At 36.9% G+C, this 72,089-nt stretch overlaps 3 protein-coding genes and 2 long non-coding RNA genes across 5 annotated transcripts; 1 reads left to right on the forward strand and 4 right to left on the reverse strand.

Annotated features, from left to right (window-relative positions):
• Window positions 1–14,830: 14,830 nt before the first annotated feature.
• On the reverse strand, window positions 14,831–16,148 carry LOC132705547 (uncharacterized). Its single transcript, XM_060676194.1, has 2 exons — window positions 15,026–16,148; window positions 14,831–14,964 (listed from the first exon to the last, which is right to left on the reverse strand). Exon 1 carries the CDS (start codon window positions 16,119–16,121, stop codon window positions 15,135–15,137), a length of 987 nt encoding a protein of 328 aa, XP_060532177.1. The 5' UTR covers window positions 16,122–16,148; the 3' UTR covers window positions 14,831–14,964; window positions 15,026–15,134.
• On the reverse strand, window positions 14,961–19,852 carry LOC132705549 (uncharacterized). Its single transcript, XR_009619453.1, has 4 exons — window positions 19,447–19,852; window positions 19,323–19,386; window positions 18,938–19,266; window positions 14,961–15,107 (listed from the first exon to the last, which is right to left on the reverse strand). It is a non-coding gene; the product is annotated as an uncharacterized LOC132705549 (long non-coding RNA).
• Window positions 19,853–19,909: 57 nt separating this feature from the next.
• LOC132705548 (uncharacterized) lies at window positions 19,910–21,315 on the forward strand. Its single transcript, XM_060676195.1, has 2 exons — window positions 19,910–20,044; window positions 20,701–21,315. Exons 1-2 carry the CDS (start codon window positions 19,999–20,001, stop codon window positions 21,051–21,053), a joined length of 399 nt encoding a protein of 132 aa, XP_060532178.1. The 5' UTR covers window positions 19,910–19,998; the 3' UTR covers window positions 21,054–21,315.
• A 10,005-nt stretch (window positions 21,316–31,320) lies between these two features.
• LOC132704376 (histone H3-like) lies at window positions 31,321–34,134 on the reverse strand. Its single transcript, XM_060674341.1, has 2 exons — window positions 33,901–34,134; window positions 31,321–32,836 (listed from the first exon to the last, which is right to left on the reverse strand). Exons 1-2 carry the CDS (start codon window positions 34,132–34,134, stop codon window positions 32,354–32,356), a joined length of 717 nt encoding a protein of 238 aa, XP_060530324.1. The 3' UTR covers window positions 31,321–32,353.
• Window positions 34,135–37,559: 3,425 nt separating this feature from the next.
• LOC132704860 (uncharacterized) lies at window positions 37,560–39,290 on the reverse strand. The gene is made up of 5 exons (XR_009619331.1): window positions 39,217–39,290; window positions 38,975–39,163; window positions 38,854–38,921; window positions 38,733–38,800; window positions 37,560–38,679 (listed from the first exon to the last, which is right to left on the reverse strand). It is a non-coding gene; the product is annotated as an uncharacterized LOC132704860 (long non-coding RNA).
• Window positions 39,291–72,089: the final 32,799 nt, after the last annotated feature.

Here is a 72,089-nt window from a genome sequence, read left to right on the forward strand (position 1 = left end):
TACTAAAATGCCGAAAGACGCCGATTTTGACTAGAATTTGAATGATATTGACATGAATATATAACTGTTTGTATCAAAAAATGATAGTTTAAACTGATATTTGCAGTTTTGATGCGGTTTTAGGTACGATATGAGTCGAAGAAGCCGATTTTGACTGGAATCTGTTTAAAATGACAAAGAAAAACCTATTATCAATTCAAGGAAGTGAATTTTTAAGTAGTTATCTGCACTTTTAATGTAAATTTCAGTTCGCTAAGTTATGAAAATGCATGTTTTGGCTATAATCTTCCGTAAATCAAGGGCGAAAACCAATTATTTGTCCCAAAAAAAGGTGTTTTAAGTATATATCTGCATTTCTAAGGTAGATTTGGGTACAATAAGAGGCGAAAAAGCAGATTCTGACTAAGATTTTATCGAAATCGGCAACTATTTGACTCAGAAAGGTTGCCTTACGTCGAAATCTAATAGTTTATTAAGGTTTTCGTTACTAAAATGCCCAAAGACGCCGATTTTGACTAGAATTTGAAAGATATTGACATGAATATATAACTGTTTGTATCAAAAAATGATAGTTTAAACTGATATTTGCAGTTTTGATGCGGTTTTAGATACGATATGAATCGAAGAAGCCGATTTTGACTGGAATCTGTTTAAAATGACAAAGAAAAACCTATTATCAATTCAAGGAAGTGAATTTTTAAGTAGTTATCTGCAGTTTTAATGTAGATTTCAGTTCGCTAAGTTATGAAAATGCATGTTTTGGCTATAATCTTCCGTTAATCAAGTGCGAAAACCAATTATTTGTCCCAAAAGAAGGTGTTTTAAGTATATATCTGCATTTCTAAGGTAGATTTGGGTACAATAAGAGGCGAAAAAGCAGATTCTGACTAAGATTTTATCGAAATCGGCAACTATTTGACTCAGAATGGTTGCCTTACGTCGAAATCTAATAGTTTATTAAGGTTTTCGTTACTAAAATGCCCAAAGACGCCGATTTTGACTAGAATTTGAAAGATATTGACATGAATATATAACTGTTTGTATCAAAAAATGATAGTTTAAACTGAAATTTGCAGTTTTGATGCGGTTTTAGGTACGATATGAGTCGAAGAAGCCGATTTTGACTGGAATCTGTTTAAAATGACAAAGAAAAACCTATTATCAATTCAAGGAAGTGAATTTTTAAGTAGTTATCTGCACTTTTAATGTAGATTTCAGTTCGCTAAGTTATGAAAATGCATGTTTTGGCTATAATCTTCCGTAAATCAAGGGCGAAAACCAATTATTGGTCCCAAAAGAAGGTGTTTTAAGTATATATCTGCATTTCTAAGGTAGATTTGGGTACAATAAGAGGCGAAAAAGCAGATTCTGACTAAGATTTTATCGAAATCGGCAACTATTTGATTCAGAAAGGTTGCCTTTTGTCGAAATCTAATAGTTTATTAAGGTTTTCGTTACTAAAATGCCCAAAGACGCCGATTTTGACTAGAATTTGAAAGATATTGACATGAATATATAACTGTTTGTATCAAAAAATGATAGTTTATACTGATATTTGCAGTTTTGATGCGGTTTTAGGTACGATATGAGTCGAAGAAGCCGATTTTGACTGGAATCTGTTTAAAATGACAAAGAAAAACCTATTATCAATTCAAGGAAGTGAATTTTTAAGTAGTTATCTGCAGTTTTAATGTAGATTTCAGTTCGCTAAGTTATGAAAATGCATGTTTTGGCTATAATCTTCCGTAAATCAAGGGCGAAAACCAATTATTTGTCCCAAAAGAAGGTGTTTTAAGTATATATCTGCATTTCTAAGGTAGATTTGGGTACAATAAGAGGCGAAAAAGCAGATTCTGACTAAGATTTTATCGAAATCGGCAACTATTTGACTCAGAATGGTTGCCTTACGTCGAAATCTAATAGTTTATTAAGGTTTTCGTTACTAAAATGCCCAAAGACGCCGATTTTGACTAGAATTTGAAAGATATTGACATGAATATATAACTGTTTGTATCAAAAAATGATTGTTTAAACTGATATTTGCAGTTTTGATGCGGTTTTAGGTACGATATGAGTCGAAGAAGCCGATTTTGACTGGAATCTGTTTAAAATGACAAAGAAAAACCTATTATCAATTCAAGGAAGTGAATTTTTAAGTAGTTATCTGCAGTTTTAATGTAGATTTCAGTTCGCTAAGTTATGAAAATGCATGTTTTGGCTATAATCTTCCGTAAATCAAGGGCGAAAACCAATTATTTGTCCCAAAAGAAGGTGTTTTAAGTATATATCTGCATTTCTAAGGTAGATTTGGGTACAATAAGAGGCGAAAAAGCAGATTCTGACTAAGATTTTTTCGAAATCGGCAACTATTTGACTCAGAAAGGTTGCCTTACGTCGAAATCTAATAGTTTATTAAGGTTTTCGTTACTAAAATGCCCAAAGACGCCGATTTTGACTAGAATTTGAAAGATATTGACATGAATATATAACTGTTTGTATCAAAAAATGATAGTTTAAACTGATATTTGCAGTTTTGATGCGGGTTTAGGTACGATATGAATCGAAGAAGCCGATTTTGACTGGAATCTGTTTAAAATGACAAAGAAAAACCTATTATCAATTCAAGGAAGTGAATTTTTAAGTAGTTATCTGCAGTTTTAATGTAGATTTCAGTTCGCTAAGTTATGAAAATGCATGTTTTGGCTATAATCTTCCGTAAATCAAGGGCGAAAACCAATTATTTGTCCCAAAAGAAGGTGTTTTAAGTATATATCTGCATTTCTAAGGTAGATTTGGGTACAATAAGAGGCGAAAAAGCAGATTCTGACTAAGATTTTATCGAAATCGGCAACTATTTGACTCAGAATGGTTGCCTTACGTCGAAATCTAATAGTTTATTAAGGTTTTCGTTACTAAAATGCCCAAAGACGCCGATTTTGACTAGAATTTGAAAGATATTGACATGAATATATAACTGTTTGTATCAAAAAATGATAGTTTAAACTGATATTTGCAGTTTTGATGCGGTTTTAGATACGATATGAATCGAAGAAGCCGATTTTGACTGGAATCTGTTTAAAATGACAAAGAAAAACCTATTATCAATTCAAGGAAGTGAATTTTTAAGTAGTTATCTGCAGTTTTAATGTAAATTTCAGTTCGCTAAGTTATGAAAATGCATGTTTTGGCTATAATCTTCCGTAAATCAAGGGCGAAAACCAATTAGTAGATGTATAGTGCCGATATAAGCAACAGAAACCGTACATAACCTCAATTTCCTAACCCCCCCGCAGCGGGGGCCCCCCGCGCGTGGCGTCCTAGTGTCCCCCCTGTCTACCAGAGTGCGCTCCGCCCCCCACCCAGCTTGTGTAGCGTCCTGTTTTGCCCCGGTTCCGCCCGTCGCTGCTAGATGTCGCGCGCTTGTGTCGCCAGCTTGTGTAGCGTCCTGTTTTGCCCCGGTTCCGCCCGTCGCTGCTAGATGTCGCGCGCTCCGACCGTCGTAGGCCCCCCCCCCCCCGGTAGAGGGTGGTGACGGTGCGGCGCGGAGACGGTGTGGCGCGGTGACGCGGGGGATCGAGTCGTCGGTAAACAAGTCGAGTGACTTATACAGAGTGTCTCAATAATCACGGTTTAATAAAAGAAAAACTATAGATACAATAGTAAATATTTATTAGCTCATATGTAGACAACGTAATGCTTCGTACAAGCGGTGTTTCTGGTCCATGAGATTTTCTACTTCATCGCGGTCGAGGATAATTTCGTCGCCATGATCCTGTTTCAGTATCAACTCACAGCTCTCTTCTTCGTTCGAATAGGTCACCTCGATACTGCTCCCGATGTAGACTGTTATGTCGTTCCAGAACATGATTTCTCCCACCTCGTCCTCCAGAAAGAACAAAAAATCCCAAAAATCCTGGACTTGAAAATCTATGTGCTTGTTCTTGAAGATGAAACGGACACCTGAATTCTTTATTTCGAAAATCGTGTTTTCATCGATAGTGACCACTTTGTTACACATTGTGACAAACAGACTGACTTCGGTATCAAATTCAAATGTACTTATATATCAACAACCCCCCACTATCGGTGTAATTAAGAGAGATATTTACATTTAGTCAATTTGAATAAGCATTTTGCCAAAAGAAGCAAACAAGCGCACGTAGTTACATATAGCGGGATTAAAATAGTTTTTCGACCTGCCGAGATGTTGTATTCGTTACCGCAAATGTCGTTAACGCCGCCGCTGGTGTTATTGGAATTCTTGATAGCGATCGTTTGCCATTCGCCGTGGTCTTCGTAGCTCCGGTTCGCGAAAACGAAACGTACCTTGTAATTTAAATACGGCTTATCTGCGGTAGTGTTATTCGACAATGTCACGCTAAAAGTTTGTAGCTTGTCGATTCCGTTGACCTGAGCGAGTTGCATACGCGTCCACGTATCGGGCCAAATGCACCGATTATTATGATTTTTGAAACAAACGAACGCTTCAATCACATCCTTAGGTTTATGTATATAGAAAACGTTTTGTACCACAGCCGACAACAAAACAAAGTGAGCACTTAACAAAACCATGTTTCTAGCCCGAATGAATCTATCCTAGATCTCGGTAACTGCTTTTATAACACTCAAACAATAATGACATTTATTCTGGGGAGGTGCCGGGCCGTCGATATGCATTTTGCTGTCCGGTCTGTTATAGTGAACAAAGCAGGGCAAATGAGTTTGCAATTCAAAATTGTTGCGATGTCGTACTGGTAACTTATGCCACATATTTAACAAATCGTGCGGTCTCACATGCTCCAAGAAATGTTGCACAGGAATCAATTCAAGTTGATCGGTATCCAAGCTTCTAAAATCGTCGAAGAAAACTAACTTCTTATTCATTGTTGTGAAAGATCGATAACTTTCTTAACAAATCCCTAATTTGTTTAAAGACACTCTCTGTGGGACAATTAATTGCGACAAGACTCAAGTCTATTTCACCGACTCTCGTTAATTTATTCAAAAATTCGTTGTATTCGTAATACGTTTTCTCTTTGAAAAAATACAAATGTCCGTTGGTGTATCGAAACGCGCCCGACAAATCGTCGGGCAGACCCGGAAACAGTTCCGTAGTAAAACCGTGTTCACTCGCACTCAAAGAACACTCGTCTATTTCTGCATAGTAGCGTTTACCGTAAAATATATACGTTCGACCGCCATACGTATTAAAAATAGCGTTCACTGTTTTACCCGCAGGCACACCCAGTCGCTGGACGCTTTGTCGGTCGCCCACTACCGTGAAACTCGGGAAGTGAAGTAAATAAAACGAATCACCGGTGACTACCAAAAGTTGTCCGTTGGGTCTCTGGTAGATATGCGAAATAGGAGCGTAAATAGGGACATAATCTGATATCATTTTAGGTTCCATGTAGACTTTATCACCTAATCTTATTATCCAAACCCATTTGTCGTAAAATAGATACATATGATGGTTAGACGTAACCAAAAATATGGATGGATTTACGTGACACAAATCTGGTACTTTTGTTTCGTTTTTCCCTATCGGAGGTTTCGTAGTTGTGGTAGTAGTGGTAGTTGATGTTGTTGTGGTCGGAGTTGTTACGCGGGCGGTGGTTGTGGTTTTTTTACCATATAAACGTTGAAGACCTGCAACATCGTCGTATGACAATGTCTTAGAATTTAAGCTATACCAAGGGTACATAATGGCATTGCGATCGTTACTGTGCGCCAAACCCAACGTATGTCCAATTTCGTGGAACAACACAGTAAACAAGCTCGTTTTTCCTCCGGGCGCAGGCACTTCTAAACCGTAGTACCAATCTTCGGATTTATCCAAATGAACTTCCACGCACTCTTGTTGTTGATTTGGAAAAAATGCATGTCCTAATATGTTACCCCTTCCGTCAAAAGCAAAAGGACAGGATTCGTTCCCTTTACATCTTATGCTTTGTCTGTGGGTAGTATATTTGTCAGACATCAAAATCATTATATCCGGCTCTGAGTAATTTAAGAAAAAATTTAAATTTGATTCATCACTCCATATTTTAAAAACCTCGGTTGCCAGCACTTTTAACTCTTGATAGTGACTGGGCGGTACTTGAATATACCAATTTAAATCCGTTTTCTGCCATCGCGAAACAGTCGTGAAGGCATTTTCTATTACACCACATCGGGGTTTATTTATTAGTTCGACGGTTTCGTTATTAAGAGTACCATCCACCGGTAAATTATAGAAATCCTGAAAATCCATTAGGGCACGTTGCAAACTCGACGCATTGATCTGCGTTAAAGATTCGTTGTCGTTAGGTGAAAGGAATCCGAATTTTTGTAAATATTCAATCACACCTTCCTCGGGCAGCGCGGCGACTATCGTCGACACGTCCGAACAGGTAGTAAAGACAGCGTAGCATAGCAACAAGACTCTCATCTCGTTCAAGGTCAGTAAAATACTAAAATGTATTCGGTTCCTAGCTAATCTTTTATAGGTAAAATAACAAAGAGAAGTGATGAACCAAACGCTTTTAGTCGCTATTTTGCGTGAGATGACGCAGAATATTACTCGAGAAATGGAACGAAAAAAGAATTATACTTCAATAGATTACAGTTTCGCAGTTTGTATTCATATCATAGCATTAGCGTGCTTTATTTTTACGTGTAAATGTATTATTAATTTTTTTGGATTGAAATAAAAAGTCTTATTTAAATAAAGAAAGTTTTATTTCATACAGGGATCCTTGAATACAACCAATTATATAAAAGGGCAGAATTTCTCAACGCGCACATGCGCAGTCTTCCTCCGGAGTGAAACATGCAATGGGCGTGATCCGGTTGAAATTTCGGCGGATTCAACCAATTATCATCATCGAATTTCTCCACGTTAATGACTCTGCATGCGACATCCTCCTGATCCATTTTCGACATTAAAAATTCCATTTTTGATCTTCCTCTCACGTATATCAAGTCAGCATTTTCTATCAGTAGTCCGATCAACGTATCAATGTCGGAATATTGAACAAAACCAGAACTGTATTTGAGACCGTGATGATATTGTTCGAGCCAGCGTACCGTTCTTTTTTCTGCACCGGTCAACGTGCAATATTCACGCGGCGGTTTCAAAACGTAATGACTAATTTGACATCCATTGTAGACAGCCATTTCTTTAACGACAAATCCATCTTCTAACTGGAAGCCTTGAATATCTACCGCAACGATGCGCATTTTTAATATGACTGGTTAAGATTAGGTTCCTCCGGCGGTATTTATGTTAGATTTCGAACAATCTCGCTGAGCGGTAGTTGTTCCACGATACAATCGTGAATGATGATGCAATAGGCACGTGTATTCGCGGGAAATCCCTTTTTTGCTTCGATGTCTAACTTTACGTCGACAGTGCTGGATTTTACACTGTCGTTTCTTCGAGAACAGTCAATGACGAAAATCGCGCAGTTTTTGAAAGCCATATAGTCAAGCAACGCAGTTTTTTCCTCACATCCCTTATAACTGGGGTAGAAATCCGTGTAATTGTGATGCGCTTCCACGAAGTCATTCTTTTCAAAATCTAATCGTAAACGTTCGTGAGGGTAATATTCTCCGTTTAGTGTTAATCTTATATCCGTTACGTCGACGTGATCGAAAAGCGTCGCATTTTTCGCTTCGTTGTCTTTGCGATTTGTTTGAAAAGCGACTATTACGTATCGGGGGCTTTCGATAGCCGCGCACGTCTTGACAGACCAAATTTCTTTGGTAGAGCCCGCGGTTAGGGCAGGATATTCATGAAGTTCCCATCGTCTATAGGGTATCAATATGGGTTGATCTAATCTAATCGATTTCAGCAGAGCCAATTTGATTTCGTCGTTTGGAAATATGTGCTTGACCCTAAGATCGACACTATCAATTTTTAATTCCGCCGTTGTTTTAATTGCACTGGCCGCAACACCGCCCATTGGTTTAATTATCATACAATTTTTGTCATGTCTGGCTCTTACCAATCTTATGGTTTGTTTTCCACAAGTTATCATATTATAATCATTAAATATGTTTAAAAAGTGTCGTAACGGGATTCGCATGCTAAAATGGCCATTTTCTGTATCGTGAATCGCATTTTCAGGGAAATTCCAGCCGGAAATATCTAGATGCGATGAGTCATCTTTCGAGTAACATAGATAACCTCTAATCGTACTAACTATACCCGGATCACGCACGCTATCCACTTCTTTCCCATTCAGCTCGTACGATATAGTTTCAAAAAAAAATGCTCCTGCATTGTTTACAAATTGCACTTGGTCGGTTCCCGTGAGACGTTTCAGCGATCCCTTAATGCAAATAGCAGCGTCGTACATAAGCAGCCAGGCATCTCCTTGATTGATCGTGATCTCAATGGTGTCGTTGTTCAAAAAAGATTTCACAAAGGGATGATAGGTGCGGGTCTCCACGCGCTGGATAGATTCATCAAATTTTGGCTTTCTGTGTATGTCGAATATTTGATTCGATAACATCGTAGCCCAGTGATCGGAGAAATTGTTTGTTGCTCAATGTAAGACGACCTTTACGGATACGCCTCGGTTTTGTTACTAACCCTACCGTTTGGATGTTCGCTTTTTTATATTCACCAGCGTCTCCGATTGAGTTGAAAATCAACATTACGTTAATTTTTTAAGTTCCAATCTAATGATGATTTCTTCACCTCGGAAATTAACCAACTCAAAGTTTTGATCCAGAACCTGTAGGGTAATGTTGTAGATTTGTCGTTTGTTTACTGGCAAGTACGTTAGATATTTAGGAGTTTCGTCGATGGCGTACCCCGGATCGACGGACAAGGCAAACTCGTAAATTGTGTGCGAAGGTCTGTCGTTGTAGAACGCTCCAGACGTTATGTTACTATCTACATGTATCGTTCGCACTTTTATTATATCCACGGGTAAATCTGAGGAATGCATAATATTGGGCTCCAAAATTTTCTGTGAAAACCCCAATAATTTTCCGATACTGTCCGAGTGTTGTTTAAAGTTTACCCCGTATACGGGGCTGTAGATTTCACACTTTATCGTATTATTGTTGGGTTTGATTGATATCTCCTCTATTAACTTTGGGATCGTATTCTTCTCTTCCTTATTTTTTGGCAGATGTTCGTTAATGTAGGTTTCAATGTCGCTAATTTCATAGGACCCGGTCGGAATTTCAATTACGTTTTCTTTATTGTTACCATCGAAGTAGTAAAATTTATTCGAACCCTTATCTATGTTGGGAATGTTGTTGTAAGAGTGGAATCCAATCAGCGCTAAACCGTACTCTACATCTTCATCCAACTGCAGCGGATTGACAAAGTCGATGGATAATGTCGACGTGTTCCCTTTTAACGTAAATATGATCGACATGTTGACTGCTTATAGGTCCGCGATTTCAGTCCTTTTTATAGAGAAATTGCAAACACAAATGACCGCAATTGTATTGCGTAAACTTTTGATATCTATCGTGATTATAGTAGATATTGGCGCTGTTGCCGAAATATTTAACAAGTTCCGCGGGTGGTTTAAGGTTACCGAAACTGTCAAAATACTCAACATCGTTTCCCTTCCTCTTTTTGTATGCTACCCAGTGGGTTCCTCTATTTCGACGAACATCCAAATTTACGATTCCGCATTCTTGCGATCTGATTCGACGGGGTAAACTATCTCGCATAAAAACACCCCTGAAGTGAGGAATTTTTAATTTGCGCGCTAGAGATATTAAATCGACGTCGTATAGAGCCCTTCTGGGTAGCTTTATTGGGAGTTTTTTTGTTTCTTCAGATAAAGACCGAATCCGCCGCGCGGACTCTTTTTCAAGAATAGACCCGATCCCTTTTTTCCAATCTCTTCCATAGCTCGGTTATGGCGGTTGGCCTCTTCGAGTTTCTTTCGTGCGTTTTTCGCATCGATGACAGTTTTAGCGATAGCAGCGGCTCCGCCCGAGAGCGAACCTAAAGCCCCTAGCGCTCCTAATAACGGTAAAAGTGGTAAAATACCGCCCGATTTTGATTCGAACGGTATAATTCTAGGTACCCTAATTTTTTTACGTCCTCCCGCTTTTCTTACAGCGGCTCTGCCAGCTCGAAGCGCTTCCAGTGCCGATCTTCTAAGCATTTTAGGGTTATCGATATGAAACAATTGTTTCTTCTTTAATGCATTGCGAACCTTTTTCACGACACCCTGTCGAAACGAAACAGAGGGACGCCGTTGTTGACCCATACCGAGCTTACGTTTAGTTTTCATAGTCGCGGTGACAAAGAATGCGGCAGCTTTTTCACCAAACTTTGCGTCTTTAGATTTTACTCGCTGCCACGCACGCGTTTCCAATTCTTTATCCGCTTTATGACGTTCGTCTAACGATTTGTTTTGCGAATAGGCAATGTCGTGTACCTTACACGCAGCGTCCAAAGGATTCACCGCGCTATCGCATCGGTTCAAGCGTTTTTCCAATTTTGTACCGGGACCGCAAAACTGGTAACCCGGAATGTGTACTTCAAAAGGTAACTTGTTAATAAGCGTGTTAACGAGACCACTTCCGGACGCGAAGCATAACATACTAATTAAAGGAAATTGCTTGTGTCGTATATATATACGAGGTGTCTCGAATAAACATTGTAGTCATGCGGGTGGTGCAGCAGAAACTCAAGCTCCCCATCGATAATTTAGATTTGGTTTGCGGAGATGGTTTCTTTAACAAAAGCAAACACGGTCAACTGCTACCCAATTCATTTAGGGCGGTGTTTTGCGGACCTAGCGGTTGCGGCAAAACCAACACCATGTTAGCGCTACTCTTTAACCCCAACGGGGCAAGTTTCGAAAATGTTTACGTCTACTCAAAGTCGTTGTATCAACCAAAATATCAACTGTTATCTCGCGTATTGAGCAATGTCAAAGGAGTTGGATATTATCCTTACAGTGAAAGAGACTCGATAATCGACCCCAGCGACGCGAAAGAGAATTCTCTGTTTATTTTCGACGACGTGGCGTGCGACAAGCAAGATAAAATTCGCGAGTATTTTTCGATGTGCCGACACAAGGCCATCGACGCTATTTATCTCTGTCAGACATACTCCAAGGTACCCAAGCAATTGATACGTGACAATTGCAATATTGTCGCGTTGTTTAAACAGGATGACATGAATTTACGTCACGTTTATGATGAACATGTCTCACCCGACGTTTCATACGACACGTTTAAACAAATTTGTTCCGAGTGCTGGAAAGAAAAGTACGGCTGTTTGATAATTGTCAAAGATTTCGACGTAAAAAACGGACGCTACCGCAAGGGTTTCGACAAATATATAAAAGTCGATATTTAATTGTCGATAGAAACAGTCATGAAGGCGACGTCCGCCGACATCGCCGACGCGGCGCTAAAAAAAAAAGTAAACGAGTTGTCTAGATCTATTCGAAAGAAGTATTTAACATTAAAATTGGGTAAGAGCGAAGAGGATGCGTCAATTCGGAAGCTTTTCAAACCCGTCAGCGAGCCGCTAGAACGTATAGCAAAAATAAAGCTATCACCGTCACCGGCAGAAATAAAAACTGAACGTCGAGGTGTCAAGCGGGAACACAAAAAGGAACCGAACGAAGAAACAAAAAATAAGGTTAACGTATCATTTTTGCCTATGGAAGAAATTCAGGAAACGCCGGATCCCAATAAGAGCGTTGAGATGCAAAATATCGATGAGGAGGAAGATGATGTGTTTGACACATCGAGCGTGGCCAACGCATCCCTTCAATCATACCTGGAACAATATCCAGAAATTTCCCATTCATATATTCAAAATTTATGGGTAAAATCGCCCGACACCGATATTGTTTACGGACCCGTTTACGACAAAATATCATCCAAATGGTTTCTCGGCAATAAATCGCTGGATTTTCATCAAGGATCTGGCGATATTATTGTAGACGGCGAGAGATATTCCGGTACCCGCGGCTTGTATAATTTGGTGTTTTTGAAAGATCCCATAGCATACACAAAAGACGATTTGGCACAATATAAAAAAATAATGGAGGCTACCCAGGTGCACAGGGACGCGATCGGACGTCTGAAAGGCGCATCGACTGTACCAAAATATACCAAGGTCATCCGACCCTTAATAAAATCTCAGTCGCGTTCGTACTCGTACAGCGGTCAAGGTTATAATATGCGTTATAATGACGCTCCTACTGAATATGTATACTGGGACGACGTCAATGAACTCGTAGAGCGTCTGAAATTACTAATCGCGTCGAAACACGCAGGCAACACGTCTCATGATAACGAAATAGTTTCAATCGTTGAAGAGCTAAAAGAATCAGGTTTTATACGTTAGTTTAACGATGAGTCTGGACAAGTTTGGACGTTCTAGCGCGCTGCGCTCTAAACGACCCTTCACTAATACTGTGATTAGAAGCGCCCTCGACTATATGCCAGACGGAAACGTCAATATGAACAATTTAAAAATTTGCAATGTCCAAACGCCTAGCGATGACGGTGACGTGGCTAACAAAAAATATGTGTATGAGACAAGTAATTTATTAAAAATTGCATTGAGAAAGATTATTGGACAGAAACTCGAAGCGTACACGAAAAGATTACAAATTGAAGACAAAACTAAATTCTCGCGTCTTGAAGAACAACTGAAAATGAGTAGCACTACACTCGAAAATGAAATTATGCAGTTTCGCGAAGTTTTCCACCAAAAGCTAAGCGAAATGAGCGCAAAGAAAGATTTGGAAAAGCACATGACAAAAGTCGCCGTTTTGTCACAGCAATTTCATGATATTGTAACCAAAATGGAGCGACTTACGAACGAAAATGAGAATATAATGAAGGTATTGAAACAAAGGGTTTTAAATCCTCCATCGCAACCGAACACACATTATGAATAAAGAGAAGGTACAACTGGTTCGAGAACTGCACAAGCCGGCACGCAGAAATTATGCTCGCCGCCGGACTATAATACGAGGGATGGATGACCTGTGGCAAGCGGATCTGGCCCAATTAGATCGCTACAGCAAACAAAACAGAAATTTTAAATTCGTGCTGGTTGTGATAGACTGTTTCTCAAAATATGTATGGTGTCGCCCGTTGAAAACCAAAACCGGGGTCGAAGTCGCCAAGGCGTTTTCCAAAATTCTCAAGGACGGACGGCACCCTCAAAACTTGCAAACGGATCTCGGTAAAGAATTTTACAACGACACGTTTCTGAAACTTGTGGATAAGCATAAAATTAACCACTATAGTACGTATAGCATAAAAAAGGCCTCAATTGTCGAACGGGTGATACGTACCCTCAAAGAGAAATTGTTTCGACATTTTTCTTTACGCGGGACGTACAAATGGATCGATGTGCTCGCCTCTATCGTTGATGAATACAATAACACAAAACATAGAACGACGGGTACGAAACCCATCGATGTGAGTAAGAGCAACGAAAAGAGAATTTTGAAAACCGCGTATAGTAGCATAAAAATATTCGGTCCTCGTAAACTTAAAGTCGGCGACATCGTTAGAATCAGCAAAGTCAAGCACGTTTTCAACAAAGGTTATACACCGAATTGGACCACGGAATTGTTTAAAATTGTTAAAGTACGGGTTACTAACCCCGTAACGTATTTGCTTCAAGATATGCAGGGTAAACCCATAATGGGCGGATTTTATGAAGAAGAATTGCAGAAGACAGTTAACCCGGACTTATATCTCGTCGAAAAGGTGTTGCGCAGACGAGGCAATATGGTTCTCGTGCGCTGGTTGGGATTGGATAAGTCGCACGATTCGTGGGTAGACAACGTAGACGTTTTGAAATAAATTTAGTCTCGATTTAGAAGTTCTGACATAAATACGTGTATATGATGGCTCAAGAGAAAATTGTGACATCCAACGAATTGTATAATTTATTGGAAAATTTCGAGTTGCAATTTCCTTCATCAGAAGTGCTCCCGTCCAGCTTCGTTCCTGTAGAGCAACAAACCAAAAAATCTGCGACCAAACGAAAACAAAGTGCGTCGGTCGTATCCCGCAAGAAGAAGAAGAAAACTACCACAAGTGAAGCGTTTGCAGCTCCAACGTCATCCGCTGATTGGCTCGAAGTGTTCACGGACGGTAGAGAAAAAAGTGTCATTTGTGAGGCATTCAATTTAAAAAGAAACTTGGCGTCTCAGTTGTCGGGATTAGAGTGCAATATCAACGAAATTGAAACACAAATTGCGCTTTTTAATACAGACTTGCAAGTGGCGCGGATGCAAGCTCAAGAGTGCAAAAGAAAACTAGAACAATTTAATAATTTAGCATTTAACGAAATTGTAAAATAGTAATAATGTATATAATAAATAAATTATACAATTACAAACTTCTGTGTAATTATTATGCGGTGTTGTGGTGGTGGTAAAAAAGAAAATAGCGTCTAAATATATACATGTTTATTCTTGTTGCAATACAATGGAATACAATCAATACATAAAAGTCTTATCTACAGTTACATATGTTATAATAAAACCACAGTATTAATAGTTCAATGGACTATCAGAAAAGCGTAACTTTTTTCCATATTTCCTCTCATTGTGAAGCATTAAATTACATTCATCTTCAGTTTCTACAGTGAACAAAACTTCTTCAAAGCAGCTTTGACACCAAAATTGTTTATCGTGATATACATCATTCAAATTATTTATATCCAGCTGTAAATGATAGTGATCCAATAAAAGTCTAAAATTTTTCTTTTTAAATTTTTTAACTACTTGAAATATAAAGTGACAAGATTTACAAACTAAAATTTCCGAATATTTTATCCTGTAATAACTGACCCATAAACAGTAAGCGGATTCTAAGTCAAAATCAATGGTTGGAGTTGCCAAAATGCTATTTCTGTAAGACGATCCAAATCTCTTATTCAACAGAATGAATTCTAAATTTAATAAAGAATTGCCATCAGACTGGAGCGCTAGTTGTTTAAGGTACCTCCATCTATATTTCGAATAATATTTAAATATTAGTATCGTTAGTTTCCAAGGCAAAGGTGACTCACGCAAAAAATCAGCACTACACCTAATATTTTCGCAAATTGTTATAATACAAAGGCTTTCTAATGTAAGTTGTTTGACCATAATCTGTAACAAAAATATATTAAAAAATAATTACGGCACTTTATAATGTCCCCACGGAAGCGTTTCATATGAATTCGGCAAAAGATAACGTTTATCGTCTAAAGGACTCAAGGCAACTTTTGTTTGTTCGATGCTAAATACATTGTGAGTGTATGAACGAATGGTTCGTTGAGTGGCGTACTTTTCCCTAAAATTTGTTAAGCATTCTACGTAGTCATCAAATGAAATTTTATTTTTTACAATATTGTACTGAATACCCTTTGACTTTTTAACTACCGAACCCGTTAAAATTTTGAAAGTATACATTTTCGACCTTAACCCAGCATAATGACTAATGATGGTGCCATTAGTCTCATCCTTCATCAACCCCAAAACCTTTTTGTTGATTTGCGGTATATTATAGGGATTGTCATTAGGATAATCAGACGTGTCAAATTTTGTTAAATCGGCCTTAATAACGCTTTCATATGCGTCATAACATTTGATATTATAAATGAAACTGTCCGTATCCATGTATTGAATTTTACATTTTTCGGGACCCAAATTTGGAAGCATGTAATTATAATGAAACTCGTACATGGTCGTTTTCGACAAATCCAATATGGACATTCCAATATAAAGTGGCTTATTAAAGCAAAGTTCCGATTTTTTTAATTCTATAAGCAACAAATTGTTATCAAGTATGGTTCTACTGTGAAATCTAGGACTAGAAATTAAATTTTTCGCACCGTAGCGACCATCCCACGCTTTAACAAATTTAACAATACGATGCTTGCGAATGTTTTCCATTGTTTTACCGTAAGCGGCATTATTAAACAATTTGTATAAATTTATACCAAATTTTGTCTTTGCTTGGGTTCTTAATTTATTATTATGATCGATATAACATTTCAACCAACGAGATTGGTTAAATTTTAATATTTTGTGAATTTTCTTTAGTACGAGACCGTTTTTGAGAGCCTGTTTTAAATTGCGATAGTGTATGACGTATTTTTCTTTATTATACAAAGTAGTCATTAGTTTTGGTAACTTTGAATTGGGGGGCACTCGATGTTCGGCACAAAATGGAAAATCTCTATGTGTGTCATGTAATTTCTGCGGGTATTCCAGGTCTACCTCTAGGATATATCCTTGGGAAGATTCATCTGGAATGTTCATGACATTAAATGAATCAATCTCTTGATGAGACATCCAGTCGAATCCTCCGTAAGGAAGAGGCTCGCACATGGCCTTGCCATAGAGGTTATTGACGTCAAAGTACATGATATAGGAATCATCCCTGGATGAATCGTAGTTGGGCATATATTTATTGTTGGCCTCCGCATATCTACCAACACACACCGAAATTCCACCTCGTATAGCCCGCTCGATAAACATAATTTGGTCAATGTCGCGCAAAAGTTCTAAACGACATTTTGTGAATCTAAGCATGCAATCCCATGTATACCCGGGCATACTGAAATACCACGCCGGATCCAAAACGTGTGTTGCCATACAAGTTTTTCGAAAATTTTCGAATATATCTGCCAGAAGAATAACGTCGGTTTTTAAATACAAATCTGAATACTCGCCTAAATTTTTTATTTCAAACGACTGCCAAACACTTTGTGCGTGGGAATATTTTTCTTCACTAATATTGCTTTCACTTAATTTATTATAGAATTCTTCAATCGGGGGTAAAGTTGTTTCATTTAATTTGTCTATATGGTCGATGTAATCGTAACAAAAAATACCTTTTTGCGACAGTAAATTTAATTTTGATTCGTCGAGATCGGAAAATTCTTTTCTTAAAATATATAGTTCATTTTTATCCATACTGGAAACTAAATTATCCAGAGATGCTCCCAAAAATCTAAACGAATCTATAAATCTAAATTTTATGTTATAATCAGGTTCGAAATATGTAAAAGAGATGTATTTTTCCTTATTAACCGGAACTATGGATACATAGCTTTTTTTTGCTAAAACCGGAAGCAGGAAGTGGCTATCGTATCCAGAAAGGTTCTGGAATACTACGGGCACTACAAATATTTTTTTAAAATTTAAATTACAAGCCTGATGGGCAAAACCTCTAAATTTACCAGTAAAATGATCATGGTCACGAACAATAACATCTTCTTTTAAAAAAGGTTTTTCACAAATATGACAATGACTCGACCTTTGATCTAGACTAATTTCACTATCCATTGGTATAATATCCTTAAATTTTGAACGAACAAATTTTGATAAATTAGATATTTCCTCCACGAACCAATCAATACAATCTAGACCACGATAACTTTTGAAAAATGATATTGAATCATCATAAGAACATTTAAAGTAATATGCAGCACTGTAAGCTTCGTGCTTTTGGTATTTCGAGGTTTTATCTGAAATTTTCAAATTTACTTTTCTCAATTGACTCTCAAAATCGGCGTAAATTACAAACGGAGTCCTTTGTTTATATATATGGTTTCGAAATTCAACGTAATCATATTTGGGAAAAGACACTTTATACTCATTGAAACTGGAACATATTGTTTCGTGGTCATGTAGACGAGTTTCGTTATTGAAATAATTCAAACACCTATCGCAAATGTATTTCTTGTGATTATATTTACTGAGCTGTGAGGAAACTAATCGAGACAAATTTTTAATGTAACAATAGTGATATTTTATTTCTTCATAATCATTATCTTGCGGATCAGGATCAAAATCATTAACTTTTGGATAATATTTATTTTGTATTAACAACAAATTTGAATGTTTTTCGCGTTTTTCTTTTGTTAATCGTGCAGGTAACACGGAATAAAAACTAGTTTTTTCATTTTTATTAAGCTCTAAGATATAAACATTGATGGAAATATCATTGTCTTTTTCAAATTTGCTTATTTTATTCATTTCCATAGGTGTTTGTAAATTTTCAGTTTTCAAAACACTTTTGTAGTATGGATATGAAGAGGGTAAATACTGACGAAAACGTGCTGGAAAGAGTCCGCATACAACTGACCAATAAAAACACGCTTGATCGTCATTTCTAATGTTAATACAAGCCCTTTTATTCGCAATTTCTTTAGGCAACTCAACGAAGGATGACCCGTTACCCATTTCAAATTTATTAATGTTAATCTCTAAATAAATAATATTATTTAAAGCCCACCCGGAATCACGTTCCTGAAACTCTGACATTTGATTTAAAATTTTATCTTGCACATTTTCAACAAACCAATCATTCAATTCTGTTCCTAAATCAACTACAGCATTTCCGGTACTCAGATATTTAACATCAACTTCGCCTTGGACATCATTTTTTGCCTTAATAAATTCACCGCAAAATGTGGTATTTACTTTCAGCAATAAAAATTTCTTTAAAATTTGACTAATTTTTTGTTGAAATATTGGACGAGAATCGTTTAAAAATTGAATTAAATCTTTATGAAGTAAATTAATTATGACACCAGTCTGAACTCTTCCCTGGAAACACGACGCTACCGATTCCCATACAACCATTTCATTTGTGTTTGTCTCGCGGCTACTACTTTGTAATCCCAATCCAAAATGCTTATGTTGATAATTAAGAATAATTTTTCTAATAGCTTTCAGATGTTGAATTGTAGTTTGTAATTTTCTTTTTAACCCAATAGATAAATCCTTTTCGTTAGAAACGATTTGGTTGCAAGATTCAATATTTTTATTTAGTCTCCTAAGCCACACATCACTATCTCTAAGAGTGAACTTGTCGGAAATATGCTTTTTTAATTTTTGTAAGGTTAAAATTAAGATTTGCGCTCTATGAATGATCTGCTTTACGCGCATCGTGGTTTATTAAATATATAACAGTAAATAAGACTTACCCTGTATAATATGTTGATTAATTTTGAATTATTTTGAATTTCTTTAAAGAGTTGGGCTTTCCAATATCTTTGGATCCCTCGTAGACCAGTTTGTACTGCCCCGACGCAAAGTGTTCTAGTCTCGGACGGAAAGCTTCTGTCACGCGAGTAGGAAGAAATACTACGGAATTTTCTAATTGCAGCAACACGGAATTGCCAAATTTTGTATTAACAATTTTGGCTCTAGTAATTTTAAACGGAACGCCTATCGGCAATTCATGCAGTTTGACAATCGGCTGCTCAAAATCACCTTCTGCAAGACAGGTTTGATTCAGTTGACTTAAGTCCATCTATAAATTATTATTAATTATTTTATCTCAAAATTAAAAAAATAAAAAAAACTTACGCTTAAGATTGCTGCTATTCTATTTGCGGTTACGGGTTGAGAGTACTAAGATGATCTTTAGGACCTTTATAAAATAATAACAAATGTTAAAGAATTAAAATAAGACAATAAAAAAGGTACTTACTGCTTTTTTGTACGAACACCAAACCACTAAGTTAGCTTCCACGTTGCACGAATAATACCAAAAACAACTACTGACAAAACAGAGAAAAATGAGATGTATTTATACGGTGCGAGAATACTTTCTAAAAGTTAACAAACGAAGACACCTCCACATGCGTTGCAACAAATTTTTCCCATTACGTTAATCCCACGGAGCAAATATAAAGGGGGCAATTAATTATTATTCTCAACAAGCAAAACAACTTGACATTTAGACTCGGCGCGTTTTGAAATTCCACATCCCATACGGAGATTGTAAAAAATGAAAGCAAGTTGGCCTTGATCTTTTGCGGCAACATACGTTCGTCCAACGTCCGAAACGGTTGCGTTCCCGTGTGAAAGCGTGTTGACCTTGAGACTTCTACCTGCACGGTTGTCTGGCGACAACATCGCGTCTATTCAAATCGGCGTTGGTGCTTGTGGGTAGAAGACCTTTCGACTTTTAATTCAACCATGGAAGGGAGTGCATGTATATAAATACGTTGCATGTGTATTATAGACTATATTCAGTGCAATGAATACAGAAGTGCGATGTCCATTTCCCTACGACCCTACAACTGGTAAGTTTTATATTTTAATTACCTTTATACAGTGCGCGTCTTCTCTTGTGGGTTTCAGTTTGGGTTATCACTTTTTTGGTTAGTTTCTACCTGTTTTAAAATATGATACTCATCTTTTTTACGTTGCATAATAACCGATTTAAATTGAGTGTTTTTAATAGCTTTTAAATGACAGTGAATGGAAAAGGGAATTTTGGCTTTTAAAAAATAAACAATTTTTAAATTTGTTTCAAAAATGTTTTATTTTTTGTACTAAAAAATTGCAGTTTGCCTTTTTGACAATAATAATCGAATTAAATTGAGCGTTTTTAATATCTTTTAAATGACAGTGAATAGGGAATTTTGGCTTTTAAAAAATAAACAATTTTTAAAATTACTGAAAGTTTTGTTTCAAAAATGTGCGTTTTATGGGGAAAACGCGAAATATATACATATTTTTGTTTATTTTTTGTACTAAAAAATTGCAGTTTGCCCTTTTGACAATAATACACTTACATTTAAATGACAGTGAATTGAAACGTGAATTTTAGTATGCGCGTATAACTTAAAAAACAATTTTTAAAATTATTTGATAACCCCCCTTTTTGGAAGTTTTGTTTAAAAAAAAATGTGTGTTTTATAGGAAACGCTACATATCATACTTTGTTTTGTTCTAGAAAAAATCGCGGTTTGTCCGTATGACAAGTCGCATATTATGTTGGCGCATCGCTTAGGGCGTCACATATTCAAATCACACAAAGAGTACCGGGGGTTAGAATTCCCGGTACGACATGAAACGACAAGGGAACATCACCAGCAGCAGGAGCAACCCGGTGGATCAAAAGAAACAAAGGAGCAGCAGGAGTACCCGGGTGGGTGGTCGACGGAGTGGGACGGCGAGGAGTGCACTTCGTATTTAGATTTCCTCCGGGAACGGGAAGAAGAACAACGCAAGGAACAGGAACAATGGGATGGTCGACTGAATCGACATAAAAAGAAGAAGAAACTCCTCGCCAGACCAATTTTATAAATAAAATAAAATAAAATATATGAAAATTCAAGTTTATTTAATTATCCTCCCGATCCACCGCGTCACCGCGCCGCACCGTCACCGCCCTCTACCGGGGGGGCCTACGACGGTCGGAGCGCGCGACATCTAGCAGCGACGGGCGGAACCGGGGCAAAACAGGACGCTACACAAGCTGGCGACACAAGCGCGCGACATCTAGCAGCGACGGGCGGAACCGGGGCAAAACAGGACGCTACACAAGCTGGGTGGGGGGCGGAGCGCACTCTGGTAGACAGGGGGGACACTAGGACGCCACGCGCGGGGGGGTTAGGAAATTGAGGTTATGTACGGTTTCTGTTGCTTATATCGGCACTATACATCTACTCCAATTATTTGTCCCAAAAGAAGGTGCTTTAAGTATATATCTGCATTTCTAAGGTAGATTTGGGTACAATAAGAGGCGAAAAAGCAGATTCTGACTAAGATTTTATCGAAATCGGCAACTATTTGACTCAGAATGGTTGCCTTACGTCGAAATCTAATAGTTTATTAAGGTTTTCGTTACTAAAATGCCCAAAGACGCCGATTTTGACTAGAATTTGAATGATATTGACATGAATATATAACTGTTTGTATCAAAAAATGATAGTTTAAACTGATATTTGCAGTTTTGATGCGGTTTTAGGTACGATATGAGTCGAAGAAGCCGATTTTGACTGAAATCTGTTTAAAATGACAAAGAAAAACCTATTATCAATTCAAGGAAGTGAATTTTTAAGTAGTTATCTGCAGTTTTAATGTAGATTTCAGTTCGCTAAGTTATGAAAATGCATGTTTTGGCTATAATCTTCCGTAAATCAAGGGCGAAAAAAAATTATTTGTCCCAAAAGAAGGTGTTTTAAGTATATATCTGCATTTCTAAGGTAGATTTGGGTACAATAAGAGGCGAAAAAGCAGATTCTGACTAAGATTTTATCGAAATCGGCAACTATTTGACTCAGAATGGTGGCCTTACGTCGAAATCTAATAGTTTATTAAGGTTTTCGTTACTAAAATGCCCAAAGACGCCGATTTTGACTAGAATTTGAATGATATTGACATGAATATATAACTGTTTGTATCAAAAAAATGATAGTTTAAACTGATATTTGCAGTTTTGATGCGGTTTTAGGTACGATATGAGTCGAAGAAGCTGATTTTGACTGGAATCTGTTTAAAATGACAAAGAAAAACCTATTATCAATTCAAGGAAGTGAATTTTTAAGTAGTTATCTGCAGTTTTAATGTAGATTTCAGTTCGCTAAGTTATGAAAATGCATGTTTTGGCTATAATCTTCCGTAAATCAAGGGCGAAAACCAATTATTTGTCCCAAAAGAAGGTGTTTTAAGTATATATCTGCATTTCTAAGGTAGATTTGGGTACAATAAGAGGCGAAAAAGCAGATTCTGACTAAGATTTTATCGAAATCGGCAACTATTTGACTCAGAAAGGTTGTCTTACGTCGAAATCTAATAGTTTATTAAGGTTTTCGTTACTAAAATGCCCAAAGACGCCGATTTTGACTAGAATTTGAAAGATATTGACATGAATATATAACTGTTTGTATCAAAAAATGATAGTTTAAACTGATATTTGCAGTTTTGATGCGGTTTTAGATACGATATGAATCGAAGAAGCCGATTTTGACTGGAATCTGTTTAAAATGACAAAGAAAAACCTATTATCAATTCAAGGAAGTGAATTTTTAAGTAGTTATCTGCAGTTTTAATGTAAATTTCAGTTCGCTAAGTTATGAAAATGCATGTTTTGGCTATAATCTTCCGTAAATCAAGGGCGAAAACCAATTATTTGTCCCAAAAGAAGGTGTTTTAAGTATATATCTGCATTTCTAAGGTAGATTTGGGTACAATAAGAGGCGAAAAAGCAGATTCTGACTAAGATTTTATCGAAATCGGCAACTATTTGACTCAGAATGGTTGCCTAACGTCGAAATCTAATAGTTTATTAAGGTTTTCGTTACTAAAATGCCCAAAGACGCCGATTTTGACTAGAATTTGAAAGATATTGACATGAATATATAACTGTTTGTATCAAAAAATGATAGTTTAAACTGATATTTGCAGTTTTGATGCGGTTTTAGATACGATATGAATCGAAGAAGCCGATTTTGACTGGAATCTGTTTAAAATGACAAAGAAAAACCTATTATCAATTCAAGGAAGTGAATTTTTAAGTAGTTATCTGCAGTTTTAATGTAGATTTCAGTTCGCTAAGTTATGAAAATGCATGTTTTGGCTATAATCTTCCGTAAATCAAGGGCGAAAACTAATTATTTGTCCCAAAAGAAGGTGTTTTAAGTATATATCTGCATTTCTAAGGTAGATTTGGGTACAATAAGAGGCGAAAAAGCAGATTCTGACTAAGATTTTATCGAAATCGGCAACTATTTGACTCAGAATGGTTGCCTTACGTCGAAATCTAATAGTTTATTAAGGTTTTCGTTACTAAAATGCCCAAAGACGCCGATTTTGACTAGAATTTTAAAGATATTGACATGAATATATAACTGTGTGTATCAAAAAATGATAGTTTAAACTGATATTTGCAGTTTTGATGCGGTTTTAGGTACGATATGAGTCGAAGAAACCGATTTTGACTGGAATCTGTTTAAAATGACAAAGAAAAACCTATTATCAATTCAAGGAAGTGAATTTTTAAGTAGTTATCTGCAGTTTTAATGTAGATTTCAGTTCGCTAAGTTATGAAAATGCATGTTTTGGCTATAATCTTCCGTAAATCAAGGGCGAAAACCAATTATTTGTCCCAAAAGAAGGTGTTTTAAGTATATATCTGCATTTCTAAGGTAGATTTGGGTACAATAAGAGGCGAAAAAGCAGATTCTGACTAAGATTTTATCGAAATCGGCAACTATTTGACTCAGAAAGGTTGCCTTACGTCGAAATCTAATAGTTTATTAAGGTTTTCGTTACTAAAATGCCCAAAGACGCCGATTTTGACTAGAATTTGAAAGATATTGACATGAATATATAACTGTTTGTATCAAAAAATGATAGTTTAAACTGATATTTGCAGTTTTGATGCGGTTTAGATACGATATGAATCGAAGAAGCTGATTTTGACTGGAATCTGTTTAAAATGACAAAGAAAAACCTATTATCAATTCAAGGAAGTGAATTTTTAAGTAGTTATCTGCAGTTTTAATGTAGATTTCAGTTCGCTAAGTTATGAAAATGCATGTTTTGGCTCTAATCTTAAGTAAATCAAGGGCGAAAACCAATTATTTGTCCCAAAAGAAGGTGTTTTAAGTATATATCTGCATTTCTAAGGTAGATTTGGGTACAATAAGAGGCGAAAAAGCAGATTCTGACTAAGATTTTATCGAAATCGGCAACTATTTGACTCAGAATGGTTGCCTTACGTCGAAATCTAATAGTTTATTAAGGTTTTCGTTACTAAAATGCCCAAAGACGCCGATTTTGACTAGAATTTGAAAGATATTGACATGAATATATAACTGTTTGTATCAAAAAATGATAGTTTAAACTGATATTTGCAGTTTTGATGCGGTTTTAGGTACGATATGAGTCGAAGAAGCCGATTTTGACTGGAATCTGTTTAAAATGACAAAGAAAAACCTATTATCAATTCAAGGAAGTGAATTTTTAAGTAGTTATCTGCAGTTTTAATGTAGATTTCAGTTCGCTAAGTTATGAAAATGCATGTTTTGGCTATAATATTCCGTAAATTAAGGGCGAAAACCAATTATTTGTCCCAAAAGAAGGTGTTTTAAGTATATATCTGCATTTCTAAGGTAGATTTGGGTACAATAAGAGGCGAAAAAGCAGATTCTGACTAAGATTTTATCGAAATCGGCAACTATTTGACTCAGAAAGGTTGTCTTACGTCGAAATCTAATAGTTTATTAAGGTTTTCGTTACTAAAATGCCCAAAGACGCCGATTTTGACTAGAATTTGAAAGATATTGACATGAATATATAACTGTTTGTATCAAAAAATGATAGTTTAAACTGATATTTGCAGTTTTGATGCGGTTTTAGATACGATATGAATCGAAGAAGCCGATTTTGACTGGAATCTGTTTAAAATGACAAAGAAAAACCTATTATCAATTCAAGGAAGTGAATTTTTAAGTAGTTATCTGCAGTTTTAATGTAAATTTCAGTTCGCTAAGTTATGAAAATGCATGTTTTGGCTATAATCTTCCGTAAATCAAGGGCGAAAACCAATTATTTGTCCCAAAAGAAGGTGTTTTAAGTATATATCTGCATTTCTAAGGTAGATTTGGGTACAATAAGAGGCGAAAAAGCAGATTCTGACTAAGATTTTATCGAAATCGGCAACTATTTGACTCAGAATGGTTGCCTAACGTCGAAATCTAATAGTTTATTAAGGTTTTCGTTACTAAAATGCCCAAAGACGCCGATTTTGACTAGAATTTGAAAGATATTGACATGAATATATAACTGTTTGTATCAAAAAATGATAGTTTAAACTGATATTTGCAGTTTTGATGCGGTTTTAGATACGATATGAATCGAAGAAGCCGATTTTGACTGGAATCTGTTTAAAATGACAAAGAAAAACCTATTATCAATTCAAGGAAGTGAATTTTTAAGTAGTTATCTGCAGTTTTAATGTAGATTTCAGTTCGCTAAGTTATGAAAATGCATGTTTTGGCTATAATCTTCCGTAAATCAAGGGCGAAAACTAATTATTTGTCCCAAAAGAAGGTGTTTTAAGTATATATCTGCATTTCTAAGGTAGATTTGGGTACAATAAGAGGCGAAAAAGCAGATTCTGACTAAGATTTTATCGAAATCGGCAACTATTTGACTCAGAATGGTTGCCTTACGTCGAAATCTAATAGTTTATTAAGGTTTTCGTTACTAAAATGCCCAAAGACGCCGATTTTGACTAGAATTTTAAAGATATTGACATGAATATATAACTGTGTGTATCAAAAAATGATAGTTTAAACTGATATTTGCAGTTTTGATGCGGTTTTAGGTACGATATGAGTCGAAGAAACCGATTTTGACTGGAATCTGTTTAAAATGACAAAGAAAAACCTATTATCAATTCAAGGAAGTGAATTTTTAAGTAGTTATCTGCAGTTTTAATGTAGATTTCAGTTCGCTAAGTTATGAAAATGCATGTTTTGGCTATAATCTTCCGTAAATCAAGGGCGAAAACCAATTATTTGTCCCAAAAGAAGGTGTTTTAAGTATATATCTGCATTTCTAAGGTAGATTTGGGTACAATAAGAGGCGAAAAAGCAGATTCTGACTAAGATTTTATCGAAATCGGCAACTATTTGACTCAGAAAGGTTGCCTTACGTCGAAATCTAATAGTTTATTAAGGTTTTCGTTACTAAAATGCCCAAAGACGCCGATTTTGACTAGAATTTGAAAGATATTGACATGAATATATAACTGTTTGTATCAAAAAATGATAGTTTAAACTGATATTTGCAGTTTTGATGCGGTTTAGATACGATATGAATCGAAGAAGCTGATTTTGACTGGAATCTGTTTAAAATGACAAAGAAAAACCTATTATCAATTCAAGGAAGTGAATTTTTAAGTAGTTATCTGCAGTTTTAATGTAGATTTCAGTTCGCTAAGTTATGAAAATGCATGTTTTGGCTCTAATCTTAAGTAAATCAAGGGCGAAAACCAATTATTTGTCCCAAAAGAAGGTGTTTTAAGTATATATCTGCATTTCTAAGGTAGATTTGGGTACAATAAGAGGCGAAAAAGCAGATTCTGACTAAGATTTTATCGAAATCGGCAACTATTTGACTCAGAATGGTTGCCTTACGTCGAAATCTAATAGTTTATTAAGGTTTTCGTTACTAAAATGCCCAAAGACGCCGATTTTGACTAGAATTTGAAAGATATTGACATGAATATATAACTGTTTGTATCAAAAAATGATAGTTTAAACTGATATTTGCAGTTTTGATGCGGTTTTAGGTACGATATGAGTCGAAGAAGCCGATTTTGACTGGAATCTGTTTAAAATGACAAAGAAAAACCTATTATCAATTCAAGGAAGTGAATTTTTAAGTAGTTATCTGCAGTTTTAATGTAGATTTCAGTTCGCTAAGTTATGAAAATGCATGTTTTGGCTATAATATTCCGTAAATTAAGGGCGAAAACCAATTATTTGTCCCAAAAGAAGGTGTTTTAAGTATATATCTGCATTTCTAAGGTAGATTTGGGTACAATAAGAGGCGAAAAAGCAGATTCTGACTAAGATTTTATCGAAATCGGCAACTATTTGACTCAGAATGGTTGCCTTACGTCGAAATCTAATAGTTTATTAAGGTTTTCGTTACTAAAATGCCCAAAGACGCGGATTTTGACTAGAATTTGAAAGATATTGACATGAATATATAACTGTTTGTATCAAAAAATGATAGTTTAAACTGATATTTGCAGTTTTGATGCGGTTTTAGATACGATATGAATCGAAGAAGCCGATTTTGACTGGAATCTGTTTAAAATGACAAAGAAAAACCTATTATCAATTCAAGGAAGTGAATTTTTATGTAGTTATCTGCAGTTTTAATGTAAATTTCAGTTCGCTAAGTTATGAAAATGCATGTTTTGGCTATAATCTTCCGTAAATCAAGGGCGAAAACCAATTATTTGTCCCAAAAGAAGGTGTTTTAAGTATATATCTGCATTTCTAAGGTAGATTTGGGTACAATAAGAGGCGAAAAAGCAGATTCTGACTAAGATTTTATCGAAATCGGCAACTATTTGACTCAGAATGGTTGCCTAACGTCGAAATTTAATAGTTTATTAAGGTTTTCGTTACTAAAATGCCCAAAGACGCCGATTTTGACTAGAATTTGAAAGATATTGACATGAATATATAACTGTTTGTATCAAAAAATGATAGTTTAAACTGATATTTGCAGTTTTGATGCGGTTTTAGATACGATATGAATCGAAGAAGCCGATTTTGACTGGAATCTGTTTAAAATGACAAAGAAAAACCTATTATCAATTCAAGGAAGTGAATTTTTAAGTAGTTATCTGCAGTTTTAATGTAGATTTCAGTTCGCTAAGTTATGAAAATGCATGTTTTGGCTATAATCTTCCGTAAATCAAGGGCGAAAACTAATTATTTGTCCCAAAAGAAGGTGTTTTAAGTATATATCTGCATTTCTAAGGTAGATTTGGGTACAATAAGAGGCGAAAAAGCAGATTCTGACTAAGATTTTATCGAAATCGGCAACTATTTGACTCAGAATGGTTGCCTTACGTCGAAATCTAATAGTTTATTAAGGTTTTCGTTACTAAAATGCCCAAAGACGCCGATTTTGACTAGAATTTGAAAGATATTGACATGAATATATAACTGTTTGTATCAAAAAATGATAGTTTAAACTGATATTTGCAGTTTTGATGCGGTTTTAGGTACGATATGAGTCGAAGAAACCGATTTTGACTGGAATCTGTTTAAAATGACAAAGAAAAACCTATTATCAATTCAAGGAAGTGAATTTTTAAGTAGTTATCTGCAGTTTTAATGTAGATTTCAGTTCGCTAAGTTATGAAAATGCATGTTTTGGCTATAATCTTCCGTAAATCAAGGGCGAAAACCAATTATTTGTCCCAAAAGAAGGTGTTTTAAGTATATATCTGCATTTCTAAGGTAGATTTGGGTACAATAAGAGGCGAAAAAGCAGATTCTGACTAAGATTTTATCGAAATCGGCAACTATTTGACTCAGAAAGGTTGCCTTACGTCGAAATCTAATAGTTTATTAAGGTTTTCGTTACTAAAATGCCCAAAGACGCCGATTTTGACTAGAATTTGAAAGATATTGACATGAATATATAACTGTTTGTATCAAAAAATGATAGTTTAAACTGATATTTGCAGTTTTGATGCGGTTTAGATACGATATGAATCGAAGAAGCTGATTTTGACTGGAATCTGTTTAAAATGACAAAGAAAAACCTATTATCAATTCAAGGAAGTGAATTTTTAAGTAGTTATCTGCAGTTTTAATGTAGATTTCAGTTCGCTAAGTTATGAAAATGCATGTTTTGGCTCTAATCTTAAGTAAATCAAGGGCGAAAACCAATTATTTGTCCCAAAAGAAGGTGTTTTAAGTATATATCTGCATTTCTAAGGTAGATTTGGGTACAATAAGAGGCGAAAAAGCAGATTCTGACTAAGATTTTATCGAAATCGGCAACTATTTGACTCAGAATGGTTGCCTTACGTCGAAATCTAATAGTTTATTAAGGTTTTCGTTACTAAAATGCCCAAAGACGCCGATTTTGACTAGAATTTGAAAGATATTGACATGAATATATAACTGTTTGTATCAAAAAATGATAGTTTAAACTGATATTTGCAGTTTTGATGCGGTTTTAGATACGATATGAATCGAAGAAGCCGATTTTGATTGGAATCTGTTTAAAATGACAAAGAAAAACCTATTATCAATTCAAGGAAGTGAATTTTTAAGTAGTTATCTGCAGTTTTAATGTAGATTTCATTTCGCTAAGTTATGAAAATGCATGTTTTGACTATAATCTTCCGTAAATCAAGGGCGAAAACCAATTATTTGTCCCAAAAGAAGGTGTTTTAAGTATATATCTGCATTTCTAAGGTAGATTTGGGTACAATAAGAGGCGAAAAAGCAGATTCTGACTAAGAATTTATCGAAATCGGCAACTATTTGACTCAGAATGGTTGTCTTACGTCGAAATCTAATAGTTTATTAAGGTTTTCGTTACTAAAATGCCCAAAGACGCCGATTTTGACTAGAATTTGAAAGATATTGACATGAATATATAACTGTTTGTATCAAAAAATGATAGTTTAAACTGATATTTGCAGTTTTGATGCGGTTTTAGGTACGATATGAGTCGAAGAAGCCGATTTGGCTGGAATCTGTTTAAAATGACAAAGAAAAACCTATTATCAATTCAAGGAAGTGAATTTTTAAGTAGTTATCTGCAGTTTTAATGTAGATTTCAGTTCGCTAAGTTATGAAAATGCATGTTTTGGCTATAATCTTCCGTAAATTAAGGGCGAAAACCAATTATTTGTCCCAAAAGAAGGTGTTTTAAGTATATATCTGCATTTCTAAGGTAGATTTGGGTACAATAAGAGGCGAAAAAGCAGATTCTGACTAAGATTTTATCGAAATCGGCAACTATTTGACTCAGAATGGTTGCTTTACGTCGAAATCTAATAGTTTATTAAGGTTTTCGTTACTAAAATGCCCAAAGACGCGGATTTTGACTAGAATTTGAAAGATATTGACATGAATATATAACTGTTTGTATCAAAAAATGATAGTTTAAACTGATATTTGCAGTTTTGATGCGGTTTTAGATACGATATGAATCGAAGAAGCCGATTTTGACTGGAATCTGTTTAAAATGACAAAGAAAAACCTATTATCAATTCAAGGAAGTGAATTTTTATGTAGTTATCTGCAGTTTTAATGTAGATTTCAGTTCGCTAAGTTATGAAAATGCATGTTTTGGATATAATCTTCCGTAAATCAAGGGCGAAAACCAATTATTTGTCCCAAAAGAAGGTGTTTTAAGTATATATCTGCATTTCTAAGGTAGATTTGGGTACAATAAGAGGCGAAAAAGCAGATTCTGACTAAGATTTTATCGAAATCGGCAACTATTTGTCTCAGAAAGGTTGCCTTACGTCGAAATCTAATAGTTTATTAAGGTTTTCGTTACTAAAATGCTTAAAGACGCCGATTTTGACTAGAATTTGAAAGATATTGACATGAATATATAACTGTTTGTATCAAAAAATGATAGTTTAAACTGATATTTGCAGTTTTGATGCGGTTTTAGGTACGATATGAGTCGAAGAAGCCGATTTTGACTGGAATCTGTTTAAAATGATAAGGAAAAACCTACTATCAATCCAAGAAAGTGAATTTTGTGTGAAGTTGGTGAAGTTACCTATAGTTTTAATGTAAATTTCATTCCGCTAAGTTATGGCCACGTGGAGACGTCGGGCCAGTTCGTACCTATATCCGCAGCAGGTCTCCAAGGTGAAGAGCCTCTAGTCGATAGTTTTATTGAAATTTTTTATTATTTTATGTTATGTTATGTTATTTTATTTTATTGAAATCTTTCACGCCTGTTGAGTCGTTTAATGTTACAACTCTAAATTCGTATCTTAATTTCTTGTGATTTTTTGAGTAGAAATCAAACACACACGTGTTGACATTGCGAGATTTTATTCTTGACTATATATAGGCATGGACCCGGGTCGAACACAGAACACAAAATTAGACAGTTCATCTCAGCTGTGATGCTGCGGTGTCGGTTGTATGCGACGTTGCCAGAACGTGCGATTTGTGCCTAACATGCCGGCCGCCTTGACAGCCGCTAGGCTTCAACGGATGTTTGATTGTCATCATTCGGAAGGAGACAAAGTTTGACTGCTGGTCGCTTTACAGTTGTGGATGGTGTCTTTACAGTTGCTGCACGAACTATTCCGTCACTTCCTGGATGAACATCTTGTACGATTCCAAGCTTCCATTTCAATGGGGGCAAATCGTCCTCCTTGATGATAACCAAGGAACCTGGCTTTAGCAATTTCGGATAGCATTTAGTCCAATTCAACCTTTGCTGCAGTTCCGATATAAATTCGTTGGACCAACGCTTCCAGAAGTGTTGTACTGGACGTTGACATCTTTGAAACTTCGATAAACGGTTTTCTGGTATTGGTGTGAAGTCCGATTCGGGAATTTTTGTCAGCCTTTCTCCAATCAGGAAGTGCGAAGGTGTCAAGGCTTGAGGATCATTGGGGTCTGAATTGAGAGGAGTTAATGGCCGGGAATTTAAATAAGCTTCAATTTGGCATAAAATCGTTGAAAATTCTTCATAGGCTAAAGGTGTGTCCTTTAACACTCGTTTTAAATGGTGTTTTGTCGAACGAACTCCAGCCTCCCAGAGGCCAACGAAATGAGGTGCTTTGGGGGGAATAAAATGCCAGGTAGTTCCGTTAACACTTAATTGTCTTTGAATTTCGTCTTGATTTTTAATGATTAATTTTTCTAATTCATTTTTTGATCCTACAAAATTAGTGCCATGATCAGAACCATTAATTATTTTTTTTTAAAGACGTCGTTAGTTGCGAAAAAAAAATTCCAACCGGGCTTTATTTTTTATTTTCAATTTTTAACGAAATCTTAAAGGAAAATGATTTGTGGTTCTTAAAAGAACCGGTTTGTTGTTAATAATAATAAAAGAGATTATTATTAATCTTAAGCTCTCTCTCCCCTGATACGCCTTGCCAATTGAATATCTTTCGGCATGATCGTTACTCGTTTGGCATGAATGGCGCACAAATTTGTATCTTCGAAAAGACCGACGAGATAAGCTTCGCTCGCTTCTTGCAACGCCATAACCGCGAAACTTTGGAAACGCAGATCCGTTTTAAAGTCTTGAGCGATTTCTCTGACCAGTCCTTGGAACGGTAATTTTCGGATCAATAGTTCGGTGCTCTTTTGATAACGTCTAATTTCTCTCAAAGCCACGGTGCCCGGTCTGTAGCGATGAGGTTTTTTAACTACTCCCGTTGCCGGTGCACTTTTTCTCGCCGCTTTGGTCGCCAACTGCTTTCGGGGTGCTTTTCCTCCGGTCGATTTACGAGCGGTCTGCTTGGTTCTCGGAAAAACGTAGATATTTAAAAAAATGAAAAACCTAAAATTTATGAGAAAAACGACAAAAATGAAAATAACAAATCGAAAATATTAACCGAAAATGGGGGGCTGAGGAGGACATTATAGTATGTGCGGATAAACCACATTGATGCGCATTTTCTATAAAGACATGAACCTTCTCGGATCAAGACTAGTTGAAAAATAAATTTAAAATCTCATTTCAATTAGAAAAAACAGTTTAAAAATCAATGATCAATATTGAACTTTTTATATATTATTTGTTAATAATTTTGAGAAATTGAAACTTATACATTAAATACTCTAGTCCTTCCTCTATTCAATGATTTATTTATTCAATTACTCGTAATTAATTATTTTACAAAAATTTTTAGCCTCCAACAGAAATCGTTCCCGACGGCAAACGGTACAACTTGTGTGAGACTTTTTGGTATGGTTAGTTAAAGTAAGCGAGATTTAAATCATAAATTGCTGACCATCGATTTTGGAGCTGATATTTCAGACCCAAATGGGATTTCGAGGTAATATCCCAAAAGCTTGCAAAATTTTGCCTAAAGTGGTTTCTGAGGATTAGAAATCTGAAACCGAAACTACTTTTTGAAAATATCGACATTTAATGACGATTTAAGATTTTATTTATTAAATTGTAACTCTCGGCACAGTTCATAATACCGTTTAAACCTATCTTTTTCAGTTTCTCATTTGCGGCTAATATTTTACCTATGAAAACGGCAATTTTCAGGGTCTTTTAGTTTTTGAACATAACCGTATACACAATGTACATAATCGAGAAAATTACAGAATTAGAGAAAAGATTGAAATTTGTATCGAAGTTAGAGGTCAATGAGGTCCATTCGCAAATACTACAAAATAAGCCTAAAACCATTCGCCATCATTAGTTAATATTCTCAAGTTATAATATTCTTGGAAATTATCATACTAATCAAAAATTCCCGCTTTCATTTTTTTAAAAAACTTACGTTGCTTCGAAAAGTTTGAACTTTTTGCTGAAAATTAAAGTCAACCAGGTCTATAAATTAAAATTATAAAGTCCTCTCCAGCTCCCACCATTTAATTGTAAATAATAATTAATATAAAATTTTGTCTTGAAAGAAGTGACATTTTTTTACATTCAAGCTGAATCCGGCATTGCTCAAGGCCTCTATCACCCTCTCCAATGATGCCAGATATTCTTCAAAAGTCTCCGATGGTATTAGAATATATTCGAGGTAGACTAACGCAAATGTATTTTTCAGATACCCTAACGTTTTATCGATTGACCTTTGGAACACTGCAGGAACATTTGCCAGCCCGAACTGCATACGCAGATATTCATAGTGGCCATCAGGTGTGACAAATGCCATCTTATGAACAGATGTTGAATCGGTGGGAATTTGGTGGAACCCGGAGGATATATCCAGTGACGGAAAAATTTTACCTTTACTGAGACGGTCAAGTTGGTCCTCTATTAATGGTAATGGATAATGGTCTTTTATTGTATGCGAAGTCAACTCATGATAGTCATAACTTAATCGGTAGGAACCCTCCTTCTTCTTGACGAGTTGAGTACATATCTGCATTTGTAAGTTAGATTTGGGTGCATTAAGAGGCGAAAAAGCGGATTCTGCCAAGGATCTTATCGAAATCGGCAACTATTTGACTCAGTAAGGGGGTTTTACACCGATATTTAATGGTTTATAAAGATTTTCTCTACTACAATGCTTAAAACGAAAATTTTGGCTAGCATTTGAAAGATATGGACATGAATATGTAACTTTTTGGATAAAAATTGATAGTTTAAGCTGATATTTGCAGTTTTGATTCGGTTTTAGGTACGATATGAGTCGGTGAAGCCGAATTTGACTGGAATCTGTTTAAAATAGAAGGAAAAACCTGCTATCAATCCAAGAAAGTGACTTTTTAAGTAGTTAGCTGCAGTTTTAATGTAGATTTCAGTCTGTTGAGTTATGAAAATGAATTTTATGACTATAATCTACCGTAAATCAAGGGTAAAAACCAATTTTTTGTCCCAAAAAAGGGGCTTTAACTACATATCTGCTTTTCTAAGGTAGATTTGGATACAAAAGGAGGCGAAAAAGCAGATTCTGACTAAGATCTTATCGAAATCGGCAACTATTTGACTCAGAAAGGGGGTTTTACATCGATATCTAATGTTTTGTAAAGGTTTGCTTTACTGTAATGAACGAAGACGCCAACTTTGACTAGGATTTGAAACATATTGACAATAGGTAACTGTGTGGATCAAAAAATGAGAGCATAAGCTGATATCTGCAGTTTTGATGCGGTGTTAGGTTAGATATGTGTCGGAGGAGACTATTTTGACTGGAATCTGTAAGAAGAATGGAAGAAAAACCTTTTACCAATCCAAGAAAGAGGGTTTGATGATGTCATCTGCAGTTTTAAAGTGGATTTCAGTCCGATAAGTTGTCTGGGACAAGGAATGCGTGTTCGTTGCTGTAAATCAAGTGCGAAAACTACTTATTTGTACCAGAAAGAGGGGAAAATCCAGATTCTGACAGGGATATTCTCGAAACTGGAGTCTATTTGGCCGAGATAAGAGGTTTTACATCGACATCTACTGGTTAGTTTTGTATGTACTGAAAAACAAAAAATTAGTTTTCGCCCCTGATTTACGGTAGATTATAATCAAAACAGGCATTTTCATGACCTAACGGACTAAAATCTACATTAATACTGCAGGTAACTACTTAAAAAATCACTTTCTTGGATTAATAGCAGGTTTTTCCTTCTCATTTAAAACAGATTCCATTCAAAATCGGCTTCTCCGACTCATATCGTACATAAAACCGCATCAAAACTGCAAATATCAGCTTAAACTATCAATTCTTGATCCAAAAAGTTACATATTCATGTCAATATCTTTCAAATACTATCCAAAATTGGCGTCTTTAAGCATTATATTAGTATATTGTATATATTACAGGGTGTTCGGTATATTTTGTTCTATATTAAAAAATGTGGTGATCCGGTAGAAGTCCATTCCCGCACTAATATAACCGCTGGGGGGAACTTTATGGTATCTGTGGATAGACCTCATTGACCTTCATTTTCGAAAAAAAATTGAACTTTCTCAGAGAAACGTAGGTATTTTAAAAAATTAAAAATCTACATTTTTTACCGTTTGCCTTCGGGGACGGTTTTTGTGGGATACTGCAAATTTTTAAAAAATGCTTAATTGCAATTAAATGGAGGGGGCTAGGAGGGGACTTTATAGTAAAAAATAGTAGGTTGTTTAATTAAGTTTTCATTTTTTTTTTCTCGGAAGAGCTAAGAAACTTAGAATTCAACCCGTTTTTTTAAATATCTTTCCGACCCCCTATCTTCTTGCTAAATTTCAGCCGGATCGGTTAATATCGTTCTCGATTAAAAATTTTTATGGTTATTAGGGCGTGAATTTTGTATTTAATGTTTTCACAAATTTTACAGCGGTTTTGAGGCGAAAACCACTTATTTGTACCAGAAAGAGGGGCTTTGGGTACATACCTGCAATTCTAAGGTGGATTTCGGTGCAATAAGAGGGGAAAATCCAGATTCTGACAGATAAACTCGAAACTGGACTCTATTTGGCCGAGATAAGTGGTTTTACATCGATATTTACTGGTTAGTTTTGTATGTACTTTTTGGGACGAAATCAAGAGCGAAAACCATTTATTTTTCACAAAGAGATTGGTTTTAAGTACATATCTGCTACTAAACTACTTAAAAAATAACTTTCTTGGATTGATAGCAGGTTTTTAGTTCTCATTTTAAACAGATTTCAGTCAAAATCGGCTTCTCCGACTCATTTCGTACCTAAAACCCCATCAAAACTGCAAATATCTCAAACTATCACTTTTTGATACAAAAAGTTACATATTAATGTCAATATCTTTCAAATACTAGCCAAAATTGGCGTCTTAGAGCATTATAGTAGAGAAAATCTTCATAAACCATTGAATATCGGTGTAAAACCCCCTTTCTGAGTAAAATAGTTACCTGCCAGAATCTGCTTTTTCACCTCTTGGTGCACCCAAATCTACCTTAGAAAAGCAGATATGTACTTAAAACCCCTTTTTTGGGACAAATAATTGGTTTTCTCCCTTGATTTACGGTAGATTATAGTCAAAACTGCAGGTAACTACTTAAAAATTCACTTTCTTGGATTGATGTTTGAGCTAATATCTGCAGTTTTGAAGCTTTTTTAGGTTCCATATGTGTCGGATTAGCTGATTCTGACTGCAATTTGTTTGAAATCAGGAAGAAAAACTAACTATAAATCCAAGTAAGCGGCTTTTAAGTATTTATCTGTAGTTTTAATGTAGATTTGAGTCCGGAAAGTTATAAAAATGCAAGTTTTAACTATAATCTGCTCGAAATCGAGAGCGAAAACCAATTATTTGTCCTCTAATGCCCGAAGACGCCAAGTTTGACTAGGATTTAAGACATATTAACAAAAGGTAACTGTGTGGATAAAAAAATGATAGTTTGAGTTGATATGTGCAGTTTTGATGCGGTTTTAGGTTAGATATGTGTCGGAGGAGCCGATTTTGACCGGGATGTTCTCGAAACCCGTTTTGACTATAATCTGCTCGAAACCAAGAGCGAAAACCATTTATTTGTCTCAAAGAAATTGGTTTTAATTACATATCTGCTACTAAACTACTTAAAAATTAACTTTCTTGGATTGATAGCAGGTTTTTCCTTCTCATTTTAAACAGATTCCAGTCAAAATCGACTTCTTCGACTCATATCGTACCTAAAACCGCATCAAAACTGCAAATATCAGCTCAAACTATCACTTTTTACTCCAAAAGGTTACATATTCATGTCAATATCTTTCAAATACTAGCCAAAATTGGCGTCTTTAAGCATTATAGTAGAGAAAATCTTCATAAACCAATAAATATCACCACCTTTCTGAGTCAAATAGTTGCCGATTTCGATAAGATACCTGCCAGAATCTGCTTTTTCGCCTCTTAGTGCACCCAAATCTACCTTAGAAAAGCAGATATATACTTAAAACCCCTCTTTTTGAGACAAATAATTGGTTTTCGCCTATGATTTACGGTAGATTATAGTCAAAACTGCAGGTAACTACTTAAAAATTTCACTTTCTTGGATTGACAGCAGTTTTTTTTCCGAGTTCCGACATCGAAAGGATTGACCCACGATCGGCCGCCTGAAGGTCTGATCGGACGTGGCAAGGATCGATCCCGCGGCCGATCGGTGACCTCGAGCGCCAATCGGGCTCGTGCGAAGGCGGACGCCGACCGCCTAGTAAAGTCACATTGTTTTGAGCCTTTCGACTCTTGGAACTCCAAAAGATATCGTTGCCGCCTTCGACTAGAAAGGATACGGCCTTAGAGGCGTTCAGGCATAAACCAACGGATGGTAGCTTCGCACCATAGCCCGCTCGAGCTAGTGCGTGAACCAAATGTCCGAACCTGCGGTTCCTCTCCTACTGAGCAGGATTACTATCGCAACGACGAGTCTAGCTACTAGCTAACTAGCTACGTACAGACCGCCTCCATATACAGACCGCCTCCATATGCAGACCGCCTGCATATACAGACCGCCTCTATATACGCATCGCCTCCATATACAGACCGCCTTCCTATACAGACCGCCTTCGTATACGGACCGCCTATGTATACGGACCGCCTTCGTATACAGACCGCCTCCATATATTGCATCGCTCTCAGCTTACCCCCGGAATCAACTTCAAATTCCAATTATTACGAATTAGTTCTCTGAAGATGCCTTCCTGGTAAAACGAAACGTCGGACACAATTTTAAATCATTGCATCGCCCTCAGCGCACCCCAAAACCCATAAAACCACCTTCAAATTCCAATTATTACGAAATAATGCTTTGAAGATGGCGTCATGCTAAAACGAAACGTCGGACATAATTTTAAATTGTTGCATCGTCTTCAGCACACCTCAAAACCCCGGGAACCACCTTCAAATTCCAATTATTACGAATTAGTGCTCTGAAGATGGCTTCTTGCTAAAATGAAACGTCGAACACAATTTTAAATCATTACATCGTCCACAACGCACCTCAAAACCCCCGGAACCACCTTCAAATTCCAATTATTACGAATTAGAGCGCTGAAGATGGCTTCATGCTAAAACGAAACGTCGGACATAATTTTAAATTATTGCATCGTCTTCAGCACACCTCAAAACCACCAAAACCACCAACAAATTCCAATTATTACGAATTTGTGCTCTGAAGATGTCTTCTTGCTAAAACGAAACGTCGGACACAATTTTAAATCATTGCATCGTCTTCAGCGCACCTCAAAACCCTCGGAACCACCTTCAAATTCCAATTATTACAAATTAGTGCTTTGAAGATGGCCTCATGCTAAAACGAAACGTCGGCCATAATTTTAAATTATTGCATCGTCTTCAGCACACCTCAAAACCCCGGGAACCACCTTCAAATTCCAATTATTACGAATTAGTGCTCTGAAGATGGCTTCTTGCTAAAATGAAACGTCGAACACAATTTTAAATCATTACATCGCCCACAACGCACCTCAAAACCCCCGGAACCACCTTCAAATTCCAATTATTACGAATTAGCGCGCTGAAGATGGTTTCTTGCTAAAACAAAACCTCGGACACAATTTTAAATCATTGCATCGCCCTCGGGGCACCTCAAAACCCCTGGAACCACCTTCAAATTCCAATTATTACGAATTAGTGAAGATGGCTTCATGCTAAAACGAAACGTCGGACACAATTTTAAATTATTGTATCATCTTCAGCGCACTTCAAAACCCCCGAAACTTCCTTCAAATTCCAATTACTACAAAATAGTGCTCTAAGGATGGCTTCCTGTTAAAACGAAACGTCGGACACACAATTTTAAATCATTACATCGTCTTTCGCGCACCTCAAAACCCCCATAAACACCTTTGATATCGTTATCATTGACGACGCCATTCCAACGAAAACCTATAATGAAATGAGCCTCCGACAACATGCAGAGCTTGCTATTTATAGTCAGACGCATAGACCAATAGGATTAAAGCTTAGGAAAATTGCACCTATAATAGTCGAACCAATCAGAATAAAGTATTCAAATAAATCTCATAGCCTACTCCTGAATTAAAAACATTATTCTCAGAATATTTACATTTCTAGTTTTTTTTTTAAATACTTGCGTTGCTCCGAGAGGGTTAAAGTTTTTTTTCAAGGTGGAGGTTAATAAGGTCTATTGGCAGATACTATAAAATCCCCCTCGCCCCCCCAATTGTAGTTAATATTTTCGATTTATTGTTTTAATGTTCGTTATAATTTTCTTTAAAAATTTAGATTTTTATTTTTTTAAAATACTTGCCTTGCTCTGAGAAGATTGAAACTTTTATCAAAGATGGAGGTCAATGAGGTCTATTGACAGATACCATAAAATTCCCCCCCCCCCTCCATTTAAATAATATTATTTATTTTTTAAAAATTTGCAGCCTCACGCATAAATTGCTCTCGACGACAAACGGTAGTATGACTTGTGAGAATCTTTTTGATATCATTGGATAGAGGAAGGATCAAAGTATTTAACGCATGAACTTCAGTTTTTCAAAATAATAAGTAAATAAGATATAAAACGTTAACAATTCATCTTGGATTTTTAAGTCGATTTTTCCATTTCAAATGAGATTTTAAGGTTATTTCTCAACCCATATTAATCCGAGAAAGTTGACATTTATATGGAAGATACACACCAATGAGGTCCATCCGCAGATACTATAATGTCCCCCCAACCCCCCATTTTTAGTTAATATTTGCAATTTGTTATTTTCGTATTGATCATATTTTTCTTCAAAAATTTTAGATTTTTATTTTTTTTAAATATCTACGTTTATCTGAGAAGATTGAAATTTTTATCGAGGTTAGAGGTCAATGAGGTCTATTCTCTAGTACCATAACATCTGCTTCCAATGCCCTCCATTAATAGTTAACATTCTCAATTTATAATTTTCATGGATATCATGATACTCCTAAAAAATTTTGGTTTTCATTTTTTTAAAATACGTACGTTGCTTCGAAAAGATTGACATTTTTTCTGAAGATGGAGGTTAATGAGATCTAACCATAGAAATTATAAACTCCTCTCTCCTCTCTAATTAATACTATTTTTTAAAAATTGCAGTCTTCGACAAAAACTGTTCCCAACCAAAAACCATATAACTTGTGTACGACCTTTTGGTATCATTAAATTATCATTTAATAGAGAAAACACGTATAAATTTCAAATTCCTAAAATTATAAATAACGGAAATATAAAACATTTTATAAAAAAATATATTTTTTTTGTCATTATTTTCTTCAACGAAAGGACTATGAAACTGGTAATTAAACAACCGACTATTTTTTTTGAATACCCCCTTTACCCCCTATCTTCGTGCCAAATTTCAGCCGGATAGGTTAATATCGACCTCGATCCAAAATTTCATGTGTTTGTTTGGTCTTGATTTTTCCCAAATATTTAATTTTTTATTTTTTAAAATACCTACGTCGCTCCGAGAATATTGAAATTTTTACGAAAGATGGAGGTCGATGAGGTCTACTCGTAAATACCATAAAGTCCCTACCAGTCCCCTCCATTTAATTATGATTAAGCATTTTTTAATAATTTTCAGCGTCCTACAAAAATCGTTCCCGACGGCAAACGGTACGACTTGCATAAGACTTTTTGGTATTTTTTTCTAAAATTATAAATAACCGAAATATAAAACATTTTTTGAAAAAAATCCGTTTTTTTTTGTTAATATTTCGTCCCCCGGAAGGACTAAGAAACTTATAATTAAACAATTGACTATTTTTTTTTGAATACCCCTAACTGGACGTTCTCGTTCCCCATTTTCTTGAGTGCATTTTTTACATTTTGCACCATACGTTCTGCTTGTCCATTACTACTTGGATGGTAGGGAGCGACCAAAGCTTGACGAATCTGGTTCGTTTTGAGGAATTGTTGAAATTCTTCGGATGTAAAAGCTGTACCATTGTCGGAGACAATAACATCGGGAATGCCATGTGTTGCAAAAAGTTCCCTCATGACTTTGATAGTCGCTGCACTTGATGTGTTCGGGACCAAACGAACTTCCAGCCATTTAGAGAATGAATCACAATTAAATGGTAAATACAATTAAAAATGATTTACCATTCATGGGGCCTGCAAAGTCCACGTGAAGTTGTGTCCAGGGTACACGAGACCATTCCCATGGATGTACCGGAGCTTTTCTAGGCATATTTCGTGCTTCCTGGTACTCAGAGCAGTTTTGATTTTATTTTCAATGTCACGGTCAAGGTTTGGTCATCAAACGTATGAGCGAGCAAGAGCCTTCATTTTTACCATGCCCTGAGTGTCTAGAATGAAGAAGATCGATCACACTTTTCCTCCCTCCTGGAGGTGTTATGACCCTGGTTCCCCAAAGCAAACAATTTTGGTAACAACTGATTTCGTTCTGTCGTTGAAAGAAAAGCTGAAATTCGTCAGGGAATTTAGATCTTTCCACCGGCCAACCTTTCCATACCCATTGTAAAACTTTGGATAGAATTGGATCCTTGGCTGTTTCACTAGTGATACGCTTAGCATCGACCTCTCTTTCCGGGATGTTCTCAAACATCAAAACATCGGGTGCATTGGGTGGTTCTGGAGTGTTTAATTTCTGGGGTAAACGACTAAGTGCGTCGGTGTTGCCAATTCTTGAGCCTGGAACATGGTGTAGATCGTAGTCATACACTGTGAGCATCAGAGTCCATCTTAGCAATCTCGGAGAAAGGATTTCTGGGATTTCCTTCCTCGGGCTAAAAATACCTAGGTACTTCACGCACTTTACGGTCCAAATCTGTTTCGGAATGTCCAACTCGAATACTTCCGGGTATTCCTTGACAAAGTCTGGGTTTGAATCGCTTATCTGATTTATTCCTGTAATAGTTAAACCTAGCCTCCCAAACCAGTTTCTTCCGAGCAGGCTTGCTCGGTTGCCTTCAGTAACAATAAGTGGAAGTGTAGCACTTTTTTGTCCTCATTGTAGGTTCACGTAACACTCGCCAATTGTCGAAATTAGCTGGTTTTGGTAATCTCGTAGAATTAAGTTACATGGTTTCACCTTTGGAGGGTTGTCCCTAAGAAGTTTTTGAAACGTCGATTTGCCTATTATGGAATGTCCAGCGCCCGAATCGATTTCCATTCTTATCAGTTTCTTATTCAGGAGGACGTCTACCAGATATTTACCAGTGATGCCGTCCGATTTCACACTGTTAAGCGAAAAATGGTACACCTGGTCTTCCGAACTGTTCTCGTTTTGTGGCACGTTTTCGAAACTGCTTTCACTAGATTGTTGGTTCACTTTTGGTTCTTGTTTTGAATGTTTTTTCTTTGAGAAACATGCATGTTCTACGTGTCCTATTTTGCCGCAAAATTTGCACTTTGCGTTTTTGTAAACACACGAGTCTGGGGAGTGCTTTTCTTCGCAGCGAAAACACCTTTTGGAAACTCGCGAAACGCTTGTTTTCAGCTTCGAGGGATCTTTGTTTACCTTTCCGCGTGCGTTTACATCATGGACATCACCTGATTGTCCGCCGCCTTTTGATGATTGCAAAGCTGCGTGCTGCCACCTCGTGAGCAAGGCACATATCATGCGCTTTTTTGAAGGTAATGTTTTCTTCCGCGAGAAGTCGTCGTTGAAGCCCGTCATCGCGCACGCCGCATACGAGTTTATCACGCAACATAATCTCAAGGTTATCGAATCCACAACTTTCGGCCAACTGGCGTAGCTCTTTGATGTAGACGGAAATGGATTCCTCGGGTTGCTGGTCCCGCCGATAAAACTTGAATTGGGAAACGATCTCTGACGTACGAGGTGCGAAATGATCAGACAAGGCCTTGGTTATTTCCTCGTAGGTCTTTTCCGTTACCTTCATTGGTGCTATGAGCGATGGAATTATGTCGTAGGTCGCCGGTCCGCAGATGCTCAGAAATACGGCCTTTTTCTTTCCCGCGTCCGTTATGTCGTTAGCGGTCAAGTAAAAGTCGAGGCGTTCCTTGTAAGAGTCCCAGCTTTTCGAATCGTTAACGTTGAAATGCTCAATGTTTCCGAAGGACGCCATGTTAACTTTCTTCGGCTGGCGTGTCGCGCTTATAACGGGTTCAATTTGTCATTGGCTACTTCGACTTATGTTTCTCACATGTAGGTTAATAATGCTCAGAGACTACCTATTAAATGTTTTATTCTCACAATTACACACTGTCTTAATCCTCAAAACTACTGGTATTGCTACTTCATTCTGTTCGAACACACGGTAACTGTTTAATTGCTTGGTGTGGTTTGCATGTCCTAAAATAAATGTAAATAAGTGTAAGTCCTTGCATTTTTGCTGCAATGCACGAGACGATCGTCCTGTATTCCTTCTTATTTCCGAACTAACGACAATTTCTATTCTTGTCCCTTGCTTTCATTTATTTACACTTGTTGCTTTTTGGAGAGGTTAAATTTTCAATCCTCTGTCAACGCGAATGCACGCGGCCATTAGTACAGTTAAGCACTCGACATTTGGCACACGTTCGTCTTCAATTTCCTAAGACGTTACTGTGTAATCTCATTCATGTGTGTGTAATAATTCATTATTATTGGTAATAGCGGGTAGTAGTTAGGTAATATTTAGTCTCCTTGCGTTGATTAAATTCCGTCATTATTGGCCTATTGACCCTAGTGATATCGGAACCGAACATCGAATTGCCAGCACCATCGGTCTCTTTTTTTGGAACTTTGTAAAACTTCATCGGTGTTTTTTTCTTTGGCTCTACGATTTCCGCCGGTGCAAGTGGTTCCAAGATTTCAATCCGAATAAGTTTGTGGCATCTCGTAGTTTTCGAGGATTAAACCGGATTGAAATCGTATAAAGTTGCGGATCGTCGTCTTGTTGGTAGTATTTTACTTGGACGTCCCCAACATTACAGCTTAGGCTGGATTAAAGCTAACCAACGTAGCACCTGGCACTCTTCACCGCCACCCACGATCATCAGGCGGTTTTTTGGTTCTGGTTTTTGGTTTTGATTTTGGTTTTGGATTTGGTTTTCCTTTTGGAACCAGTTTTTGATTGTTGGACTGGTTTTGGCTTCCCATTTGGTACTGGCTTCCCCAGTTCCGGTTCAATTGGATTTGGTGCCTCCTTACATCGTGGACGGCACGTGTTATGAATTTTGCAACCCAAGAATTCTTCAAGTCTTCAAGTTAGCTCGGTTCAGGACGTTGCAGTGCATATCTCCTCGTCCAAGAGTGATAAGCATTCGTGCCTATCCCACTGACTGGTGAACCCGTAGGCAGTATACAGGACAGCCATCTTAAGAGTTATTTGTAAACGATCGATCGTAACCAAGCTTCCTGTGCTTAGTGTGTACTTGAGCCAATATATGGAGATTTAAACTGACATGCCGGTTTATTTATTAATTATTTATTTGGTTTTTGGTTATTTGGGTTCGAACTTTGTTAACTTTGTGAGTTTGTTGGGTGGCTAGTGAGCAAGGACACTAGTCACTATCACTAACTTATAGTATAGGTTGAGGTTTTGTCCTAGCTGGCGTCCCGGTTTCCAACCTTTGATTTATTTACTTTCTTTTTTATACCCCGCCCATATTTTGAGAAACTGAGCTGCTTGGGCCCTATACTTACTGCTTCCAATCGGTAGCAAAGTGAGCAAAGTATAGTAGGATTGCTTCCGTCTCCCCTCCACCTTTAGTGGAAAAGAGACGTGGCAATTTTTCTGGCGCCCAACGTGTAATTTTTTTTTTTAACGCCCAATGTGTAAATTTTCTGGGAATTTTTTAACACCCAACGTGTAAAATTTATTACTTTTTAGGTTCGTTGTTTTTATAGCTTTTTAAATAAATTTTTTATAGTTTATTGAGTTTTAAGTTAATATCCCGTCAGTTTGGATTTGTATATTGGTTCGAACTGCAAAATAATACTTGCCTATATTTTTGAATTTGAATTTTGAATCAATGCGGGGTCACTCACATGTTTTTGCCAGCGAGTAATTTTGAATATTAGTTATTGAAGATTTTGAGTACTTAGCACTAATTATTTAATTTGTTTTTGTTTTTTTTTCTTCATTGCTCCCTATTGGTGTATTGCCATTGACTCTTTTTCTTTTTTTTTTGAAGGGGGATGGGTTCGAATTTGTCTTAGAACTTATTGAGTTTGCATTTGCTGTATTTAATTTTGGGATTTTCATTTTTTTTTCTTTTATCCTTAAAACAACACAATACAACTAACAATGGTTTTTGAAAATGCAATTCTTATAAAAGAAACTATAATTAAATATTATAATTGTTGCAGGGCGATAAGCACAAGCGGAATTCGTTACTTGTATCAACGTTTGCCAATAAAATGAGTACGTACAAAATAACCAGCCGTTTATTATACAGAAGTTTCAACACACAATTTTTGCATGACCCGCACACGACAGTCAAGTACAGAGACAAGAGAATCAAAATATCTACGGTACTGAGAGGCAAAGATAAAGAGACGTAAACGCAATATGTATTGCATATTACTTATACAAATAAATGTACCTAACACGCAAAGTATTGTATTCCAACAATAATAACAAAATCTATATTGATGAACCTATTTAACTGCAGTATTAGTTTCACACTTTTAGCAATTTTACTACAATATCTGTGAGTATTATCAAAGGCAGGACAAAAAGTATTATTGTAGGAATATAAAGATTTTTTGTTTTGCCAGTCCTAAGAAGGTTGATGTAAATAAAAGCAAATACAATGGATATTAACATTAGTACGATGATGATGATGTCAGCATTAGGTGGTTGACCTGCTGGTTCTATCTCATTGTCTGAAACCATTTCAGCAATTTTAGATTTCTTTAATAAGGTTTGAAGGGTTTCCTTTGCAATGCAGTTATAGCAGTTTATCAAGGTTCCTTGATTCCAACATGTAAGTAGTGAGGGATTTACATTGGATCTTTCTAAAAAGTTACAAAGGTGCTCAAGTTGTTCGAAACCTCGGAATATCTGTTGTTCACTCTCATCACGAATGGTAAAATCAAGGTTTCCATTTGTTGTAAGGCAATTCTTGATTTTCTTTAGAAAACAATTGTCCATAGTGTATTTCAACTTTTGCTTGAGTCTTGGTTTCTTTTGTGTTGTGTTCTGAGTTGGCTATCCCTTCTTTTAGAAGATTTAGAGATACTTTGTCTAACACAGTCAATGAGTCAAAGGTTTATGGGCTTGTTTTTGCTGTGTAGGAAAACCCAACTTCGCCCCAAATCGCAGAGCGGGTTACTTGTTTTTTTTTCTTTCTTCAGATTTTCCTTTAACGGGGTTGGGATTTTCTTTGGTTTTCCGCCCTTTGAGCATATTCAATTGGTACGAGTGCCGGTGGATTTTGGCGGGTTTGATGCTGCATTTGGTTACAGTCTGTAGGGGGCCAGTAAACGAGGTTCCCCCGTCTTGGTTGGTGGTAACGCAATGCTGGCTAACATCCAATTTTCATCAAGAGTTGTAAGTCATTTTACTCTTTGGATGTTGCTCCCTTCTGGGTGTGCCCAGATGTCTCATTGGACTGGTCTTCTTTATTTCGGGTTTTTACTAGTATTGTTTTGGTGATTCTTGCGGAGTCATTGTTCACATCTGGTTTTGAGTTTTGCGTCCTAGTTTGGCCTGGTTGGCTTTACGGTTGTCGTCGGTTTACTTTTCTATGAAATTAAACCTCCTTCCGAAGAAAAGGGGAGTGTAACGGGTTCAATTTGTCATTGGCTACTTCGACTTATGTTTCTCACATGTAGGTTAATAATGCTCGGAGACTACCTATTAAATGTTTTATTCTCACAATTACACACTGTCTTAATCCTCAAAACTACTAGTATTGCTACTTTATTCTGTTCGAACACACGGTAACTGTTTAATTGCTTGGTGTGGTTTGCATGTCCTAAAATAAATGTAAATAAGTGTAAGTCCTTGCATTTTTGCTGCAATTTAAGATGTTACTGCGGAATGCGGTCGGATTGCACGAGACGATCGTCCTGTATTCCTTCTTATTTCCGAATTAACGACAATTTCTATTCTTGTCACTTGCTTTCATTTATTTACACTTGTTGCTTTTTGGAGAGGTTTTTTTTTTTATTTACGCTTTATTTAGCCACTGCTGCTAAGGCAATTCGGCCAGCTTCACGGTAGTGGTGTGCAATAAACTATTTCCATGAAGGATGCCTCCGTAAAGAGGGTCTGGGTGATACCATCATCCTACTGGACGGCTATACAGGGAAAAAAAATGGACGAAAGAATTAGAATATGTGAAAACAATATTCAAAGTTTTAATCCACATGCATCTAAAAATCGGCAAACAATTCTAGCAGCAAAATCCAACTGAGTGCGGTGAAATAAAATGGAATTAATATGCAGAGGCGAAGGAAAATTAGCACTAATGAGTGACTCATACAACTGTTGTGATTTTTCCCAATGAAGAGCACAATCAAACAGCACATGACTTAAATCGCCCAGTTCTCCACATTCACAGTCTCCGGAGAGTTTGACTTTGATTCTATTTAGGTGAGCCGGAGAACAGCAATGGTTGCTTCTCAGTCTACACATAGTTGTAATTTCTCTTCTATTCAGGTCGAGCTTATGAAACCAGGGTTTAGTTGGCGGAGTAGAATAATGTGAGGTGAAATTAACTCCTTTCCCTAATCCTATATGTTTCCATCTGTCGCTCCAAGCATTCCAGATGTTATGCTTTAATTTAGGGAAGAATTCCCTAAAGCTCAATTTTATATTTTCCTGTGGTTCGAGGCGTGCAGCATTGGCGATCTGATCCGCAATATCGTTTTCTTTTATACTGGTATGGCTTGGTATCCAGCATAATTGGATGTCCTTATTTTGCGTTTTTATTAAGGTAAATAGTTTATTCTTAACCTGCAAGGTTAGGTAGTTAGACTTTGCATCCATCCCAGTTTTATTGATATCTTCGAGGGCACTTTTGGAGTCTGAAAGGATGACTGCTTTGTTGATGTCCTTGAATTCAATCCAATCAAGAGCTTGACCAATAGCATAAATCTCGGCAGAGCAAATGGATAGTTCACTTGGTAGGCCTTGTCCCATTTTAAGGTTCGTATTGTAGTTGTAAACGCCAAAACCTACTCGGCCTTCTTTATCTTTTGAGGCGTCTGTAAAAATTAAATGAAAATCTGGGGTCCAAGTCTCGCTCTTCTTAATTTCAAATAATTTGGAGTTATTATTATCTTTCTTTAGTTTTAAGTCTTGGATTTGAACAGAGCTTAAAAGGTTCGGCAGTGGGCAAGAAAAACAGGGATAAACTGGGCTCCTGTAAAGTGTATCTAACAGTGAATCAACTCTTTCAAAAGCATCCACAAGTGCAGGAATACTCTTTTTCCGAAAAAAGTAATAGTTTTCATTATAGGTGATATATAACCATCTAACCGCAGCTAAGGTTTCACTGTCCACTAAACTGGCAGCTTTCAATAATGATTTAGTCGCTAGCATGTATCTTCTGTGTTCTAAATCCATTTCACTTGCTTCCCCTAGAAGTATGTTAGTAGGTGTGGACTTCATATATCCCAGAGCTATTCTCAGTGCCTCAAATTGAATTTTGTTAAGTTGAGCAATAGACTTTCTTGAGCTACCACCCAAAAAAGAGGCTCCATAATCCAAATGGGGTCTAACATAAGCTTTGTAAAAAGTTAGAAGGGTAGAGGGATGTGCCCCCCACCAGATTCTACTTATAAATCGCATGATATTCAACCCACCTGAAGCTTTCTGTATCATATTTCTAATTTGTGGCTCCCATGACAGTTTTGGATCAAAAATCACTCCTAGATATGTGATGGAATTTGTCCATGCAATGGTTCGAGTGTTGAGGTGAAGTCTGGGGAGATAATTAACCTTGTAATTCTTCCTGGAAAAAAATATAGCTGCAGATTTATTGGGGTTAATCTCAAGTCCTACATTCAAAGACCAAATATGTATATTTTGCAAAGTTCTATTCAAATTGTTCACTATTGTTTCGGCATCAGTCCCAGTACTCAGCAAGGCGGTATCGTCCGCAAACTGTAAAAGTCTTATGTTCTCAGGAATTGTTTCATTGATTGAATTGATGTAAATATTAAATAGTAATGGAGAAAGAGGGGAACCTTGGGGAACTCCCTTGCTAGTGGTTCTGCCTGACACGAATGTATTAGTAGATGGATCTTTAACTTGTATCTTCCTGTTCGTGAGAAAATCTTTAATGAGCAAAGTCAAATCTCTGGCGATTCCAATTTTGGCCAACACCGAGGTCAATAAGTCAACATTTATATTATCGTAGGCATTGGATATGTCCAAAGTCACCATTGCTGCTAGTTGATTGCGAGCCAAACGGCAGAGGACCTCTGAGGAGATAACTGCAAGATTGTCGAAAGTTCCCTTACCCTTTCTGAAACCGGTTTGGCGAACGTCTATTAAACCTTGGTTCTCTACGAACCATTCCAGTCGGTTTTTGATCATAATTTCAAAAGTTTTGCTTATGCAAGAAGCTAGGTTGATGGGCCTGTAGGACGATAACGCTGAGGGGTCTCTCCCCGGTTTAGGAATTGCGATCACCATTTGGGTTTTCCACGTCTCTGGAATGGTGGTTTCCCTCCGAAGTATTTTGTTGAAAAATTTGATAAGAAAGACTGCTCCTTCAACAGGGAGATGGCTGAGCACACTGAAAGGTACTTTATCCACACCGGGACTCTTGCTCTTCCGACCTTTAACGGCCGCGACAAATTCTGAGATATGGAAGTCTTCTGTATATTCTGATGAGAAGCGACATTCGGGGATATTAGGCAACCTAGAGGGAGGTTGCGTCAAAAGATCAAACATATCTTGTGGGATTGAGAAATTCAAGGGAAAATGATAATTTTGGTACCTGATACCTTTAGCAAACCTTCTAATACTGCTCCAAACTTCTTTTGCACTAGTATTTGGAGATAGATTCTCACAAAAGTTGACAAAGCCTTCCTTTTTCTTCTTACGTAGCAGCTGTCTTGTTTGTGCCCGGGTTCTTAATGATTCCAGGAAGTTGGTCTCAGAGGGGTTGTTTTTATAGTCTCTGAATGCTTGTCTTTTCCTTTTAATAGCGTTGGTGCACTCATTATCCCACCAAGGTAACCCGTAGTTTAATGAGTGTTTATGCATTGGAACAGATTCTGCAATAGATAGGAAAATTATATTCATAAAATCCTCATAATTTATAGGAGGTGAAGTTCTAAATTTCGTGGAGATTAAATCAGAAAATTTCTCCCAGTCTGCCTTGTTGAAATTATATTTGCTAGTGTAGTTTCTTGTCGAACCTGAGTTGCAACGGTTATTTCCGATGATACACAAAATAGGAAAATGATCGCTATTCACTCTATCCTGGAGAACCCTGCAGTCAGTAAGTCCAGACAGTCTCTGGGAGCAAAAAGCTACATCTGGAGCGCTGTGTACGCCTGGGCGTGTGAGCCGAGTAGCTGATCCATCGTTTAGTACCCACAAATCGTGATCCTTAATGAAATCATAAAGAATGTTCCCACTTCTAATTCCCCGTGAGTAACTGACCTGGGAACCCCATATTGGATTATGGGCATTAAAGTCTCCCATAACGAGGACGGGTTTATTACGGGTTAGATCGAAAATTGAATCGAGGCTTGCCCTGACCAAACAAATATCTGGAGGGTTGTAAACACAACAAATAAAAAAATCGACAAGCTCTACAAGAATAACCTGACACCTCTCTGGTATATTAATTCTGCTTAAGTCGATGATATTATATTTTATTTTGTTTTTCAAGAAAATTGCTATACCATCTGCACCATTAGGTTTATCTGCTCTTACAGAAGAGAACCCTGATATTTTAAAGTTAGTGTTGGGTTTGAGCAAGGTTTCATTGAGCAATAAGATCTGTAGCTTAAAATCCCTTATAACTCTAATGATAGCATCTTTATTTTTTTCAGCCCCGCAAATGTTCCAGTGAACGATATTCATTATAGCTCAACTATAAAACGCTTGTGACTAAAACTTAAACTTAGTTTTGTTACGTAAAAACTACTGTTAGATTAAAACTAGTGATAAGATTACCTTTGCTTTTTCTAACCCCTGTAGGTCAACCGCTGCCATCGCAGCCGCCCCCCCTCCGTAGGTCAAATGAACCAAAATATTGTTTGATATTGTTGACACAATTTTCATCCATACCCTTTATTGACATAACGTCTTTTTTGAAAGCTTCAAACTTGTTGCATACTTCTTCCCAGCCATTTCCTACAGGAGTTACTTCCATTTCCGACTCTGATGTCGAGTTTTCAACTACTTGTATAGATGAGACTTTTCTTCTTGCACTTGAGGGTAACAAAGTTAGTTCATGGGCTACTTTATCATACCCTTTGGTAAATTGGGTGTCAGGCCGTTTTCTTTTAAGTACTGATGTATATGAGGAACAGCCCTGAGGACTTGTTGGATGAGGAGGTTTATTCTGAGTTTTTTTATTTAAACTAGGAAAATCTTCTGGTTTTCGGGTAAAGCCTTGGTTTGCATTAATTAGCCGTGGATGCAGTTTAGCTGCTTCATAAAAAGAAAGGTTGTAGAAGCTCATGGTTTCGTTAATTTGTTTTTGCCGTTTGTATTCGGGACATCCCCAGTCAGTAGCAGTGTGGTGTCCCTTGCAATTTACGCAGCTTGGTTTTGGATTTACTTCACAATTTGGAATTTTACACGTTTTAGTCAGATTGTTAAGATGATCTGCAGGGCATTTCATTTTTTTCATTGCTTGCTCTCTTTTTTGACAAACAAACATAAGATGATCTTCTGTACAAAAACCGCAACGAGGCTTGCCTCTACAATTATTTTTGACATGTCCAAATCTGCAACAATTGACGCACATTATAACCGGGTTAACATATTTTTCCACTTCTCTTTCATTATTAAAAATATTTACAGTTTGGGGTAATGATTTGCCTTCAAATGTTACAATATAATCGTTTGTGGGGATGGTTTTCATTACTGTTTCACCAGAAATAGCAAGTATTTTCTTCCTTCTTAAGACTCTTTTTACATTTAATATCTTAATCAACCTGGCCCGGGATCCTTCTCCTGTATAAGCTACCGCTTCTGAGTAAAAATCCTCTTCCGTAATTTGGTCCCCTACATCCTTGATTAGTCCTCTACAAGTGACAAGACGTTGTGGAATGTACCTATTATAGCCTCTAGCAGAACTGAAACTTTCATTTGACAAAAACTGATTAGCATACTCTGATGTTCTGAATTCAATTCCAATTTTATTAGCCCCTTTTCTATTGATTTTTGTTATACCTTGTACTCCAGCTCTGTGCAAAATTTTTCCAATATTCATCGGGTGAATGTTTCCAACTTGAGAAGTTATTCCCTCCATTATGATAAGAAATGGTCCCTGGTCTGTAAGTTCATACTTATACTTTCGGTTAAGTGTTCTCCTTATGTTGACTGAAATTCTTGCAATTTCGTTTAGGGCATCCTGATCTTCCACGAAGACAGATTTAAGCTTTTGTAACTCTGTCTCCAATAAATCTATTTCCTCCTTAGTGGGTACTAAGAAGTATTGATGCTGAGCGATAGCATGTGCTGTTTTCTTAGCTAAAGGCGAAAGCGTCAAGGCTGATGAATAACCACTGCTAGAGGAGGTAGAAGCTTGGGACAAGTTTAGTTGAGCTTGAAAGGAATCAAAATCATTTGCAAACACTATCGGATTATTAACTACGATACGATCGTTTCTATCAGGGGGGTCTTTACCCCCCGAAGCACATGCCATGATATGAAAAGCGCTAAATTATTGCGAACTGCGACACCAAACCAAAGCAAATATTAACGGCTGACTAAATATAAAACTCACCCAGACCGAAAAATTCAGTTGAAGACTAGAATTACGTCAAAAAAATGAAAATTTTCTCGGACCGAGGTAAAATTGTGCACACCACTTCACCTGGTTGACCGAAAAAAAAAAGTTTTGGAGAGGTTATATTTCAATCCTCTGTCAACCCGAATGTACTCGGCCATTAGTACAGTTAAGCACTCGACCTTTGGCACACGTTCGTCTTCAATTTCGTAAGACGTTACTGTGTAATCTCATTCATATGTGTGTAATAATTGATTATTATTGGTAATAGCGGGTAGTAGTTAGGTAATATTTATTCTCCTTGCGTTGATTAAATTCTGTCATTATTGGCCCATTGACCCTAGTGAAGTTGAAACCGTACATCATATTGCCTGCACCATAGTATAGGTTGGGGTTATGTCCTAGCTGGCGTCCCGGTTTCCAACCTTTGATTTATTTACATTCTTTTTTATACCCCGCCCATATTTTGAGAAACTGAGCTGCTTGGGCCCTATACTTACTGCTTCCAAGCGGTAGCAAAGTGAGCAAAGTATAGTAGGATTGCTTTGGTCTCCGCTCCACCTTCAGTGGAAAAGAGACGTGGCAATTTTTCTGGCGCCCAACGTGTAATTTTTTTTTTAACGCCCAATGTGTAAATTTTCTGGGAATTTTTTAGCACCCAACGTGTAAAATTTAATATTTTTTAGGTTCGTTATTTTTATAGCTTTTTAAATATTTCTGTCAATTTTTTAGAGTTTATTGAGTTTTAAGTTAATAGGCAGTCAGTTTGGATTTGTATATTGGTTCGAACTGCAAAAAAATACTTGGCTATATTTTTGAATTTGAATTTTGAATCAATGCGGGGTCACTCACATAATTTTGCCAGCGAGTAATTTTGAATATTAGTTATTGAAGAATTTGAGTACTTAGCACTAATTATTTAATTTGTTTTTGTTTTTTTTTCTTCATTGCTCCCTATTGGTGTATTGCCATTGACACTTTTTCTTTTTTTTTGAAGGGGGATGGGTTCGAATTTGTCTTAGAACTTATTGAGTTTGCATTTGCTGTATTTAATTTTGGGATTTTCATTTTTTTTTCTTTTATCCTTAAAACAACACAATACAACTAACAATGGTTTTTGAAAATGCAATTCTTATAAAAGAAACTATAATTAAATATTATTATAATAACAAAATCTATATTAATGAACCTATTTAACTGCAGTATTAGTTTCACACTTTTAGCAATTTTACTACAATATCTGTGAGTATTATCAAAGGCAGGACAAAAAGTATTATTGTAGGAATATAAGGATTTTTTGTTTTGCCAGTCCTAAGAAGGTTGGTGTAAATAAAAGCAAATACAATGGATATTAACATTAGTACGATGATGATGATGTCAGCATTAGGTGGTTGACCTGCTGGTTCTATCTCATTGTCTGAAACCATTTCAGCAATTTTAGATTTCTTTAATAAGTTCTGAAGAGTTTCCTTTGCAATGCAGTTATAGCAGTTTATCAAGGTTCCTTGATTCCAACATGTAAGTAGTGAGGGATTTACATTGGATCTTTCTAAGAAGTTACAAAGGTGCTCAAGTTGTTCGAAACCTCGGAATATCTGTTGTTCACTCTCATCACGAATGGTGAAATCAAGGTTTCCATTTGTTGTAAGGCAATTCTTGTTTTTCTTTAGAAAACAATTCTCCATAGTGTATTTCAACTTTTGCTTGAGTCTTGGTTTCTTTTTTGCTGTGTTCTGAGTTGGCTATCCCTTCTTTTAGAAGATTTAGAGATACTTTGTCTAACACAGTCAATGAGTCAAAGGTTTATGGGCTTGTTTTTCCTGTGTAGGAAAACCCAACTTCGCCCCAAATCGCAGAGAGGGTTACTTGTTTTATTTTTTCTTTCTTCAGATTTTCCTTTAACGGGGTTGGGATTTTCTTTGGTTTTCCGTCCTTTGAGCATATTCAATTGGTACGAGCGCCGGTGGATTTTGGCGGGTTTGATGCTGCATTTGGTTACAGTCTGTAGGGGGCCAGTAAACGAGGTTCCCAGTCTTGGTTGGTGGTAACGCAATGCTGGCTAACATCCATTTTTCATCAAGATTTGTAAGTCATTTTACTCTTTGGATGTTGCTCCCTTCTGGGTGTGCCCAGATGTCTCATTGGACTGGTCTTCTTTATTTCGGGTTTTTACTAGTATTGTTTTAGTGATTCTTGGGGAGTCATTGTTCACATCTGGTTTTGAGTTTTGCGTCCTAGTTTGGCCTGGTTTGCTTTACGGTTGTAGTCGGTTTACTTTTCTATGAAATTAAACCTCCTTCCGAAGAAGAGGGGGAGTGTAACGGGTTCAATTTGTCATTGGCTACTTCGACTTATGTTTCTCACATGTAGGTTAATAATGCTCGGAGACTACCTATTAAATGTTTTATTCTCACAATTACACACTGTCTTAATCCTCAAAACTACTGATATTGCTACTTTATTCTGTTCGAACACACGGTAACTCTTTAATTGCTTGGTGTGGTTTGCATATCCTAAAATAAATGTAAATAAGTGTAAGTCCTTGCATTTTTGCTGCAATTTAAGATGTTACTGCGGAATGCGGTTGGATTGCACGAGACGATCGTCCTGTGTTCCTTCTTATTTCCGAATTAACGACAATTTCTATTCTTGTCCCTCGCTTTCATTTATTTACACTTGTTGCTCTTTGGAGAGGTTTTTTTTTTTTTTTATTTACGCTTTATTTGGCCACTGCTGCTAAGGCAATTCGGCCAGCTTCTCGGTAGTGGTGTGCAATAAACTATTTCCATGAAGGATGCCTCCGTAAAGAGGGTCTGGGTGATACCATCATCCTACTGGACGGCTATACAGGAAAAAAAAATGGACGAAAGAATTAGAAAATGTGAAAACAATATTCAAAGTTTTAATCCACATGCATCTAAAAAGCGGCAAACAATTCTAGCAGCAAAATCCAACTGAGTGCGGTGAAATAAAATGGAATTAATATGCAGAGGCGAAGGAAAATTAGCACTAATGAGTGACTCATACAACTGTTGTGATTTTTCCCAATGAAGAGCACAATCAAACAGCACATGACTTAAATCGCCCAGTTCTCCACATTCACAGTCTCCGGAGAGTTTGACTTTGATTCTATTTAGGTGAGCCGGAGAACAGCAATGGTTGCTTCTCAGTCTACACATAGTTGTGATTTCTCTTCTATTCAGGTCGAGCTTATGAAACCAGCGTTTAGATGGCGGAGTAGAATAATGTGAGGTGAAATTAACTCCTTTCCCTAATCCTATATGTTTCCATCTGTCGCTCCAAGCATTCCAGATGTTATGCTTTAATTTAGGGAAGAATTCCCTAAAGCTCAATTTTATATTTTCCTGTGGTTCCAGGCGTGCAGCATTGGCGATCTGGTCCGCAATATCGTTTTCTTTTATACTGGTATGGCTTGGTATCCAGCATAATTGGATGTCCTTATTTTGCGTTTTTATTAAGGTAAATAGTTTATTCTTAACCTGCAAGGTTAGGTAGTTAGACTTTGCATCCATCCCAGTTTTATTGATATCTTCGAGGGCACTTTTGGAGTCTGAAAGGATGACTGCTTTGTTCTTCTTCTTCACGTGCCATCTCCGCTGCGAAGGTTGGCAATCATCAATGCAATTCGTATCCTTGAGACTGCAGCACGAAACAATTGGTTGGAGTTACATCCAAACCATTCTCTCAGATTACGCAACCATGACATCCTTCTCCTTCCGATACTCCGTTTACCTTGGATTTTACCTTGCATAATCAGTTGTAGCAATTTATATTTTTCTCCGCGTGTAATATGCCCCAGATACTGCAATTTTCTTATTTTGACCGTATCCATTATTTCACGTTGCTTGTCCATCCTCACAAGTACTTGTTCGTTTGTCATTCTGTCCGTCCAGGATATCCTTAAAATTCTTCGGTACGTCCACATCTCAAAAGCTTCTAGTTTATTCAGGCATTGTTTATTCAAAGTCCAGGCCTCCACGCCATACAAGAGGACCGAGAAAACATAGCATTTAAGCATCCTCACTCTCAAACTTAAGCTCAAATCCCTGCTGCACAACAATTTCCTCATATTATTAAAAGCACTTCTGGACTTTTCTATTCTTATTCTGATTTCTTTGGAATAGTCATTTGTCTCGTTAATGTTCGTCCCCAGATAATTATAATTCCTTACTTGTTCTATCTGTTCATTCTTTATATAAAGGTTTGTATTTATAATAGATTTTTTTGTAATTATCATAAATTTAGTTTTCTTTGTATTGAGTGATAGCCCAAACTCTTCGCTTACTTCTACAATTTTGTTCGTAATTCTCTGTAGATCATCCATATTTTCTGCTATTAGCGCGGTGTCATCGGCATATCTAATATTACAAACGGGTAAGCCATTAATCTTTACTCCAGCTGTTTCATCTTGGAGTGCTCTCTTAAATATTTCTTCGGAGTATAGGTTGAACAGAGATGGTGATAAGACACATCCCTGTCTAACACCTCTTTTTATTTTTATTCTGTCTGTCACCTCATTGTGTACCCTTATCACGGCCTCTTGTTGGTAATACAAATTATTTATTATTCTTATGTCTCTAGAGTCAATGTTTTTACTTTTAAGCAGTCTAATGAGTGTTTTATGTTGGACGGTGTCAAATGCCTTATTGTAGTCCAGAAAACAAACGTACACATCCTGATTTACATCTAAGCACCGCTGCGTTAATACGTTGAAGGCAAACAGTGCTTCTCTAGTCCCTAGTCCATTCCTAAAACCGAACTGCGTATCCTCAATATCTATTTCTAACTTTTTATATATTCTGCGATGGATGATTTTCAGAAGTACCTTAAGTATGTGACACATTAAGCTGATGGTACGATGGTCCGAGCACTGTCTTGCGTTGGTCTTTTTGGGGATAGTTATAAATGTTGATTGTAGCCACTCTTTCGGTAAAATTCCAGTTTTGTATACACTGTTGAAGAGATGTGTTAGAAGATGTATGTTATGATTGTCAATGAGTTTAAGAACTTCTGCTGGTATTTCATCCAGTCCCGTAGCTTTCCCGGTTTTCATTTCCTTGATGATGTGTTCTACTTCGTCCTTCGTTATTTCTGGTCCAATATCATCACATACATACTCACTACTTTCTTCATCTCGCTGATCTTCGTACAGTTGTTCTACATAGTTTTTCCATACTTTCAATTTTTCTTTTGTGTCCATAATAATATCTCCATTTTCATCCACCAGCAAGTTGTTATTGTAATTGCGTTTGTTGGTTAACTCTTTAATTCTCTTGTGCGCATTGAAACCATCATGTTTACTTTGTAATTTCTCGATTTCCTCACACTTTTCCCTGTGCCAGTTTTCTTTGGCTTCCCTAATTTTACTTCTGATCTTGCTTTGTAGATATCGGTATTTTTGTTGATCTTTGTTTCTGTATGTTCTTCTCTCGTCCATGAGACCTAATATTTCAGTTGTCATCCATTCCTTTCTTACCTCTGTTTTCTTACTAAGTTGTTCCTTGCATGTTTTTAGTATTTCTGTTTTAAACTGGAGCCAGTTGTTGTTTATATGTTCTTCATTGTTATTTTCTATGCATTGCAAGGTTTGCAATGCCCCATTTATCTTATTTTTCACTCTTTCCCTTGTTTCTGGATTACGCAACTGATTAGTGTCAATTGTATCTTTCTTTGTTCTATGGTCAATTCTTTTTAATTTTATCCTTACTTTTGCAATTAGTGGGTTATGGTTAGAGGGTATATCTGCACCCGGATATGTTTTAACTGACATTATACCATTCCTGTATCTTTCATTGATCATTAAATAATCTATCTGGTTTCTAACTATTTTCTCTTTGCTATCTTGTGGTGATATCCATGTATACAAACGTCTATTAGGTAATTGAAAGCATGTGTTTGTGATAACCATATTTTTCTCTTGGCAGAATTGTACTAACCTTTCACCTCTGTCGTTCCTTTCCCCCAGACCGAAGTTTCCCATTAGATTATTTGTCTTTCCTTTACCAACTTTAGCATTTAGGTCACCCATTATTATTGTTACATCTTTTGCTTTGACTTGTTTCAGTATTTCGTTTATTTGTTCATAAAACATTTCTACTTCCTGATCATCTTTGTCTGCTGTTGGCGCATATACTTGGATTACGTTCATCCTTCCTATGTTCATCCTAAATTGTAGTAACATTACACGTTCTGACAGTGGTACGAAGTTCAGAACATATCGGGAAACATTTTTGTTGATTATTATGCCTACTCCATGTCGGTGCTGAGGGTCGGAGCTACCTGAGTAATATATTAGATGTTGATCTTTCAACTGACATTCTCCACTTCCCGGCCAACGCGTTTCGCTTACACCTAGGATATTGATGTTCATTCTTTGCATTTCCTGGACAATATTATGTGCTTTTCCGGGTTCATACATGCTAGTGACATTCCATGTTCCAATCTTATATGTTTGTTTACTAGTCATTTGACAGGGTTTTCGCATGTTGGCGACCTGAGAGGCCCTGTTTCCCCTCCTGCCGGATCTTGACTTCCGAATATCATGATCAGTAAGGTCTTTGGTCTGGTTTATTGCCATGATGATTTTACTAGAGATATCCTATAGGATCTTTACTGTAGTGGCTTCTCCTTTCCTTCTACACCCCAACGCCGTTGACCATCTTAGTGGTTCTTCCGCCTTCGGGGCCAATTTCTCAACCCCAGGACAATGAGTTGCCCTTCCAGTTGCTGGTTCCTCCACCCGAAACTGTTCACCAGCAACTGGGGGACTACTTATACCGGTAGTCACTCGGTCGCCATATCCTCGTCAGTTGAAACAGGGTGCGCCGTACAACTTATGTTGTAACTCGTGAAGGTGAGGTTGGCATTTGTATGCGGGAGGCTATATATTCGCACCACATACCTTACACCCCACCCCACTGCTTTGTTGATGTCCTTGAATTCAATCCAATCAAGAGCTTGACCAATAGCATAAATCTCGGCAGAGCAAATGGATAGTTCACTTGGTAGGCCTTGTCCCATTTTAAGGTTCGTATTGTAGTTGTAAACGCCAAAACCTACTCGGCCTTCTTTATCTTTTGAGACGTCTGTAAAAATTAAATGAAAATCTGGGGTCCAAGTCTCGCTCTTCTTAATTTCAAATAATTTGGAGTTATTATTATCTTTCTTTAGTTTTAAGTCTTGGATTTGAACAGAGCTTAAAAGGTTCGGCAGTGGGCAAGAAAAACAGGGATAAACTGGGCTCCTGTAAAGTGTATCTAACAGTGAATCAACTCTTTCAAAAGCATCCACAAGTGCAGGAATACTCTTTTTCCGAAAAAAGTAATAGTTTTCATTATAGGTGATATATAACCATCTAACCGCAGCTAAGGTTTCACTGTCCACTAAACTGGCAGCTTTCAATAATGATTTAGTCGCTAGCATGTATCTTCTGTGTTCTAAATCCATTTCACTTGCTTCCCCTAGAAGTATGTTAGTAGGTGTGGACTTCATATATCCCAGAGCTATTCTCAGTGCCTCAAATTGAATTTTGTTAAGTTGAGCAATAGACTTTCTTGAGCTACCACCCAAAAAAGAGGCTCCATAATCCAAATGGGGTCTAACATAAGCTTTGTAAAAAGTTAGAAGGGTAGAGGGATGTGCCCCCCACCAGATTCTACTTATAAATCGCATCATATTCAACCCACCTGAAGCTTTCTGTATCATATTTCTAATTTGTGACTCCCATGACAGTTTTGGATCAAAAATCACTCCTAGATATGTGATGGAATTTGTCCATGCAATGGTTCGAGTGTTGAGGTGAAGTCTGGGGAGATAATTAACCTTGAAATTCTTCCTGGAAAAAAATATAGCTGCAGATTTATTGGGGTTAATCTCAAGTCCTACATTCAAAGACCAAATATATATATTTTGCAAAGTTCTATTCAAATTGTTCACTATTGTTTGGGCATCAGTCCCAGTACTCAGCAAGGCGGTATCGTCCGCAAACTGTAAAAGTCTTATGTTCTCAGGAATTGTTTCTTTGATTGAATTGATGTAAATATTAAATAGTAATGGAGAAAGAGGGGAACCTTGGGGAACTCCCTTGCTAGTGGTTCTGCCTGACACGAATGTATTAGTAGATGGATCTTTAACTTGTATCTTCCTGTTCGTGAGAAAATCTTTAATGAGCAAAGTCAAATCTCTGGCGATTCCAATTTTGGCCAACACCGAGGTCAATAAGTCAACATTTATATTATCGTAGGCATTGGATATGTCCAAAGTCACCATTGCTGCTAGTTGATTGAGAGCCAAACGGCAGAGGACCTCTGAGGAGATAACTGCAAGATTGTCGAAAGTTCCCTTACCCTTTCTGAAACCGGTTTGGCGAACGTCTATTAAACCTTGGTTCTCTACGAACCATTCCAGTCGGTTTTTGATCATAATTTCAAAAGTTTTGCTTATGCAAGAAGCTAGGTTGATGGGCCTGTAGGACGATAACGCTGAGGGGTCTCTCCCCGGTTTAGGAATTGCGATCACCATTTGGGTTTTCCACGTCTCTGGAATGGTGGTTTCCCTCCGAAGTATTTTGTTGAAAAATTTGATAAGAAAGACTGCTCCTTCAACAGGGAGATGGCTGAGCACACTGAAAGGTACTTTATCCACACCGGGACTCTTGCTCTTCCGACCTTTAACGGCCGCGACAAATTCTGAGATATGGAAGTCTTCTGTATATTCTGATGAGAAGCGACATTCGGGGATATTAGGCAACATAGAGGGAGGTTGCGTCAAAAGATCAAACATATCTTGTGGGATTGAGAAATTCAAGGGAAAATGATAATTTTGGTACCTGATTCCTTTAGCAAACCTTCTAATACTGCTCCAAACTTCTTTTGCACTAGTATTTGGAGATAGATTCTCACAAAAGTTGACAAAGCCTTCCTTTTTCTTCTTACGTAGCAGCTGTCTTGTTTGTGCCCGGGTTCTTAATGATTCCAGGAAGTTGGTCTCAGAGGGGTTGTTTTTATAGTCTCTGAATGCTTGTCTTTTCCTTTTAATAGCGTTGGTGCACTCATTATCCCACCAAGGTAACCCGTAGTTTAATGAGTGTTTATGCATTGGAACAGATTCTGCAATAGATAGGAAAATTATATTCATAAAATCCTCATAATTTATAGGAGGTGAAGTTCTAAATTTCGTGGAGATTAAATCAGAAAATTTCTCCCAGTCTGCCTTGTTGAAATTATATTTGCTAGTGTAGTTTCTTGTCGAACCTGAGTTGCAACGGTTATTTCCGATGATACACAAAATAGGAAAATGATCGCTATTCACTCTATCCTGGAGAACCCTGCAGTCGGTAAGTCCAGACAGTCTCTGGGAGCAAAAAGCTACATCTGGAGCGCTGTGTACGCCTGGGCGTGTGAGCCGAGTAGCTGATCCATCATTTAGTACCCACAAATCGTGATCCTTAATGAAATCATAAAGAATGTTCCCACTTCTAATTCCCCGTGAGTAACTGACCTGGGAACCCCATATTGGATTATGGGCATTAAAGTCTCCCATAACGAGGACGGGTTTATTACGGGTTAGATCGAAAATTGAATTGAGGCTTGCCCTGACCAAACAAATATCTGGAAGGTTGTAAACACAACAAATAAAAAAATCGACAAGCTCTACAAGAATAACCTGACACCTCTCTGGTATATTAATTCTGCTTAAGTCGATGATATTATATTTTATTTTGTTTTTCAAGAAAATTGCTATACCATCTGCACCATTAGGTTTATCTGCTCTTACAGAAGAGAACCCTGATATTTTAAAGTTAGTGTTGGGTTTGAGCAAGGTTTCATTGAGCAATAAGATCTGTAGCTTAAAATCCCTTATAACTCTAATGATAGCATCTTTATTTTTTTCAGCCCCGCAAATGTTCCAGGGAACGATATTCATTATAGCTCAACTATAAAACGCTTGTGACTAAAACTTAAACTTAGTTTTGTTACGTAAAAACTACTGTTAGATTAAAACTAGTGATAAGATTACCTTTTCTTTTTCTAACCCCTGTAGGTCAACCGCTGCCATCGCAGCCGCCCCCCATCCGTAGGTCAAATGAACCAAAATATTGTTTGATATTGTTGACACAATTTTCATCCATACCCTTTATTGACATAACGTCTTTTTTGAAAGCTTCAAACTTGTTGCATACTTCTTCCCAGCCATTTCCTACAGGAGTTACTTCCATTTCCGACTCTGATGTCGAGTTTTCAACTACTTGTATAGATGAGACTTTTCTTCTTGCACTTGAGGGTAACAAAGTTAGTTCATGGGCTACTTTATCATACCCTTTGGTAAATTGGGTGTCAGGCCGTTTTCTTTTAAGTACTGATGTATATGAGGAACAGCCCTGAGGACTTGTTGGATGAGGAGGTTTATTCTGAGTTTTTTTATTTAAACTAGGAAAATCTTCTGGTTTTCGGGTAAAGCCTTGGTTTGCATTAATTAGCCGTGGATGCAGTTTAGCTGCTTCATAAAAAGAAAGGTTGTAGAAGCTCATGGTTTCGTTAATTTGTTTTTGCCGTTTGTATTCGGGACATCCCCAGTCAGTAGCAGTGTGGTGTCCCTTGCAATTTACGCAGCTTGGTTTTGGATTTACTTCACAATTTGGAATTTTACACGTTTTAGTCAGATTGTTAAGATGATCTGCAGGGCATTTCATTTTTTTCATTGCTTGCTCTCTTTTTTCACAAACAAACATAAGATGATCTTCTGTACAAAAACCGCAACGAGGCTTGCCTCTACAATTATTTTTGACATGTCCAAATCTGCAACAATTGACACACATTATAACCGGGTTAACATATTTTTCCACTTCTCTTTCATTATTAAAAATATTTACAGTTTGGGGTAATGATTTGCCTTCAAATGTTACAATATAATTGTTTGTGGGGATGGTTTTCATTACTGTTTCACCAGAAATAGCAAGTATTTTCTTCCTTCTTAAGACTCTTTTTACATTTAATATCTTAATCAACCTGGCCCGGGATCCTTCTCCTGTATAAGCTACCGCTTCTGAGTAAAAATCCTCTTCCGTAATTTGGTCCCCTACATCCTTGATTAGTCCTCTACAAGTGACAAGACGTTGTGGAATGTACCTATTATAGCCTCTAGCAGAACTGAAACTTTCATTTGACAAAAACTGATTAGCATACTCTGATGTTCTGAATTCAATTCCAATTTTATTAGCCCCTTTTCTATTGATTTTTGTTATACCTTGTACTCCAGCTCTGTGCAAAATTTTTCCAATATTCATCGGGTGAATGTTTCCAACTTGAGAAGTTATTCCCTCCATTATGATAAGAAATGGTCCCTGGTCTGTAAGTTCATACTTATACTTTCGGTTAAGTGTTCTCCTTATGTTGACTGAAATTCTTGCAATTTCGTTTAGGGCATCCTGATCTTCCACGAAGACAGATTTAAGCTTTTGTAACTCTGTCTCCAATAAATCTATTTCCTCCTTAGTGGGTACTAAGAAGTATTGATGCTGAGCGATAGCATGTGCTGTTTTCTTAGCTAAAGGCGAAAGCGTCAAGGCTGATGAATAACCACTGCTAGAGGAGGTAGAAGCTTGGGACAAGTTTAGTTGAGCTTGAAAGGAATCAAAATCATTTGCAAACACTATCGGATTATTAACTACGATACGATCGTTTCTATCAGGGGGGTCTTTACCCCCCGAAGCACATGCCATGATATGAAAAGCGCTAAATTATTGCGAACTGCGACACCAAACCAAAGCAAATATTAACGGCTGACTAAATATAAAACTCACCCAGACCGAAAAATTCAGTTGAAGACTAGAATTACGTCAAAAAATGAAAATTTTCTCGGACCGAGGTAAAATTGTGCACACCACTTCACCTGGTTGACCGAAAAAAAAAAAAAAAAAAGCTTGGAGAGGTTATATTTCAATCCTCTGTCAACCCGAATGCACTCGGCCAATAGTACAGTTAAACACTCGACCTTTGGCACACGTTCGTCTTCAATTTCGTAAGACGTTACTGTGTAATCTCATTCATGTGTGTGTAATAATTGATTATTATTGGTAATAGCGGGTAGTAGTTAGGTAATATTTAGTCTCCTTGCGTTGATTAAATTCTGTCATTATTGGCCCATTGACCCTAGTGATGTTGGAACCGTACATCAAATTGCCTGCACCATAGTATAGGTTGGGGTTTTGTCCTAGCTGGCGTCCCGGTTTCCAACCTTTGATTTATTTACTTTCTTTTTTATACCCCGCCCATATTTTGAGAAACTGAGCTGCTTGGGCCCTATACTTACTGCTTCCAATCGGTAGCAAAGTGAGCAAAGTATAGTAGGATTGCTTCGGTCTCCCCTCCACCTTCAGTGGAAAAGAGACGTGGCAATTTTTCTGGCGCCCAACGTGTAATTTTTTTTTAACGCCCAATGTGTAAATTTTCTGGGAATTTTTTAGCACCCAACGTGTAAAATTTATTATTTTTTAGGTTCGTTGTTTTTATAGGTTATTAAATATTTCTGTCCATTTTTTATAGTTTATTGAGTTTTAAGTTAATAGGCCGTCAGTTTGGATTTGTATATTGGTTCGAACTGCACAAAAATACTTGGCTATATTTTTGAATTTGAATTTTGAATCAATGCGGGGTCACTCACATATTTTTGCCAGCGAGTAATTTTGAATATTAGTTATTGGAGATTTTGAGTACTTAGCACTAATTATTTAATTTGTTTTTGTTTTTTTTTTCTTCATTGCTCCCTATTGGTGTATTGCCATTGACCTTTTTCTTTTTTTTTTTGAAGGGGGATGGGTTCGAATTTGTCTTAGAACTTATTGAGTTTGCATTTGCTGTATTTAATTTTGGGATTTTCATTTTTTTTTCTTTTATCCTTAAAACAACACAATACAACTAACAATGGTTTTTGAAAATGCAATTCTTATAAAAGAAACTATAACTAAATATTATTATAATAACAAAATCTATATTAATGAACCTATTTAACTGCAGTATTAGTTTCACACGTTTAGCAATTTTACTACAATATCTGTGAGTATTATCAAAGGCAGGACAAAAAGTATTATTGTAGGAATATAAGGATTTTTTGTTTTGCCAGTCCTAAGAAGGTTGATGTAAATAAAAGCAAATACAATGGATATTAACATTAGTACGATGAGGATGATGTCAGCATTAGGTGGTTGACCTGCTGGTTCTATCTCATTGTCTGAAACCATTTCAGCAATTTTAGATTTCTTTAATAAGTTCTGAAGAGTTTCCTTTGCAATGCAGTTATAGCAGTTTATCAAGGTTCCTTGATTCCAACATGTAAGTAGTGAGGGATTTACATTGGATCTTTCTAAAAAGTTACAAAGGTGCTCAAGTTGTTCGAAACCTCGGAATATCTGTTGTTCACTCTCATCACGAATGGTGAAATCAAGGTTTCCATTTGTTGTAAGGCAATTCTTGTTTTTCTTTAGAAAACAATTGTCCATAGTGTATTTCAACTTTTGCTTGAGTCTTGGTTTCTTTTTTGTTGTGTTCTGAGTTGGCTATCCCTTCTTTTAGAAGATTTAGAGATACTTTGTCTAACACAGTCAATGAGTCAAAGGTTTATGGGCTTGTTTTTGCTGTGTAGGAAAACCCAACTTCGCCCCAAATCGCAGAGCGGGTTACTTGTTTTTTTTTTCTTTCTTCAGATTTTCCTTTAACGGGGTTGGGATTTTCTTTGGTTTTCCGCCCTTTGGCATATTCAATTGGTACGAGTGCCGGTGGATTTTGGCGGGTTTGATGCTGCATTTGGTTACAGTCTGTAGGGGACCAGTAAACGAGGTTCCCCCGTCTTGATTGGTGGTAACGCAATGCTGGCTAACATCCATTTTTCATCAAGAGTTGTAAGTCATTTTACTCTTTGGATGTTGCTCCCTTCTGGGTGTGCCCAGATGTCTCATTGGACTGGTCTTCTTTATTTCGGGTTTTTACTAGTATTGTTTTAGTGATTCTTGGGGAGTCATTGTTCACATCTGGTTTTGAGTTTTGCGTCCTAGTTTGGCCTGGTTTGCTTTACGGTTGTCGTCGGTTTACTTTTCTATGAAATTAAATCCTTCCGAAGAAGAGGGGGAGTGTAACGGGTTCAATTTGTCATTGGCTACTTCGACTTATGTTTCTCACATGTAGGTTAATAATGCTCGGAGACTACCTATTAAATGTTTTATTCTCACAATTACACACTGTCTTAATCCTCAAAACTACTGGTATTGCTACTTTATTCTGTTCGAACACACGGTAACTGTTTAATTGCTTGGTGTGGTTTGCATGTCCTAAAATAAATGTAAATAAGTGTAAGTCCTTGCATTTTTGCTGCAATTTAAGATGTTACTGCGGAATGCGGTTGGATTGCGCGAGACGATCGTCCTGTATTCCTTCTTATTTCCGAACTAACGACAATTTCTATTCTTGTCCCTTGCTTTCATTTATTTACACTTGTTGCTTTTTGGAGAGGTTTTTTTTTTTTATTTACGCTTTATTTGGCCACTGCTGCTAAGGCAATTCGGCCAGCTTCTCGGTAGTGGTGTGCAATAAACTATTTCCATGAAGGATGCCTCCGTAAAGAGGGTCTGGGTGATACCATCATCCTACTGGACGGCTATACAGGAAAAAAAAATGGACGAAAGAATTAGAAAATGTGAAAACAATATTCAAAGTTTTAATCCACATGCATCTAAAAAGCGGCAAACAATTCTAGCAGCAAAATCCAACTGAGTGCGGTGAAATAAAATGGAATTAATATGCAGAGGCGAAGGAAAATTAGCACTAATGAGTGACTCATACAACTGTTGTGATTTTTCCCAATGAAGAGCACAATCAAACAGCACATGACTTAAATCGGCCAGTTCTCCACATTCACAGTCTCCGGAGAGTTTGACTTTGATTCTATTTAGGTGAGCCGGAGAACAGCAATGGTTGCTTCTCAGTCTACACATAGTTGTGATTTCTCTTCTATTCAGGTCGAGCTTATGAAACCAGGGTTTAGTTGGCGGAGTAGAATAATGTGAGGTGAAATTAACTCCTTTCCCTAATCCTATATGTTTCCATCTGTCGCTCCAAGCATTCCAGATGTTATGCTTTAATTTAGGGAAGAATTCCCTAAAGCTCAATTTCATATTTTCCTGTGGTTCCAGGCGTGCAGCATTGGCGATCTGGTCCGCAATATCGTTTTCTTTTATACTGGTATGGCTTGGTATCCAGCATAATTGGATGTCCTTATTTTGCGTTTTTATTAAGGTAAATAGTTTATTCTTAACCTGCAAGGTTAGGTAGTTAGACTTTGCATCCATCCCAGTTTTATTGATATCTTCGAGGGCACTTTTGGAGTCTGAAAGGATGACTGCTTTGTTCTTCTTCTTCACGTGCCATCTCCGCTGCGAAGGTTGGCAATCATCAATGCAATTCGTATCCTTGAGACTGCAGCACGAAACAATTGGTTGGAGTTACATCCAAACCATTCTCTCAGATTACGCAACCATGACATCCTTCTCCTTCCGATACTCCGTTTACCTTGGATTTTACCTTGCATAATCAGTTGTAGCAATTTATATTTTTCTCCGCGTGTAATATGCCCCAGATACTGCAATTTTCTTATTTTGACCGTATCCATTATTTCACGTTGCTTGTCCATCCTCACAAGTACTTGTTCGTTTGTCATTCTGTCCGTCCAGGATATCCTTAAAATTCTTCGGTACGTCCACATCTCAAAAGCTTCTAGTTTATTCAGGCATTGTTTATTCAAAGTCCAGGCCTCCACGCCATACAAGAGGACCGAGAAAACATAGCATTTAAGCATCCTCACTCTCAAACTTAAGCTCAAATCCCTGCTGCACAACAATTTCCTCATATTATTAAAAGCACTTCTGGACTTTTCTATTCTTATTCTGATTTCTTTGGAATAGTCATTTGTCTCGTTAATGTTCGTCCCCAGATAATTATAATTCCTTACTTGTTCTATCTGTTCATTCTTTATATAAAGGTTTGTATTTATAATAGATTTTTTTGTAATTATCATAAATTTAGTTTTCTTTGTATTGAGTGATAGCCCAAACTCTTCGCTTACTTCTACAATTTTGTTCGTAATTCTCTGTAGATCATCCATATTTTCTGCTATTAGCGCGGTGTCATCGGCATATCTAATATTACAAACGGGTAAGCCATTAATCTTTACTCCAGCTGTTTCATCTTGGAGTGCTCTCTTAAATATTTCTTCGGAGTATAGGTTGAACAGAGATGGTGATAAGACACATCCCTGTCTAACACCTCTTTTTATTTTTATTCTGTCTGTCACCTCATTGTGTACCCTTATCACGGCCTCTTGTTGGTAATACAAATTATTTATTATTCTTATGTCTCTAGAGTCAATGTTTTTACTTTTAAGCAGTCTAATGAGTGTTTTATGTTGGACGGTGTCAAATGCCTTATTGTAGTCCAGAAAACAAACGTACACATCCTGATTTACATCTAAGCACCGCTGCGTTAATACGTTGAAGGCAAACAGTGCTTCTCTAGTCCCTAGTCCATTCCTAAAACCGAACTGCGTATCCTCAATATCTATTTCTAACTTTTTATATATTCTGCGATGGATGATTTTCAGAAGTACCTTAAGTATGTGACACATTAAGCTGATGGTACGATGGTCCGAGCACTGTCTTGCGTTGGTCTTTTTGGGGATAGTTATAAATGTTGATTGTAGCCACTCTTTCGGTAAAATTCCAGTTTTGTATACACTGTTGAAGAGATGTGTTAGAAGATGTATGTTATGATTGTCAATGAGTTTAAGAACTTCTGCTGGTATTTCATCCAGTCCCGTAGCTTTCCCGGTTTTCATTTCCTTGATGATGTGTTCTACTTCGTCCTTCGTTATTTCTGGTCCAATATCATCACATACATACTCACTACTTTCTTCATCTCGCTGATCTTCGTACAGTTGTTCTACATAGTTTTTCCATACTTTCAATTTTTCTTTTGTGTCCATAATAATATCTCCATTTTCATCCACCAGCAAGTTGTTATTGTAATTGCGTTTGTTGGTTAACTCTTTAATTCTCTTGTGCGCATTGAAACCATCATGTTTACTTTGTAATTTCTCGATTTCCTCACACTTTTCCCTGTGCCAGTTTTCTTTGGCTTCCCTAATTTTACTTCTGATCTTGCTTTGTAGATATCGGTATTTTTGTTGATCTTTGTTTCTGTATGTTCTTCTCTCGTCCATGAGACCTAATATTTCAGTTGTCATCCATTCCTTTCTTACCTCTGTTTTCTTACTAAGTTGTTCCTTGCATGTTTTTAGTATTTCTGTTTTAAACTGGAGCCAGTTGTTGTTTATATGTTCTTCATTGTTATTTTCTATGCATTGCAAGGTTTGCAATGCCCCATTTATCTTATTTATCACTCTTTCCCTTGTTTCTGGATTACGCAACTGATTAGTGTCAATTGTATCTTTCTTTGTTCTATGGTCAATTCTTTTTAATTTTATCCTTACTTTTGCAATTAGTGGGTTATGGTTAGAGGGTATATCTGCACCCGGATATGTTTTAACTGACATTATACCATTCCTGTATCTTTCATTGATCATTAAATAATCTATCTGGTTTCTAACTATTTTCTCTTTGCTATCTTGTGGTGATATCCATGTATACAAACGTCTATTAGGTAATTGAAAGCATGTGTTTGTGATAACCATATTTTTCTCTTGGCAGAATTGTACTAACCTTTCACCTCTGTCGTTCCTTTCCCCCAGACCGAAGTTTCCCATTAGATTATTTGTCTTTCCTTTACCAACTTTAGCATTTAGGTCACCCATTATTATTGTTACATCTTTTGCTTTGACTTGTTTCAGTATTTCGTTTATTTGTTCATAAAACATTTCTACTTCCTGATCATCTTTGTCTGCTGTTGGCGCATATACTTGGATTACGTTCATCCTTCCTATGTTCATCCTAAATTGTAGTAACATTACACGTTCTGACAGTGGTACGAAGTTCAGAACATATCGGGAAACATTTTTGTTGATTATTATGCCTACTCCATGTCGGTGCTGAGGGTCGGAGCTACCTGAGTAATATATTAGATGTTGATCTTTCAACTGACATTCTCCACTTCCCGGCCAACGCGTTTCGCTTACACCTAGGATATTGATGTTCATTCTTTGCATTTCCTGGACAATATTATGTGCTTTTCCGGGTTCATACATGCTAGTGACATTCCATGTTCCAATCTTATATGTTTGTTTACTAGTCATTTGACAGGGTTTTCGCATGTTGGCGACCTGAGAGGCCCTGTTTCCCCTCCTGCCGGATCTTGACTTC

The sequence above is a fragment of the Cylas formicarius genome, unplaced genomic scaffold, assembly GCF_029955315.1.
Source record: "Cylas formicarius isolate icCylForm1 unplaced genomic scaffold, icCylForm1.1 PGA_scaffold_7__23_contigs__length_41026272, whole genome shotgun sequence".
Lineage (NCBI taxonomy): Eukaryota > Metazoa > Arthropoda > Insecta > Coleoptera > Brentidae > Cylas > Cylas formicarius.

Coding starts and splice junctions, on each gene's coding strand:
- LOC132705547 (XM_060676194.1), bottom strand. CDS start 16,121: ATGACTACTTTGTATAATAAAGAAAAATACGTCATACACTATCGCAAT.
- LOC132704376 (XM_060674341.1), bottom strand. CDS start 34,134: ATGGCATTTGTCACACCTGATGGCCACTATGAATATCTGCGTATGCAG. Junction 32,837..33,900: donor ATGCCGGATTCAGCTTGAAT/GTAAAAAAATGT, acceptor GGTTAATATTTT/CGATTTGTTATTTTCATTTT.
- LOC132705548 (XM_060676195.1), top strand. CDS start 19,999: ATGAATACAGAAGTGCGATGTCCATTTCCCTACGACCCTACAACTG. Junction 20,045..20,700: donor TCCCTACGACCCTACAACTG/GTAAGTTTTATA, acceptor GTTTTGTTCTAG/AAAAAATCGCGGTTTGTCCG.